Below are 71,247 nucleotides of genomic sequence, written 5' to 3' on the forward strand. Positions count from 1 at the left end.
ACAAATTCAAAATGGGGGAGGATAGATGCAAACTGGCAACTTAGGGTAGCGGCGCGATAAGAAAAGGCAGGTAATTAAATGCTCTGAGGTTAACAGTGATGTTTATATGATATTCCTGCCCCTGCAAACACTATGATGCTGGCCGTGATGTATGTCCCGATCCACTCTGTCCATCCCTTTAAACTACGAGCCAAACATTAGAGATATCCAAAACTAAAGTAGGATACACCATGAGAATAGAGGATGAAACTACCCACTATTGAAACCTTAATGGGACCCACCTTGATGTGTACGTGCCATCTAATAGTTTCATGAGGTGATTCCCACATGGACGAAGGAAAAGAAAAAAAAAAAACAAATATCAGCCTGATACAAAACTTCTTTGGACCCAAGAAAGTTCCAACGGTTTGCGTTCAATCCCCAATGTTTCTTTCTTGTAGTGTGGCTCACTTGAGTTTTTGGATCTCCCTCCTGTTTGTGCCCATGTCCTAAAATGAGCTGGGGAAACGGATGGATGGACGGGATATAATATGAACAGCATGGTGAGGCCCATAGTGCTTGAGGTTGCAAGAATCCCTGGTCCATTTTCATTGGCTCGAATCTAGGTGCATATCTACAAGGAAAATGAGACTGTTGAACTACCGTCACGGAGTCCATGTCCATAGAAAAAAATGAGACTGTTGAAGCAACATCACGAGGTTCATGTCCACAGAAAAACGAAAGCATTGAAACCCCATCTCTTTGCTTAGAGAGTGGAAAATCATGATGTGTTGTCTGACTTAAAAATAAAAATAAAATAAAACAAATAAAAAGGACAACGTTTGCCTTCTATATCTGAGGAAAATAGGCCATCATCGATCCGGACAATTGATCTGATGGCCCCGTTAATGGATTGGGATTTCCAAAGATCCCCTAAATTGGAAAATCTTGGCCCTTCAATCAATGGCATATAAGCAAGGGTGCACATTCAATGGAAGAAAAGGCCAGACTCAGAAGATTCCAATAAGGGATGCTTTTGGGGAAACCTCTATCCATTGTGAAGTCCACAGCATCAATGGTTTAGATCACCGAAAGATGGGCCCCACATGAATGGAATTGTGCGCATCAACAAACTATTCATTCGCTTCGTTTAGTACCGTAAAATTCTTGGAATTTTGAGTGGAAGTGGGTCAATCATTCCACATGTAGGTGGACGATTCCTATCAGGACCACATTTCGTGATTCATACGTCAACTAACCTCCTGATGGATGGGAGCCCTACCAAAAATGCCAAGTAAGCTCGCTTCACACATGGGAACCACCAACATCTGTGTGAGATTGGAACCGTTCATTGGGTAGTGCCTTCTGGTTGATGCCGTGTGGAAAAATATCAGGTAGATACGACCATGAAATGGAACAAATGAACGTAAAGTAAATTAGCGGTGAAGAAAAATACACTTTTCTTGGAAAGGAACAGGAGGTGAATTCAACTATCTCATTCTGACATTCTATCAAGCACTTAATCCGTGACCCAGACCCGTTCTATCTTTAAGCTTTGGCCATGGATCAGACGCAATCAAAATAACTGGTTGGTAATCCTAACACTGATTGGATGACTTCTGTGATTCCAATGGGAGGGTTGGATGAAAATCTAACCAGCGGTCAGCGCTCAGAGTAGAAGTCTTACGATGGACGACTAGGATCGTCTGATCAGCGTGATTTCCAGCACATGGCCCATCGATGGTAAATCCAACAGATGAACAGGGGCGCGGATTAGCTGAGACTGGCTATTGAAGTGACGTCAGCAAGTTCCGTGGGCCTCACCATGATGTATGTTTCGTATCCACACCTTCCATTCATTTGGAGTGATCATTTTAGGGCAATAGCCAAAGAACGAGTTAAATCTAAAGCTCCAGTGGATCCCAGCACAGAAAACAGTGGGACAGTGACGCGCACCATTAAAAACTTCTGAAGGCCACAAAAGTTTTAGATCAAGCCTGATATTTTTGTTTTCCCTTATTTCATGTCTTTTTTAACTTTTGAACAGGTTGGATTTCAAATAAACATTATGATGAGCCTTAGGATAGTTTCAACGGTGGGAATCACTCTCCCCACTGCATTTTTTGGTGGGTCCACTGCAGATTTTTATTTTGCCTCATTCTTTGGTTCATACCCGAAAATGATATCTAAAAATGTATGGACGGTTTGGATATAACACATACATCATAGTGGAGCCCACAGAACTTGGTGACGTCACTTCAGTAGCCGACTCCCTACTCAACCTGTCAGTATCTAATCCGCGTCCGATGAACAGTAGGCTACGTGTAGGTGTACCAAGAGCCTGAGATTGAGTCATTGATAATTAAAATATGAGCACTCGACATCCTATCCAAACATTCGATGCATGGCATGCGCTACAGTGGTACCAGTACCACGTAAGCTATGGTGGTACCTGGAAAACGTAGGGGCCACGTGATGTAATCATGACATCGGATCTGTTCATAAGGTGCTTCAACTCATGTTACCTCAGGTGGGCCACGGCACAGGGGCCCGTCTTGATTTTCGTGGAGTGGAATCTGAGCAGTCTAGATGAGGTGGACGAAGGATAATGACATCCTTGTGCTATGGCCCACCAGAGTTTTGGATCGAGATGATTTTTATGCTTTGAAGGTAACCTGAGGGGACGTGTCTGATGGACAGGTTGGCTGTCATATATACACATGTGGGCCAGCAAAAACAAACAAAGAAACAAAGAAAAAGATTAGGATGAGGATCTCTAAGACAATTTATACAAGAAATCAAACCCGCCAAGCAATTATTAACCTTTCTAATCAGAAAGTATAGGGAAGAGCTCAAATATTGAAAAATCACCCATTCCTTTCCTTCCAAATAGATCATAGACCATAGACCATAACCAGGCTAGCTAAGATAATCTCTGCACCGCCCATTCTGAATCCCCGTGTTCCAAGAACAAAACAGCTCTTCCACTGAGCCTGGTATCATTCATGACATACTAAAAAACTTTGAGAAACCTAGCCCAAACCTTGTGAGCAAACGAACAGTCGATAAACAAGTGATCCATCAACTTAAAAGTCTCTCATGCACATAATGCATACATTTGAAATGATCATTGCTCTTTTTTGAAGATCAACAATCACTACTACGTACTCTTTTCCTCCCTACCAGCTCAGGTCACCATTTCAGGGGAATTCCATACTTGTATACAAAAGAGGTCTTCCCAATCCCACCCTCCTCTTGATGATTTGTAAGCATCTTGTAAAAAGATCAAATAGAAAATCTTCCTGAAGCATCTCATCCGGTCTTTCTCTTCTTCTGTACAAGGGGCTAATACTATTTAAGAACATAACAAAGTTATTGATCTCCACGTCACAAAGATTCCTATATGGCACGGGTGCAAACATGCTAAGCACCATCATTACTCGAGAAGCACCTTGAAACTGGGTGGTCAATGTCAACTGCTATTCTGGCTAGACTTGGAAAAACATCCTGATGAGTTGATTCTCCCACCGACACATCCTTCCAAAACCAAAATTTCTCTCTATTGCTTAAGGAGGAGCCGAGTCCCTTACACGAACTTTGCTTTCATGTTCAACACGCCTTTCCATAAGCCAGATGTTCTAGATAAAGATGAGCTCCTAGTCAACCATCCCCCATCCTCGCAAGACTTCCTCTATTTCAAAACACTACCGTTAATTTGCCCAACAAAGCCGCATTCGCCGGACTCAATATCTAGTATTGGCTTCCCCCTCCTTGCAAGACTCGCAACTTTCTATTACCTTGAACTTTAGATTTGCCTATGGTTGGATATTACTCAGATCAGGAGCTCTACTAACCACCCGATCAACAACTGTGTACCAGGAAAGTAAAAATAACAGAGGAAATGGTCCAAACTAGGATGTCATACATTTTCAGCATATGCCCCATCCATCTTAGGTCCAACAGATGAGTGTTCTTATGGATATCGTATTTGTATGGCACGTGTGTATTGAGATCTTGCACATGTATGCCAGTCGTGCAAAAAACCACTACTTAGATGGCATGGTCTGGAAATGTTCGGATTATGGCAGCCAAAGTTATAAGCCATTTAATCGACTATAGCATCAACAAAACATTGTGTAAGTGGCTGTTTGGATACAAGGATAAACCATTATTCATATTGTGTTTGGTTAAGTGTGCAGGAAGGTAACTTTAAACCAAAAAATGCACCCCGTATTTAAAATATTAAATGGATTTTTTTATTATTAGTCAAGTGTATATATAAATACATTATATATTATTAGATAATCAGGTTTGGATACGGACAAGGGTATACCCTCACCCAACCCAATTATCCAATAATAGGGTCCTTACTCAAGCCCCAGTGGTAGACTCACAAGACTTTCAACACGAGGTCATGGTTCGAGTACCCATTGTGGTGAAAAAACACTGGTGTGAGTGAGTGGGTTTAAAACCAACAAAAGAAAAAACGAAAAAAAGAAAGAGGATAATCGGGTTTGGGTACGGACAAGGGTAGGCCCACACCCAGCCCAATTATCCATCGGGCTCAAAGTAATACCTGCACCCAGCCCAATTAGTAACCGGGCTTAAAGTAATACACCCACATCTGGTCCGTGTTGGGCTGGCCTTGGATACCTGTAGGGCATTACCAGCCCATTGCTGCTGCTAATTACAATCACCTTATCAGTGTGATTTTCAGCACATGGCTGATCCATGCTAGGCCGTGGAGGAACAGTCAATATCTTGTAGATGGATTCAAAGTTGTCCAGTCAGTTCCCTAATTCTAAAATCTTGATTTTGATTAGACGGGCCATATAATGGCCTTAGCTGTGGACTGCTCTGGATCAGAAAATTACTCCTATCCCATGATACTAGTCATCTGACAATAGCACCCGGGTAGAGAAAAAATGGTAGCGTTGGGCACTACTCTCCGTGCTTAGATGTTCACCACATGGCACCATCCTACCCATTCATGTAAAGTAGCTATAAGTTTATATAAAGATCCCTCATTTGTAACCAACTTTAAATACTATAAAATGTTGCAAGCATCCTTGAGTTCTTAAGGCCTACGGGTTCTCTTGCCTTCGAATCCCCCCCTGCGGTCTCTTTTCTTCCAAGTAATTGGGCTACGCTTGGGCAGTTAGTTGACTCAAAGTGTAGAAATCTCTACGGGCCTGTTTGGATAACGACTTACAACAGTAATGAATTATAAAAGTGCAACGATTACAAATTGCAATACCCATCTTTTGGTCACAAGGTAATTTGATACATAATTCTCGTGTTTGGATAAGCATGGTAAAAGTAGAATGATGATACTTTTACATTACCCATCTCCTATCATATATGGATTTGACCACCGAATTACATGCCAAGTTGAGTTTAAACAAACATTGAAAAATTGTAATGATGACGCTTTTACATTACAACGAAGCCTTCATTTGTAGTCAACCTCAGCAAACTCAGATGTTGTAAGCATTATTGAGTTCTCAATGCAATGCAAGTTCTCCCTATTTGCTCTCTCCTCTTCTAAGTAGCTTGGCAACACTTGGGTAGTTGGCTAACTCATCAACAAAGGGCTTACCAGGCACGTGCCGCACAGTTCACGCTTGGAGAAGCACTTAGGTCATTACAGTACGGTACAAAGTCTTGGCTTGAGTATGTCATTAGGAGCTGTGTTGTTGCTCTTTTTCTTAGTTGACAAATGCTAAGGTTATTTGCACAATGAGAGTGGATGGGGTGAATTACAGCAAATATGCCAACATGACTCACTGATGCAACCTGGGCAATTAATTAGGTAGGTCCGACAGTAACCATTCCCTAGCCCACAGATCAGGCCAATTCAACCATTTGGGGTTATATGATCATGAGAAAAGCTTATGGCTACAAAAGAAAATCAACAATAGACACTACCTTGCATTTCCTGACACTGTAGCAAGCTTCACAGGTGAGTGAGACTTAGGGATCCCTCCCACCATATAACTCTGGGGGAAAATGCCAAGCAGGCTCAGCCAAGCTTGTCACAGTCCTTCCTAACCACATATTGATCCAGACTGTTCATCTAGAAGGTCCTGCTGTAGATGGGCCACACGTCAAAAAGCTCACTAATCATATATCACCACTGTCTATAGAAAAGCAAGTTATGGATAACTGTCCACAAAAGAAGTTTCTAAATCATCACCATATGGACAGTGAAGAACCTTTGATCAGATTTTTTATATGTGGGCCACATATGATGTGGACCTTGTTGAACAGTCTAAAAGACATGAAAAATGTGAAAGACTAAATTTATTTTTTATTTTTTTATTTTAAAAAAAAAAAGCATTAATATTTGTAATTTTTTTTTTCCAAAAAAACATAAACTAATATTGTCAATTGAGCTTGCCACTACATAATCATGATATATGTCAGTGACGATATCTGCTCACCTTACTAAAATGCCATCTTCAACTAACTTAAAGACTGTCTGATAGAGGAAGAAATTTCCCATTTTCAGTATCTTTTTTTTATAGATGAGTGTCTAAGTACTCACTTATAGTGGTGTATTTCACATGTGGATAGAGTTCCGTACCATTGATGCCGGAGGGTTCGATGTCAAAGTATGTATGGTCTCCCTTTATGAAAGCAGAATATATAAAGATCATCTCAGAGTTGCTCGGGAATGGAGTCTCTGCAATGCAAACACTAATTAGTATATAATGCAAAGATCATGGGACTGAAAAGGGACCATGAGCTGAAAACAAGAACTTAAACAAGCTAATGGATAATAAGAAGATTAGGAGAGGCCTTCTCACAGAAGAAGAAGAAGAAACATATGAGATGAACATGATTCATGTTTTAATTAGGAAATCCTCAAGAACTCTGATTCCCAAAAAGGCCTTGACTAATTTAAAATCTCAAAAAATCTTTCAGAAAGTGAAATGGCCAGTCTATTATTTTTCTTAGTCAAGGTGGCCATTGTGAGTCCTAGATGGTGTGTGTATGACATCCAACCCATCCATCAGATGCACCCCATGATGATGATTATTTGCCCCAAAAATCAGGCCAATCCAATCAATAGATGGACAACCATAGGAAACAATATAGACCAGCCAAAAGCCTCCAAATTCACATCTGCCCCTGATGATTGGATCGGTTTTGGATTGTCTGATCATCTTGGTGGGATGCAACGTAGACCCCACAATGCTCAACTCCACTTTTTAGAAGAAAAAAAGATGAAGGCATTTTGGTACCAAAACCCTAAAAGACCATTTTGAGATTTCAAACTAGCCAAGGCCTTTTCTGGAAAGATCAGAGTTCTTAGGGCGGGTTTGGATACATGGAATCATGCAGAATGGAAATTGTTTTCCATTGACAAGATGGTGGGGTTGTTTCGATATATGGATTCCACAATTGACTATTACTCTCACCCGTAGTCAAAATTCTCTAGCACAATAAATAAGGTGACTATTGTCTAATGAAATTGATTCCACTTTCTATCCAAACAGGCGCCCCATTTTTGAAATCCTCTTTTCCACAATGGCCATGGAAATTATCATTAGGTGATCAAAACTTTATCGACGGAAGCCAAAAGGAACATCAAGGACTTGTCAAGGCAAAGATCCCAAAAATATATTGATATACCATAGGAAAAAAGAAAAAGAAAAAAAAAAAACATTGTATATAGATTGACTGCCTTGTGTGTCTCTATCTGCAGATCTGTGTGGCTAATTTACAGACATCTACAACTCTTAGATGTCTATAGTTTTTTTCAACCCATCGAATAAAAAAAGAAGAAAAAAGAAGCATCTAACGCCATGTGATGACAATGCAATCATAGTTGCTTATCTGGATCTGAACCTGTTTGTTTCAGATCCGAGCCAAATTCTCCAAGAAACCACAGGCAGATTAAGGGCATGTTTGGTTTTTCAATTACAACAGTAAATGGCTGTAACTGGGTAATGATTATTTACTCTTAGGGCCTGTTTGATTTTCCATGATCCTGGTAAAGAAGTAATTATTACTTTTTCACTTGTTTGAAAATGAGTTTGTAATTCCACCTAGAAAACCGGTCCAAAAATGTTGACTTAAATCCATGGGCCCCACCATAATGTATATAATATATCCACGTCGTCCATCCGTTTTATTAGAATATTTTAGCGCATGATCCGAAAAAATTAGGAAGATCTAATGCTCAATTGGCCCACATGAAAGGAAACAATGGACTTAATTTGTCCACCGTTGAAAGTTGATTCTTTTACTAGGCCCACATTGAGGTTTATTCACCATCTAACCCGTTCATAGGGTCACATAGACATGGATAAGGGGAAAATATAAATATAAGCCTGATCTAAAACTTCTGAGGGCCTCAACAAGTTTTTAATGGTAAGCATTCGATTCTCACAATTTTGTGTGGTGTGGTCCACTTGAGCTTTGGATTTGCCTACTTTTTGGGCTCATGCCTTAAATTCATTTGGCGTAATGAATGGGCGGTGTGGATAAGCCATACACATTATGGTGGGTCCCATATTTATTTTACAAATTCCTCAATTTAAGTGTTTAAAAAGTAACCGGTCAAGTCAGCATTGGGAAAGATGCAGGTAATTACCTTGGTAAATAATGATTACTCATTTACAAGGTAATTACATTTGAACCAGAAAATAAAACAGGCCCTTATAGTTGTGTGATGAAATCACTTACATTTCACTGCAATGATGATTTTACTACATTGTTTGTTTCACCCAAAAATCACTGTAAAATTGGTGGTTTTATAGTGTGAAAATATAATGATTATAATTTACTTTACCTACTTACTTTACAAGTGTGTTTGACTCTTGATTTACAAGCCATATTTCCGGTTTAAACAAACACCTAGAAATGATAATGATAGTTCATTTACTTTGTATTTCGCAGGAAATTGGAAAACCAAGCAGCCCTAAAAATAAAAATGAAACTGGATAACCAAATTGTAAATACCAAATTCCATTTGCTTGATTTTGAGGCTTGTATTTTGGACTCAATGACACAGAGCGTAGAAAAAGAATATCCAATATGTATTTTTAGTGGGCAACATGCAGCAAGCGAAAGACCCATGTGAGTCAATTTTACTGCCTGTCACTGGTATCATTCTGATTAATATCACATACATGCATCATAGCTTCTCAATCATCACAATTTGCTCCCACCTTTGTCTTGGTATCTCCAAAACCCTTCCGTGGTAGACGTGCTTAACGAGACACTATTTATAAACAGTTCATGTCTCGGTTTAACACCAAAAAGAATAATAATACTAGTAGTAGTAGTAACAATAACAATCAAGCAGATCCTACCAAATGATCTTTACACAGAAAAGCATTCTCCTCTCCTCTCCTCTCCTCTCATCCCTTTTATAACCACGTTGGCTCTTCCTGCAGAAATGACTGAAGGATAGCTTCTTCTTTTCTGTACTTTTTTTTTGGTCATGCTACTTACAAATCTTCCATCAAGACCTCATGTCCGTATGGGAAGGTAAAGGTTGACATCAGATAACTACTTTTTACTTATTACAGTGCATGTTATGTAGAGTGGGAAAGAATACAGATGCGGGTCAGATAACAATTTTGTAACATGGAGGTTATATAGGGGCAATATTTGGACAAACAAAATAAGAATCTCTAAAAAAAAAAAAAAAAAAAAAAAAGACGAAGTAACTTTGTAGCATCCTGCTATTTAACAATTTGATGGATTGTAGCTATCAGAAAGTTTGAATGTTGGTCAGTGTATGGTTATAAAATATATGGATATATATGGGTGATGTACTTCATATATATGCATATCATATCATATGGTGTAAAAGAATTAAGGTGTACTTTATATTTTGTTATATGTGATTGCATATGATTTTTTTTTATGGAATATGATTGCATAAATACCCAAATCCATGATGCCTATCAAATAAAAAAAAAAAAAAACAGTACATGTCAACACACAATATAGCACAAGCTTAGTTAGCTAGCAAGCACTCATTTAGAAAGACAGATTACAGTTCGTATAGAGTTTTGGAGCTAACAGTAGAAGGTCCATGTTCCTAAAAGAAGTCACTGTCCTTTTCCACGTGATTTGAGATTGCCATACTATTGAATGGACTTGTGGACAATTGATATAGCATGAAGATAACATGTGTTTCTTGAACTTGACTCATGAACCAGTGTACTGATTTGCATGTTTGTCTTGGTCAAGTCAATGAAGGACTCACCCATTTATGAGAAGATGGCCAAATTGAATGTTTACTAGGCCAACTTATTAGTTATTATAGTAGCAAAGTTTGAACTTGGTACAGGGTGACCAATCAGTCTAGCCCAAGTTCGAAGTAGATCAGTGAGTTTCTCAACATTTTGCATCACAGATTACTCTAGTTTTGTGTACCTTTAATGCTCTTAAGAAGTTGTTCCTCTGATATGTAAACCTTCTCAAGCTTCTTTGCAATCTTCATCTCCCAAATCTCAACCAGCTCATTCATGGAGCAAACATTGCCAGGAGGCCTCAGATACAACACTTTGTTCAAAGTCCTCGGGTCATCGACAGTACATATTGTAAAGGTAGCAACATCAGATTCCTCCACAAAAACAGCTGTAGAAAGCAACCACCAAACCACAATAGTGGAAAGAATGACTTATCAGAGCTCTGAGTATAAGAAATGAAGCAGCAAAAACAGATAAAGCAGTGCCATGGCTACTCGTGCGAGGTATCCATCCAAATCCTACTCTCCCCAGAGTAGCATGTCTGCACATGATCCTAGCTGTTCATCCATTGGACCACATTTAGTTGTGCCATGGCCCAAGAATCAGGCTGGCGGTATGTCATCAGGTGGGCAGCATGTGTATATTCAATGTGAACAACATGCCAAATTTTCAACTTTTCATTTCTTTCATACAAGTGTGGCACCTGAACTCCAGGCTGGCCTGGTATTTTGGGCCGCAGTTGTGCCCACCAGATGAATTGCCTGGATTTCACACATGCCAGATTGGCACATGCATTGAGACCATTGGTTACACTCAAAGTAGCAATAGCATTTCGCAAACAGAATACTAAAGAATGAACTTGAGAAGTACAGTTATCACCATCCACTTCATCTATGTAAATCAAAGTCCTAGAATCATGAGCAAATCAAGAAACCTTTTGTGTTTCCATCTCCAAAGATCTTGACTCTGTCTCTTGGAGGCGTATTAAGACCTGGTTGCGCAAGTGATGGAAGTAAATATCTTGTGAAGAAGTTGCAGGAGATGTAGGTGTATGGAATGCCTTCCTTTTCTATAACACGTCGGATCTCTGATTTCTTTGCATAGAAGCCATAGTCAAGGTCAGGAATCTGGGCTTTATCAGGATCTGCTCCAAATTCTGATGGAATGAACCTCTACACCCAATTATAGACATTTCATCAGATCAAACAATCTTTTGCAACCGGAATTCTTTTTCATATGTTTCTTTTTCCTGAACTTTCTCTTTAGTTTTGAAGGCAAAATGGTTTCCACAATACATGAAATTATGATATGGGAACCAATCATTGAACAATGGGCAAAAGCTGTCCTAATTTACTGTGATATATAGATCGATTCAATTGAACCACAGACTGATTTTTAAAAAAGCTCACGTACTGATATGTTGCAAAATTACTAGTTATATCATGTGGGTCCTGCTTCTGCCTGGTATTACCATAGCTTATGGTGTCACCGGTACCACTGGAACACACTCCTTGTTAGAAACCCTGCATGCATAGTATTATATTCTATGCATGCTACTGAATAAATCAAAGTACAGAACTCTTATGTTGTGCATAATTTTAATTATTAAACAGAAATGAATAATCAAGAGCATAGAACCATAATTTCTGGTCGCTAAAAATAGCAACCTGGATCCCAAATGATTGCACAATTGGAAAGGAAATCATAGAGGGTTTGGTATTTTGAAACACTAATTCTGACTACACTAGAAGACTTTGGTACCAAGTCACACAACCGTCCTCCAACCAATCAAAATAAAGCTCTAAAAACCAACCGTGAGGGGAGTTAAGGGTGCAGGCTACTCACATGAAAAAAATAAATAAATAAATAAATAAAATTCAAATGCCAGAAATGCCCTCGGCAAGTAAAAGCAAGTGGTTACCACTCCCAGTGCAAAGCGGGTAAAATCTCAGCCATAGGTTGATAAGCACGCAGAGTGGGCCTGTTTGGAACGTGGGATTAGGCAATATGGAATTGTGTTCGGTCCAATGTAAATTTCATCTGGCATTTGGAAATGATGGGAAGAATTGGATTAACCCAGGTATCATATCATCCAGTCCCACCAGGAGATGCGGTGGGATTTCTGGTGGATTTCAAAATCCACTACATCTATAGACCCCAGGTTGATGCATGTATTTTATCCATGCCGTCCATCCATATGCACTCTTTACACATGACAATCGAGTTGCATATGCATACAGGTGAGCGGCATTAGTTGTGAAATCTGGTCCGTTGATTACAATTTCTTGGTTTACCAAATGCATGTTTCACTTAATACAATGTTTTTCCTAAAGGAACAATTTGATCCCAAACATGGGATTGGATGGTCAAGATACCATGGTATTTCTAGACATACAATCATCGTGCGATACTAGTGTTAATTCTACCTAATGCAATTCCATACCATTTGATCCCACATTCCAAACAGGTACCCTCACATAGGTTGGAAGTCCCTTCTAAGTTGTAATATTCCCCTAGCTAGTAGCTACTGCCTTTCTGTATTAGTGGAGGTGCGCGTGGAATGATGAGGGGCTAGACTTCTGTGATAGTTCACCACAATTTTGAAGATAGTGATGACTCATCCTCCTCACATGCAGCACTCGTGTACTACTGCTATCCAGATCATTCGATTTGTGGGACACATTGTGAATGGAAAATATACTGAAAATCATGCTAATCAGAAGCAACAATAACCATCCAGTTGATACGTATCAAATGGATTCGTTGAAATTAAAATGCTAAGTGGCCCAAATTCCAATCGCAAAAATCAGATGGTCACTATCGTTCCATCCGCAAATGGGTCAGCTTTTGGGATGGTCTTTTTGCCGTACAGTTGAAGAGTCATAACCATTCGTTAAATGGTGGTAAACTATTATAGTAGCCCAGTGGCAAAAACAAACAAACAAGAGAAAAGCTGCGACTGACTTTGATGCATCCAGCTTCTTTGATAGCTTGAATGAGGAGCTTCTGATCGAGGACATTTTTGGAAGGAATGGCGCAGATAACGATTTCTACTTGCTTTATCGCTTTAACGAGACTCTCCAGATCTTGCAGCGAACCCTAATTTGAGAAAAAGAAAAAAAAGAAAAAGAAAAGAGAAAATTAGAGAGAGTAGATATTGTTTGAGAAAATTGATTTTCTCTGTTTCTCTGTTAATTTATAGTGTAGAAAAAGGAAGAAGGGACCGAAGAGGAGAGACATGAATGAGTTTCACTCCGGCATTTGCCAAGGAATGGAGGAGTTGAGCTTTTTGGGGTTCAGAGGAAGAGGTTTCTCGGACGAGAGCGAATGTTGGATGGCCAGATGCCAGGCTAGCGTTCACCAAATAATGGCCCAGTTTCCCTGTGGCTCCGATTATCAGGATTCTGCTCTTCTCTTCAGCCATCGCCCACAAATAATCCTAAAGCGCCAAAACCAACTACTGTTTAGGTATCAATGGTCACTACCTAGCAAAAAAACAAAAACCGGTAGTTATTTGATACTCCGGCAAGCGTGTGATGCTTGATACGCAGGCACTTATAAATATATTACGTGGCATACGTTAATTCAAGCTAAGCGAAAGTCCGAGTTTGTAAATCGGATTGGCGGAGTAATCCTAACGTTTGATCTTATCAATCTAATTCCGAAGATGTTAGCCACTGTTAGTGGGACATGCACCATAGACGGTTTGGATTGTCATTCACCCATGTTGCATGTACGGTGGTGTGAACGCCCTTCGGTAAACATGTGGCATGATGAAGCCCTTATTTTCCTGATTTTTTCTATATGTCAGTTTTGGTTTTAATTTAGTTTAAATACAAGGCTGAATCAAATGCAAAAAGTATTTTTGACTTGAAGTAACCGCTGACTAAATAAAATTTGGAATCTATTAGACTTTAGAATTAGTTAAAAACCTTATTGCTGTTTGGGAGCATGGATTTGGAACCCCTGGATTCGGAACACCTGGGACTTGAACCCCCCTCGATTTGCAATCCTGGCAGTGTGTTAGGCACACTTGGAGTGTGAATCAACTTTAATCCAAGAGTATATATCTATAGGGGTTTGAATTTAATTACTAAATTAACTTTAATATCTTTAATTAGTGAGATGCGTAAATTTTGACACAATGGTTGTGATAAGCCTGCTGAAATATATGCTTCGCTTAAAAATGATGAAATTCTAAGTCTTGGATGGGCCGCAAGCACAAGATCATGTCTGAGTGACTAACCAACGATTTTTAATCATTGATTAACATGAACAGTGTTTGGACTGTGCTGATCATCATTAGTGAGCCATGTGCTTAATAGAATAACATTATAGTGACACACATGTTACACCTGCAATTATTGAAATGATTTTAGGTGTAATTCAAGCTCTCATTGTGGATTGCATACCTGAGGGAATTTAAAAACCCCGGATTTGAACCCCCCATTTACTTTATGCTACTAAACAGGCGGGGGATTTGAAACCCGCTCAAATTCCCTCGAATTTATAGTGCCAACTACCCTTATAATTTTAAGAATTTTCACTTGTAAGTAACTTGTGCTGTCATTTGCATGTCTTGGTTTTGGCCCATCCAACCCAATGACTGCCTTGGGGCCTTACATTTGACTGTACAATTGTTTCAGCTGAGGCTCATTTGAAGTCGATGGGTAGGTTAATCTTGTTTAAGGATGGAGTGTCTCCAGGTGGATGGTTTCCACCATTCCACGACGATGGATTACATGGTAAGTCGCTTGCATCTTTACAGAGCACGTGATGGTCTACAAATGAGGCCCATTTTTAAGTAAACCAAGCCATTGGCCTAACGTGTCCCACCGTGCATGAATATGCCTATTAACCTTTTTGATATGTGCCTTATAGCCATTTGGTTAGGTAGATAAATGCAACAATGGGTTATGTTCAGCAAAACATGTTCTCAACATTAGGTATTAAGAGATTTTAATTTAAGGAATTTTTTCTTTTTACAAAGTTGTGGCCGTTATACATGTGAAGTGGAGGTGGATTAGTAATTAGCACGGCTTGTGCTATCATTGGATTACGCATGATGCTTTAGATTTGATTAGACAGCAAGCTGCTATATGACAACAGGACTAGCTACTGACAGGTTGAGTAGTGAGACTACTGCTGAAGTGACATCACTAAGTTGCGTGGGTCCCACTATAATATATGTGTTATATCCACAAGGTCCATCCATTTGGAGAGATCATTTTAAGGCATGAGCCAAAGAATGAGACATATACAAAGTTGTAATAGACCCCACTACAGAAAATTGTAGAAAAAGTAATATCCACTGTTGAAACCTTCCTAAGGTCTACTGTAATGTTTATTTGAGATCTAACCCGTTCATGAGTTAAAAAAGACATTAAAAAAGGGAAATCATTAGAAGTTTTTAATGGTGGGTGTCACTATCTTCACTGTTTTTTGTAATGGGTTCATTGGAGCTTTGAATGTGAGTCATCTTTTGACTCATGCTCTAAAATGTTCTCTCTTAATGGATGGACAGCGTGGATAAAAAACGTATATCATTGTGAAACTCACAAAACTTGGTGACGTCGCTTTAGCAGGGAGTCTCGCTACTCAACAAGCAATAGCTAATCCCCATCCGCTATAGGAGATTAAGGTCAAACTAAACAGCTTTCCACATGCTTTTTGTCCATGAGAGTTCTATCTCTATTGTCCAATCAAATCTTTCACACCGTGGGAAGTATAGTACCCAATCTATCTCCATATACATGCTTGGGATTTGAATTTCAATAAGGATCCAATCTTTGTTAAGAAATCTATGCTTATTTAGATACCCTATTGTGACAGTATTATATCATAAGAGCTTTGATGTTATGGGTTTATTTTATTTTTTTTTCTTTTAATGTTTGTTTAAACATAACTCTCACACATGATTCAATGGTTAAATCTAAATGTAATGAGAGACTAATAAAAAAGTTTATAATTATTATAAATTCAAAAAACATTATATAAATATTTTTTATTAAAACATAAAAATTAATATATATATTTATTAATTTAATATAATAATAATGTAAAAATATTATCATTATATTTTTTTCACAACTATCCAAAAAAATTTTAATTAAATTTATAATCAAAGCATTGTTATAATTTATTATACTGATAATTCCCTATACAAATTGATCCAAATAAATGGTAATGATGTTTACCAAAAGATTTAGAAATGTAAGCTCATATTTCATCCAAACAAGTATTAGGAATGGCACATCATTAAACAGACGACAATGATGATCCACAAGTAACAGCACCGTGCAGCTTCCCACGTCCTTGCTAAAATGGGCTAATTCTACAGTAGGCAATACCCTCTTACAATAGATTGTCAGCCGTTGGATCTCATATTAAGAGAGAATGCTACCCCATTTATGAACGTGGGCAAGTGCAAGTAATCTTGTCACATAAACTGTCATATGGGCTGGGGAGCTTGCAAGAAAATATCACAACGTGGACGGTTTGATTTGATAAGATGATGTGCACGTGTGCCGCCAGTACAGTTATTCCACTCGATGAAGTTCATGTGCACGTGTGCCACCAGTACGGTCTAGTTCCCATCTTCTCTACTTCTCCCTCCATCGTTTCTTTTCTTATGTGTCTTCGTCATGGAAGCTTCGGTCCGACTCTTCAATACAACGCATCATCTCAATCACCATCTCTCGCTCTCCGTAAAAACCAGACTCCAACACCACCACTCTCTCAGACTCTCTTCAAATGCAATTCCCAGAAACCCCTTCTGCGCATTGCACATCGCTTTTCCTCTTCCAGCCCATCGCGACGGACGGTCTATCCGTACGCTACCTTCCGCATCCCTCTCAGCGTCTCACCCTTCAAATGCCCTGACGTTTCTCCTCTCCCTCTCTCTTTCCCGGATCTTCCCTCCTCCTTCTTATGTCGATCGATTGGATTCCTCTGTTGCGGATACAAAGCAGCAATTTTTCGCGAGGAATCGATCTACCGAGGGCGGGAATGTAGGGTTTTGCGGGGAGAAGGGGCAGGATCTGACGGTCGTGATGCTCGGATGGCTTGGGGCGGAGCAGCGGCATCTGAGAAGGTATGGTGATTTTTATAGTTCGAGGGGGATTCGAGCGGTGCCGTTCGTTGTTCCAATGAGGGATCTTCTAGGGTTTGATTTGGGGAGGAAAGTTGAAGGACGGATCGCGGCGTTGGCGGAGGATCTGATTGAATGGCTGTCGGAAAGGGAGAAGGACGAAAGGGAGCCAGCCCTGCTCTTTCACACCTTCAGTAATACTGGCTGGCTTGTGTAAGCGTTCTCATGCTTCATCTTCTTTTTTTCTTTTTTTGGGGTTAACTGTATGTAATGAGTCGTTTGGATGCCTTTTTAAGTTCCAGTTAAGTTGTAAGTGACTTACTGGTGAAACTCACTTACAAGCTATCCTGTTTAGATGTAAGCTGTAAGTCACTCAATAAGTTAGTTTTTTGTGTTTGGATGACCTTAGGTTAGTTTTAAAGTAACTTATCTGCAAGTTACCTGTAAGTTATAGGTAAGAAGTTGTTGTATATTCACACCCAGCAAAACTTAAGAGTAAGGAATCGTTCCAAAATGTTATAATTACATCAGAAATGTTGGCACTAAATATACCATTTTGTGAACCCATTTAAATAAAGGTGTAAGCCAATTCTTAGGCTAAACCAATTATCAAGTGGGTTATAAAAATGAGCCCACGGATTGAAAATACCTACAATGTAGAAACCCTGGTAATGCTTAGATGCTCCAAAATAATAAAAAAAATTACAAGTCAATGGCCTGATACAAACTCATCTGCAACTCACAAGAAGATGAGAAACATTGTACATGTATGGCCCAAATGATAAATTGATTGGCCAGATTTTCTGGCTAAGGAACATTCGCCGTGGAGACCCTAAACACATGTTGTGTTGGGATATCTGGCATGTTTGTGTTTGGTGCTTGAAGATGGGGGCGTGTGGAATCAGCATTCATCTTTTGGAAGAGCGTTCTACTTGAAGATGGGGGCGTTTGTGTTTGGTGCTTGAAGATGGTGCTTTAAGTCATTCGGACGGTTCATTTGGTTGGACCCATCATAGATGAACAATGCTCCTACCAACTCCCTCTGATAGTTGACCCGCAAATGGATGGTTCAGCAGAAAGTATAGGTGACAGCCCATACATGATTAAAAAAAATAATAACCCAGCACTTGGATAGAGAATTTCTTTTTCTAATCACCCATCCATGGCGGGGCCCACTAGTTGACAACTGCATTACTGGAAGATGGGCCTCATCAGTACTGAATGATGGAGCCGAACGAAATGCCAGTAATTCGAACTGAGCATTGTATGGTTTCTCTTATTTTGATTGTTATATATCTGTTGATTTCAAAGTTTTACCTCGCAAAATGACCATTATGAACAACGAGAAATTGTTCAGGGGATGCCCCTCCTTGACTGAAGAGTTCCTTTAAGATTTGATGTTTATGCGATTAGTTGTGATTCTATAGGAGAGGATTAGTAAGGGGTGAATGGTTCTTGGTCTTTATATCATTTGTACTCATTTCTTTTTTAGTAGCTAACTTCATTTTGTTGAGTCTGATTTTTGATAGTCAATTAGCCATATATGCATCTTTAATAAGGAGGGCAGCCATTATGTTGGTGTGCAGCTATGGAGCCATACTTGATAAATTTCAACAAAGAGGTGATTTTGCAAAGAAGATCAAAGGATGCATTATTGACTCCGGACCTGAACCAGAACTTAACCCTCAGGTTTAGACCAAGAGTTCTTTTCCTATTATGTTTTTCTCACTAGTATTTTGGACAATTACCATAGCCTTCTGGGTTTCCATCGGCCCAAACAAAAAATAAAATAAAATCAGATATTCAGAACATTGGGGGACATCGTGACTGTTTGTTTACAATTGCTGTTGATGTCATTTGAAAATGATGGCTTCTGTCCTCAAAGTAATTTTCTTTTTGAGCCAAAATTGTATTCAAAATACAAGGAATGGCTTGATAACAAATTTCCAATACAAAGGACCGACTAGTGAACATCGTTAGCTAAGGAATCGGTGACATCTTTTGCCTCCTTTTGCGCATGGACAACCAGAATGTTTATCCTAGAGGCAACATCCCCATATCTTTTCACATAGAAAGGACTTCCAAGGCTCCAAACAATAAGTAGGTGCCCAAGAGATGACAATTGAGGAATCCACTTGCACAATTGAAGGTAGGAAGAATCCTTCAGTTCTTAGTATTGGTTTTGAGGGTCGTCCAACCAACATCTTAGTTAATTATTTTTGACAGACAGAATAAGATAGGATTTGTCAATGCTTTATCTATATTTCACCTGTGATATTGAGGGGAGAGCTTTGCTAAGCCCACATGTTTGTACAAGTCCGCTAATCCACATGCCACCACATATGCCAGTGTGACGGACAGGTGCACTATCCAATCTGTCCATCAGAAGGCTACCACTATGTAGATTCCCTCTGCCAAGAATCAGTTTGGTCCACTAGTCAGGTGGGCGACAATTAGCTACACAAATATGCGATTGTAAGGCCAGAAAACCTGTCAACTTATTTCTAATATCATGGCACTCGTACTGAATGGACCACCTTCATCTAGTTCAGTAACATCTACACAGTGAGATCCACCTGGTGGATGGCTTGCATGTTGCACCTTTCTGCCATGCTGGCATATGTGGTGGTGTATGCATTAGCTGACATGTATATGCATGTGGGCTTAGCAAAGCTCTTGAGGGGTCATCTGTTGGTTGTATGATGTTCTATTTGTAGTAAATCCATTCACAGATAAATGAGTGCAAATGTAAATTAAGGTTAGAAATACTGGTTAAAAGACTTGATGACCCAAGAAAAAAAAAGACTAGATGACCTTTGGTCTACCTGAAGTTATGTACCTTGATAGAGTGAAATGGTGGGAAAGGATCCACGTAGCCGTTCCCAATTGCTTAGGATAAGGCTTAGGTGGTGATGATGATGAAAGTAAAAATACTGGTTATCTTGTCTTTTCTTTCTCCAGCATATCAAATTTCATTTTGACCGAGTTTTTAATTGGTTGTTTCTTGTTTGTTGATGACTTGTTCAGTGCGTCATGTTGTTCTGTTTATATTTGATCAACCATATGATTGGGTGGGATACTTTCTCATACTCATACCCTTTAATGCAATAGGTTTGGGCAGCAGGATTCTCTGCTGCATTGCTGAAGCAGCGCTGCTCTTCAGCATACTCTTCAGCTGAGGTCACAGAAGGAAGTCCATTAGATGGTAATGAGAGTACCTGGCAGATGCCAGATAACAAACCCCTGTTGATTGAGAAGGTGCTCCTGTCAATTTTAGAGAAGTTCTTCTCCAAGTTTCTGAACTTGCCTGATGTAAATAGGTAGGCAATCTAGGCTACTACAGACCTTCATCCCCAAACCCTGAATTCGTGGGGTAAACTTTCACTTTCTGTTGTGAAGTTGCTGCCCTGTGATAGTGGAAAAATTATGTGTCTCTTTGCGGTCTTTTTGTAGTGAAATACACAATGATTTAGGGTGTGTTTGGTTGCACCAAATATTATGAAATGTCATGATTAATTGGTTAAATTTGGTGTATAATTTCATATTTTTTTCATGAAATTTTGGTGCAACCAAACGCTCCCTTAAACCTGAGTAGAGTACATGAATATGCATGTATTTTCGGTTAGTTCCTTGGCATGCATGAGTCTTTCCAAATGACCAATGCATGCTATGCCTCTGGTAGAGGATAAAAGATGCCTATGTCACTCTCAAATGATGGAAATTCTATTCAACAAATATCTCCCAGTTGACTTGGATCTCAACGAGGTCGATTTTGTTTCGCTGTTCTGGCATGCAAATTCAAGCTCTTATTCTATGAATTGTTGACAGGCTGGAAATACATGTTTGGAAAAATCACCAAAATGGCCCTATCACTTACTGAGTTGGTGCGGGCTTATTCTTTTTTCACAGGAGGTTGAAGAAGATCATCTCCATCCTCTCAAGTGACCAGCCTCCCTGCCCTCAGCTGTATCTGTACAGCACAGCAGACAAGGTCATTCCAGCTAGGTCGGTGGAGTCTTTTATTCGGGAGCAGAAGAAATCTGGGAGAAAGGTATGGGCCCATAACTTTGGCTCATCCCCACATGTTGACCATTTCAGGAGCTTCCCACACATATATGCAGAGAAGCTTCACAAGTTTTTGGAGGATTGCATCCCCAAGGTGGGCCAGACGTAAACCAACCATAGGGTCCAAGGCATCATTGTTCAGATTGCAGGGACCACTTACGATGCTATCTGCTCTGCTTCACTGCTCAGGGCAGCCCCATAGAACTAAAGCTTTGGAAAATATTCCCTTCTTCAAAATGTATTCTGGGGAGGTAATATTTGGTCCCTGTTCGATCATTTCGTTCGACTTCTTCCTCACAAATTATAAAAACTCTCATTCGTTGTGACCAATTTGTTTGGCTTCTTATTCACAACATTACTCCCTCACAGCTTGAAGTTGCCTATATGACACCTTTACAGTCTGATGTGGAAATAGGGAGGCTGAATGCTAAAGAAGGAAAATTTTACAACAAAAGGAATTTCACTTTGTAGATAACCATCCATTACAGGTAGCAGTAAAAGGAAGCAATGCTCTTGCTCCAAATGAAGGATTGGATGATGAAATTCGTTTTTCCTTTGTGTTGTATAAAACTACCATGGTCACTCACCTAGATTACATTACTCAGCAAGAATGCATGATCAGTCAATAGACCTTGGGACTTGCAATTACAACAAAACCACACAAAATTCAAGCAAAATGACCTCTAGCTGTCCACAAAATAACTTCCTTTTTGTCCATATCCTAAGCAAACGTTCTTTTCCTGTGACATATTATGAAAGCTCCCAAGCTTCCCATCATTTTTCCATGAATACTTTCCCATGCATGCTTAAAATGCAATGATATTAATTTTCAATGACCTTTTGAGTGCGAAATGATGAATCTATAGTATTTCGACCAAATGCCATTGCCAAGAGCCCTGCCATATCTCGCTCGTGTAGCTCACCTACAACAAATGTATACCCCACTATGGGTGCTACACTACAATGGGGTTTGTTTAGATTTGGGCAAAGTTGTCTTGACTGGTTGTCCATGTGCATATTGTTGATTTGTCAATCCATTTGTGCATGGGAACCTATTCTTGGTTCCATGTGCATATTGTAGTCATGAATATGTAACAGTTAGAGATGAAATCACTTGTCAATGGCAGTCTATGGTTTCAGTGTAAATGAGGATTACACTTATCTTTACACATGCATACCATTTTTAAATATGCCATGTGTGGGATTGTCCAAGTTCAACCATCCCGTGTGTGTGTGTGTGTGTGTGTGTGTCACTAAAGGGGGGCAATGAGCCGGACTGAAGTGGCCCTAGCCTAGCCTTAGAGCCCTAAGACCTGGCCCTAGCTTGAATGAAGCCCTGTCAGCTAAAGAGGCTCGGCTTTGGAAGAGGACCAGGATAGGTTAAGGCTGGCTCGGGCGAGGGGCTGCTTTATAAGTTACATATGTTACTTGTATAATTGGTTACACTAGATGAGTACGTGTTTGAATCATGTTCTTTCAGAGTATCAAGGCTTGTCATTTGTGTGGTCCAGTAGTGAAAAAAAAAGGACCATTTATCAACCAAGTGTATGGTCCACTTAATTACCCACTGCATGCATGGACTTTAATCGATGCATCAATATAGTGTTCACCATCTAAATTGGAATCTACAATTTGAACAGTATCAAGCGCCTGCTTATCGTCTACCTCACTTTGCCAAGAATATTGAAGTTCATATTACTACATCGACTAGTGTACAGACTATAGTCTACATTACTAATACCTATACACTAGGGCAACAGGCTTGAGCAGGGCAATTCATCATTGTCCGTAGCCCAGCTTGGCTTGAACGCCAGACCAAAATTTCAAGCGCACATCCCTTGAGCCAAGTTGAGTGGCCTAAGCCCTGGCACTTTTGGGCTGTGCTGAGCATCTTAGCCAATTGCCACCCTTATGTGCCATCACCAATGTTCACTCACTAAAAAATTGTGGCACGTGTAAATGTTCACATATGTAAATGCCTTGCGTACTTTTTAAGTTTCCCACATGCAACAATCTATCCAGTCCATTTTCCAGGGTATTGGACAAGGAAGAGACAAAAACTAGTCAGCAACAAGTCCATGACCAGCTAGCCCTGACAATACGCTATTGATTGCATATCGCTGGACGACTTACCCAAATGCAAACAGGCCCAATCTCTCTCTCTCTCTCTCTCTCTCTCTCTCTCTCTCATGCATTATGAGTGCTTTGACACTACATAAATTGCCCAACTGGTTTTTGTATTACTGCGTCTCTCTCTCTCTCTCTACTGTTAAGTTACTCTACGCCTCATTATCTTTGTAAAATTATAAATCAAATACTGAAAGTCGGTGTGTAATCTCTAGCGAAGAGTATCCTCAACTTCTGTACTCATGCCTGATTATCCAGGCCATCCAATTGGTGGGTAGGGCAACTCTTTAATAATGGTCATCTAAGACCAAGTATATAACTAAGAATGGCACCTGTAACAATATTCAAGCATGCCCATATAAACAAGCAACTTATTTCTTAATTAAATGCATAGGTCAGGTTTCGCAACTTTACAAAACGACATTACTCACACCACTCATTTGTACAGCAACTAAAATCACACCCTCTCTCTCTCTCTCTCTCTCTCTCTCTCTCTTCAAAGTATAAGCATTCTTCGCGGTAAGTAGAAGTGTTCTTCACGCACTTATGCCTGAACGCACGTCTGGCTTTGAGTTGGAGACGCTTGCGACATGGTACTGTGATGCGTACTTGTAAGAAGGACCTTCCATCGCAGTTACAGGAGGTACGTTCAGAAATGCCCAATTGCTCCTGGTCCACCTGTCACAGTTTTTTTTTTAAAGCCTTTGAAAAATGAAGGAGACAATAAGTGAATATCAAGAAAATGTGTATCAGATTCCTATCATGTATCAGTCAGAGAAAACCCTTTGTTTGCATGCACTGAAGATGATCAGATAAACAAATATCCTGGTAGTGATGCACCAGCTGGTCCAAGCCCTGGGTAAAGGAGGTTAGTGTTAGGTGGATGGCCTATTGCCAAACCTTTGACAATCAAACTGTGAGAGTTCATGTTATGAATCTCGATTGGGGGAACAGGGTCCATGATGCTGAACCCAACTAGCTGGGAAACGGCTACTATGAGGACAAAGATGGACGATTAACATCTCAGGCTGTTGGGGCTTAGATAATGACTTGTAGCAAGCTGACCATAGAGTAGAATTATGAATGGTTAAATACATGTTACTTGAAAAAACTGACTCTGCTGCATCGAGCTATTATCATCGAAAATACCAGGTATGGAGCTGATGTGCAAAATACTAGGTGCCTACCAATGTCTAAGCTATTTTTGTTTAGGTTAAAAAGGGAGAATGTTGTGATGGTGTTATCACTGACATTGAAAGCCTAAGTAACAACAATTGTTCTAAAACTCGCTGGTCAACTCGAAACTCGCTGAGTTATCTCTACTTGACTAGATGTCGAGCTGAGTTGCTGGGAAACTCAGACCTGGCTCTGAATCAATCCCGACCTGGATGACTCATTGAGTCAACTTGACCATCCAGTCAACTTGGTGTGACTCGAACCAAGTCATTGGTGAGTCACAGTATGAGTATTAATAAAATGTCATTAATGGGGGAGGTTAGAAATCAAACCCACGATCAAAGCACTATTGAGTGGTTTGATGACAATGTTTATATTTTATATTACTTAACTATGTTAAGTATCTAATCCTATCCCTTAAAAAAAATAAAAATTTATAACTATTAAATACCGAATCGAGCTGGGTTGAGTCTTTGAGTCAACCCGACCTGGCTGGACATCAATCCGACTTGAGTTTTTGAACATTGGTAATAACCAATCTTATCAAAGGGGAAAGAGAGTACAGTTGCTTGGATGAGTTATGTTGGTATCCTTAAGAACTCAGGCCTTAGGGTTTGAGGACTAGTTATGTTTCACCTACCAATCACTCGTCTTTCTGAGCTTCTCTACATCTGTATTGGAGTCACCAATCACCAAATCCTGCCTTCCAACAGTAAGGGGCAGTGAGCTAGATCTCTGGAGCACTGCTGCTGATCCTGATTCCGATCCCTGGTATAAGCTCTCCTGTCATAAGTGGAAAAGATGTTCTGGAGATTGAATCAAACGCAAATTTGAAGCATCTTTTGATCTATCTAAGAAGATCAATACAAATATAAATACTATTTGAAGATAAAAAGAAAAAAGAAAAGAAAAAGCAATGTAAGGTGTGTTTGGTGGCACCAAAATTTTTGAAATATCATGAAATTTAGCACAAAATTAGACCGATTAGTGACTGATACATCATGATATTTGGTGCAACCAAATAGGTCACACTGAAACATTTGGCACAATAATTTAAAGCCAGTTTCTAACATTATGTAGCATTTGATTGATTCGACGTGAAAAAAAGGTGGCATCAGAATGTTAACTAGCAGTTTTCATCTTGTTTTCAGTTAATAGGAGCAAAATAACTTCAAAAACTTTAGAAATGATGGAACTGATTCTTTAATTCATTTACAATTTTTAGTTTTTCGTAAATAAGATTCAGCTTTTTCTCTTTGAGACCTGAATTGAAGTTTAGGATTTTTCTAAAAACATTATACTAATGTTTACCATTCCTACTCGTAAAACCAAAATAATCAAAATAATAAATGAATTCTAACCGAAACAATGACCTGACTGTTCTGTGGTGAATTGGAGATGGATTTAAGATGTTCTTCCTCTATTCTCTTTTTCGATTTCCAATAAGCCTCGATCTCTCCCTTGGTGAAGGATCTGTTTCTTTGATATGTCACTGGAAAACCCCAATAGTCAGAAAACACAGAATAGAAAGTGCACATAAAACAACCATAGAAAAGGCAATTTTCTTGCTTGAGAATTGAATCCAATTGACAGCATGAATTTTGGGCAGTTTTGAATTGGAATTCAGGACTTTCAATCCAAACCATTTTAGGCAGCCCCTCCAAATCCACCTTGGAACGAAAATCCTCAAAAAGCTCATTTTAAATTCAAAAGAAAAAGTAGGAAGCAAAATCCTCGATTTTGAATAATTTTCAACTGTTATAAAATCACTCTCTCCTCTTTTTAAGTGCCATAATTAAGTTCCCAATTCCACATCTAGGCTGCCAAACACAATTATAAAAAGAAATGTAAAATTCAGGTTTGAAAATCTAGTAAGTTAGAATCCAAATCCATGCAGCCAAACGACACCTAATAATAATAATTATTAAAAAGAAAAAAAAGAAAAAAAAGAAAAACAACGAGATAGTCAAGTGTAATTACCAGCCTTAGGATCTTGAACAGGTGAATCCCATCCAGCCATTAGAGAACCCATGACCTAACTAGTCTTCTGTTATTGAACAGGAAACAGCAAATATCTGATAAGATTTAGTTAATGTATGGTATATTTTCAGATGGAGGTGACAACTTCTAGAAGGACTTAACTCAAGTGCTTGATCTTATCTCCTGTGGTTAGTGCTTTTTATTTATTAATTTGTCTTTGTAAAGGTTTTTAGCTGTACATGCAAGATGCAAGGTGGCACTGGCAATGGAGATAAGGACACGGTCACATCGTCTTTTTCTCCGTCAGCTATGGGATCCGATGGGACCGGAATCTTCACCAGCGTCTGTTTAACGCAGCTGCGTAAAATACACAAGCTCTGTGGGACCCACCATGTTTTTATATTCGAAATCCAACATGTCCATCAGGTGAGAACCATTATTTAACCATAAAGGCCAAAGATCAAGACAATAAAAAAACTCTGATGGGCCACATCAATGGGGACAATGCAAAATTCTTCTAAAATCTCTAAGTTTCACACGATGTGACCCGTTTTAATATTTGGATTAGGCTGATTTTTTTGTTTTCACTTAATCATGGTGGGTTACACTTGATTAACGCGTTTGATGGAAGATACACACCATGGTAGCCCCACCTGGAGACGTTTGGTTGGCATCCTATTTTCATTGTTTCATGTGGTGTGTCCCACCTGAGTTGTGTACTTGTTGAATTTTTGTTTAAATTCGTAGAATCATGGATAGAAACCGATGGACGGAGTGGATTTGATATTTACCACACGGTGGGCCTCACAATCTTGGCCGTTTTTACGCGCTGAGTTGAGCAGGCGTTGCAGATGGTTCTGGTCGATCCGATGTTGACTTCTTCTGCAGATGAGGCGGCAACCATGCTTATCCACATCACCTTCTATGACTTGTTAAAAAAGAAATGCTTATGCCCAGCCCGGCTTCCGTTGATACCGGCCCGTACGTTTTTACAGCTCATTTTTGGCCATTATCCAAAAAAAAAATAAGCAGATCCAAATCTCAGGTAGACCACACCATTAAAACTTCTCATTGGCCAAAAGATTTGTATGAAGCTGATATTTGTGTGGTCCCTTCGTCGTGGTCTTTTTGACCTTATCAACAGGTTGGATGGAAAATAAACATTCAGCTGGCCATCCAGAAGTTTTAAGTGTTGTGTTCAATCTGCTTCGTGTGGCGTGGTCCACTCGACGCTTTGATTGACTTACTTTTTGGGCTCATGTCTTAAAATGATCGGTAAAAATGAATGAACAGCGTGGATAAAACACATACATCACAACGGGGCCAGAGAAAGGACCCTCATAAGGTGTTGGGTAGTACCCAATGCGCTCTCGGCCTGGTGCTTTTGTAGTCCCTTTAGGTAAGGAACCCTATGAGCGCCGCCGACTCTACACGATCTAAGCTAAATCTGTCCAGCTGCCTAACTCCATTCGCTCCACTGTCTTTCATCTCTAATTGCTCAGGCTATGAGGAAGGGCCAGCTTGATGAATGTGTTGTTTTACAGTTCATTGTAAGGCATTGGCTAAAAAAAAGTAATATATCTAAATATCCGGTGGATCATATCACATGAAATAATGTAGATTGAACACCCACGGTTAAAAACTTCCTAGAGCTTATGTAATGTTTAACATGTAAATAAGGTCATGGAGACATGATGAAGTGAAATCTAGTGTGTTATAATCACTTCCGTACTAAGCATATTAATGTTTGTCATCACTTTAGTTGATATATGTTAGAAGAAAGAGATATTACTCTGGAAAGATTTACACCAGCAAGAATACAACAGACATGCTTATGAATGTCATTCTTATAAAAAAGTTTAAGTTCTACTCAGTTTCTTTGAACTTGGCAAAAATGGAATAAAGATAGATTATACACGAAATGATGATGATGATATCTAGAAAAAGATTGGAAGGCAAGGAAGTTATTTTACTATTAGTTAAAGTGGAGATTGTTGAAATTGTAACACTGAAATCACTATGCGTTTATTCACTTTTATGAGTCCATATAACTCCTATTTCACATGCTAGCTAATGAGGCTCAAGTATTAGTGGACCATTGGAGCGGTTATGTTGACATTTTTCTCTTGAAAGTGTGGCTTTTAGGATAAATTATGTTAGGGTTAAAAGAGAATGTTATGATTTTTTTTTTTTAAAAGAAAAAAATTTATTTATTGTTTTTTTGGTCTTTTAAAAGCCTCCAAGGGAAGAGAGAGTTTTTTGCTAGATTGACCATCGCTTGGTGCTATAATTTTTTTCCAAAAGAGTTTACCATGTACAAATCATGTGTTCTACATGTGGTTGGTTGAATTTTTCTTATTTTTATTTTTAATTATTTTCTCTTATTTATTTCAATTTTGATTAAGATACTTCTGCAAGGTGGTTCTCCAACAAAATTGTCTAAAAAATTATCCGAATTGTGACGGTGGGCCACATTGGTGTAAATTTATTATTGAATCAAATCATCTGACTAAACGCAATAAGATGAATCAACTTATGTCGGCCATGGCACATAAGTATAAGAGTTCTTAAGCATGATTTTACATCCTTCCCTACTGTGTAGCTACCTGAGTCCTAAATTGGCTGATTTAAGAACTCATGGTCTAAATGTGGCAGCCCACCTGATGGATGGGGTGGATTAGTTGTACGCACGGTCTCTAGGGTGAGAGGTAGGGAGGGAGAAAGAGATTTCAAGTATCCAAACAGCTCATCTTTCTTGTCTGATGAAAAAATTTCCATATGTGTCCAAGCATGCACAAAACAGTAAAATGATGGATGGATCGATATTTCAAGGAAAACAATCCATTAGTTGCTGCCACTTTTTATTTACACAATGAGGAATGTAGACCCCCCTCAAAACAATCTCGAAGAGAGCTCATCCTCCATGAATTTTTCTTCTGCAATTTATGCAGTACACAAACACGCGAAATCGTATTCAAGTCGTAGATAAAAACGTCTAGCAGGGGGGAAGATCCTTGGGAGGAGGTAAGACAGATTGATTTGGGCCTTTCCCGTCCTCCACCACGAAAGCCATCTTCAGCCCCCATGATGTGTGGAGTTCCAGATGACAGTGCATGAACCAAACACCTGCAATACCATCACACAACCATTTAAACCATATCCATTTGCACCTTTTCAACTGTTTGTTTTGAGAGATGCCAAGGTATTTGTGAGAGCAGGATTCTTATTCGTACTGTCTCCATACATGGGTCAATATGGGGCATGCATGAGATCTGAGCCGTTTGTCAGGTGGGCTCCACCGTGTATGTGCTGGGCCTTGGAAGCAGGCCAGTCTGGTCATTAAGTGTGCCAAACATATAAGATGAAAATGGATAGCAATACACCTGTCATCCACCTAATGATCAGAGGTACATGGTTGGGCCCACCTGTTGAATGGCCTGGCTCTCAAGCACAAGAATCCTACTCTTTGTAAGTAACCACAGAGAGAGAGAGAGAGAGAGAAGCCTACCTGGGTTATCAGCTCTGAACCTAATGGCAGTCCAACCTCCAGTAGGAACTCCAATTGTATTCCTCTCAGGTGGATCAACCAAGTTAAACATAGCAGGGTCCTTTGCCGGATCAAAGTTCCCAATTCCCCTTCCAACTACAAAGAAATTGTAGCCGTGAAGATGAAATGGGTGGGACTCTACTGTAAGAAGATTAGTGTCCTGCAGTACCAGCTCAATACTTTTATTGAAAGCAACCCTACTCAACCTTGTCCCTGATGAAGTCCCAAGATTTGCCGTAAGTGGCGCGCCTGTGTAATTGAAAACGGCAGGCGGTCGATCAGGAAAATCAGCTCGAAACACTCCCTTGATGTTGAAATAGTGAGCTTGAAGAAGCCCAATTCGAGGCATTACAAAAGTTATGTTGTTCAAAGAAGCAGTGAGCTGTGTCCCATTCAAACAGCTAGGACATGGGTTCTGTCCCAGCCCAATTGTGTAGAAGAGATGACGATCGACCTTGATAGGAACATTCGCAGGAAACGTTGGGGTGTTTAGGCTCCTCAGCTTGTCGTTGTAACTTGAGGCAAATTCCGTGTCATTGGGTGGTGGTAATTGAGGCAGGATTGGAGTTACAGTATTTGGGATGCCTTTGTATTGCAGTATTGCTGTAGCGGTTTTGTTGTCGACAGGGATTGGAACGTCCATGAAAGGGCGTGCGCCCATGAAGTATCTAGCTGGAGTTCTGTCTGCTCGAACAAGAACGTTTGTAGTCTGGCCTGGTGCAATTAGTAATGCCTGTGTGGTGAAGGGCTTGGTGTAAACTGCATCAATTTCTACGATGGTCATGTTATGACCAGCGATGGCGAAGAAGAGCTCATCATTGAGTGCAGCATTGATGATTCTCAAGAGATAGGTCTTGCCCCATTCGACCTCCATTGCGAAGGTGTCTGAAACATGCCAAGTGAAGAATAGAAATTAGAAGAACATTCTAGAATGCTCACCATTTCCAGTTCAACTCTCATCCAATTAATTAAACTTAGGTAGCGTTTGAATGCTCTGTTGGGTTTGATTAAAATAATTAGCTCGATGAACTGGATATGACCATTTTGCAAGAATACCACAATTGAGGGTGGCAATGGGTCGGGTAGCCCGCCTGCCCCAACAAGCCCAACCCAGCTTTGGACCGGGTTCAGACCTTCTATCGTGGCATGTGGGCCATGAGTCAAACCGAGTTGAGCTTGGCCCAGCTCAGCTCGGCTTGCCCAGCAGGCTACCCAGCACGAACTCGGCTCGGCTTGGTCCTCGAGCCTGATTGGGCAGCTCAGCTCAGTCAGCAGTCCGGGCTAGCCCGAGCCAAGTTCGAGCCGAGTTCGAATTTGAGCCTACAAGCTGAGTTCGAGTTTAGGTTTTATAGTTTTTAATATATGTAATATATATAATATATCTAAATATATACAAAATATTTTTCCTAAGTGAACCCAATCTAAGTCGAATCGATTTGAATCGAGTCAAGTTCCGAGCTGGGTCGAGTCGAGTTTGGCCTAGCTCAGACTTCGCTCGAAATTTTTTTGAACTCAAAAAATCAACTCGACTCGGCTCGAATGCAATTTCGATCTGAGTTGAGCTTTTCTGAGTTGAGTCGAGCAAGTTAACCGAGCTAACTCAGTTTGTGTATAGCTCGTCGCGATCAATTTTTTGGTTGGGCTTGGACTTATGTAATTTGAGCCCAAGCCAGCTAGGCCTAGTTATTCTTACGTTTCTCTGAACATGGGAAGAGTGGGCCCGGCTTGCCATTTATAGTATGCGCATCGGACATTGCGGGTGGCATGCCCAACTTGTTCGCTTGCTTTACTGCCTCTTCGACGTCAGTATTCCACCATTCTCCTACATCACATATGAGTATTGCAGTGAAATTGTCTTAGTGTGGACAATCAGAAGCTTTGAATTTAGAAGGATTTTGATCTCTAACACACACCTAAGAGTAGATTAACTTCACTGTAGGGTTGTGGGAATGGAAATGGAGTTCCTTCTTTGGGCATGATGACTATCGCACCATAGACCGTTGCCCTTAGCCAAAAGATATGAGCATGCCACCACAAGGTTCCTCTCTGTCCTGTCACATTGAAATCATATGTGTAGCTGTTCCCACTCTTGATTGGGCATTGCGTTATATAAGCGGGTCCATCTGCCCAACCGTTTCGGAATTGCTTCAATCCATGCCTGCATCAACCATACATAATCAAAGATTCATGTTCATAACATCTGTGTAGGTTTGTGTGTACACGCGCAAGATAACATGTGATATACATAAAAATGTACGTTTGTACGTATTTAATTATCAAGTTCAAGGGTGATTATTCAATGGATTATGGAGATGGCTGGATAGATTAAAAAATAAAAAATCATTCAAGTTACCAAATCCTACCAATGAATGGACATGTTATATTGCGCATAGTTGGTGACGTTTACAAGAACACGATCGCCTTCTCTCGCGTAGATAGTCGGCCCAGGAAACATCCCATTAACGGTGACAATGGGCTTGGCATGACACAACCGGCTCACATTCTTCACTTGAATCTGAGACCCAGAGAAAAGATCATCACCAGAAAGAAATGAAAGGAGCATAAACAAGAAGAAAAGAATCATTCAGTGCAAACAGAAGCTAGGAAGAAGACACACTCACATCAAACTGGTACTTCTTCACTGCAGCTTCGGCATCAATGGGAAGAAAAACAAACCCAATAAAGCCCAAGAAGAGAAGGATAGATCCCGAGTAGAAGGTGCATTGTCGTGCCATTTCCCAGCCGGAATCTTCCACAACTTAGTTGTGTTTGGATGAGGTGGGGGTGGAATGGGTGCGGTTTTATATGGGTGGTGCATTTGATTAGGTAGGAATGAGGAGGGGTTGTATATGAAAGCTTGGAAGCAAGTATTGATGGAGACATTCGAAGAATGGTTAAAAGACTCCTCCTAGGTGACTTGCAGCGAATTATCTGGTTTTGAGTCCAGTCACGACTCACCCAAGTTGTGGCTGGATCGGACTGACTCGCTTAAGTGGGAGGTAACTCAGGGGTGATTAGTTGTATTGAACCGGATTAGGTCACACAGAGTCCGAGTTGACTCGGGCGAGTCACATCGGGCTCATCCGAGTCTTAAAACCATGGGTGGAGACTTGAAAATGGGGTCGAGGGGATTACAATATCAGGCATTGGAGTGTGAGAAGTACGTGAGGCCAACCGAAGAGAGATGGAGCTTTACCGTTAAGTGAAAGGAAATAAGGAATGTAGTTATTAGTTCGTAGCTGTCTTTTGAGGTTTCTATTTTCTAAGCCCACACACGTTTAGAGCCTTCCACATCTACATGCATGTATACGTGGGCGCACGTGTGCGAGATTGGAAATTTTACATCTGGTGGGCAAGATTGATTAGATCTTATGGCTCAAAATATTTATCAGGTCATTTTACTCTGGCTACGTAAGAATCAAAAGGATACCTAAAAAATATTTCTACCCACATATCCGTTTGTTTTGCATGACATGACCCATATGAGGAGTGAAATGGCGTGATCTTTGGCACAAAAAGATCTAAAAGGTGTGGCCCAGCTGATGGGAAGGTTTGGATCTTACCTACTTACGCCACATTAGCAGGTGTGATTGCATGTGGACGACCAAGGACTGTTCACTCAGTGGCCTAGCAAACTGGTTTTTTTTTTTTTTTTTGGTTTTTTTGTTTTTGTTTTTTTACTTTGAGCAGTTGGTATTTTTTAAAAGGTCAGCTTTAAGGTTAGATGAACTAGTCTTTATTCTTTGGAAATGACTTTTGTGCTTCTTGAGATTCTGCACTGTGGTGCCATGCAATGGCTTTTATTTGTAGCCTAGCTTCTCTTCGGTGTTCTGATTTAGTTTGGGATGCGCACAGAGAGAGGAAATTTAAGTAGGTAGGTCGCATGGTTCGATAATCCAAACCATTGGCATGCTACATCAGACAAGTGATTGGATCTTCCCTGAAAATCTTCTCCATAAGATGAGCCTATATTTTTTAACTTGTTGACTATAAATAGACAATTAAGAAAGAAAAATAAATAAAGGAAAGATCCTATTTGACTGGAAAGAAAAGTGCCATGACTGATGGCTAGGATCTTCCAGTTTGCGATATTTATAAGGTGTGGTTAATCCACAGTAGGATCACACACATCATTGGTTTGGATTTCATAATCAGGAGACCCTTTCACCAGAACTGAAACCTCAAGTTCATTGTGCAAACTAGAGATTTTAGATACTGAAATGTTTCTCCGTACAAATGATTGCACGATTGGAGACAATGTAAAAGGTTTGAACCATTCATCAAGCGACGCTAATGTTGCATGAAGGAATGCTATGCAGTCGTGTGAGATTGACGGTTTTTTTGTGGCACGTGTGCCACCTTACACGCATCAGAACCACTCATCAGTTGGGCCATGTATTCATGAGAAAAGTGTGTGATCCACATAATGAGTGGACCAGCCAGAGTTTTGAGCTAGGCCGGGCATGATCATGTCAGCCCCACCTGATGAATGTCCTCAATCGGTCTAACACGAACATGAGAGTTGACTTTAACATCTCACCATTAATTCCTCATGCGTGTCTGCGTGTGTAGGAGTGCTTCACGTGTGCACGTATGTGTACGTGTGTAAAGAAAAAGAGAGACTGGTACGAGTGTTAGTTCTGCATCATTTCAAAAAGAGGTTTCAGGTCCAACCTGTTGGACCACAAGTTATGGTCCACCCAATAGATAAATTACATCTTTAGTGATGATTGCACGGCAATCCAGAACATGGATTGAAAAATTACGTAATGTTGACTGTTCAACCGTACACATGGCAATTTGTACGGCAAATATCAAACCAAATAGGATGGAGGGTTGCAGATTGCTTATTAGTGTGATGTAAAAGATGCGCCGTCCACAATGGGACCTAAAATTTGGATGGATGGATGGCTTTACATGAGTGCGGCATGTGAGGAGGATGGTCACGCCATTGTCAAAGACATGGAGAGCCTACCACAACAAAATTCGATGATAAAGAAGGATTATTTAAGAGTTGTATATATACAATATTATTCAGTAAACAATTCATTAATTTGTGCAATCAATTAAAGAATTACTATAAAAAATAAAAAAATAAAATAAAAAAGGAAATACGTCCACAAGGTGGCCCTTGAAATTTCATTTTCTTTTCATTTCCATACACCTTATTTGTTATCCACCTTTTCAACAGAAGTAGTAGAGGCCCTTCTAAAACGTGTAGGGGAAGGCATAAGCCATTCCCGGCCGTTGATCATGGATTTGGTCAAGAAGGGTGCAACCTCTGCACTTGAAAGCTGGTGGGACCATCCAACTCTCTTGGATACATCGGACCCCGCCCCATAGCACCTGTATTCACCGTAAAACGCAGTCCTGTGTCCACCAATCAAACATATATGATAAATTCATGTCAGAAAATAATAGGTCTGGCATGCTATTGTTGTAATATACATTCGTTCCTAGTCACATGGCTGAGATCTGTGAGGCCCACCTTATCATGTGTGATATCCAATCTGATAGATTTATCAGGTGAGCTTTCTCTTGTTAACCCTGCATGCATCACAATAATTTCTTGATCCAAACTCAGGTAAACCACATTACAGTGATATTAGGCTTATTTGAGTGGGTGGGGTAGAATACATGAACATGGTAGGACCCAGACACAAACTTATGGTTGGTGTCTCCCTCTGCATTGTTCCCTGCAGCGTGGCCCACCTATGTTGTGGATCAGGCTTATCTTTTGGCTGCAGGGCTAACATCGATAGATGCACTTGATGGATGGAGTGGATATCTTATAAATACCATGGTGGGCCACAGAGCTCGAATGTTGTACCCTCTGCATATAACATGTTTGTAGAGGATTCTAGTCGGACTAATGCACATGAAGCTTCGTAATCCTAGTCACTCATGGTGGAGATCCTTAGTAACCCGGCAGCGATGAATTTAATAACTATTTATATGTATTATTAGTATAAAAAAAAAAATCAATATTCAACTGTTGAAAATGAAGATTAGATAGGGACTAGCATTTCCAAAATATGGTGTTTAACATTTGGGGTTTTGAACATGCAACCATTGGGACTATGGACCTATGGCTGTAAAAGAGGTTTGAACTTTGAAAATTACAACACAAGAAAACCAGGAAAAATCGCCTTCCATTGCAATTCCTAGTCCCACGACGACATTTTCTCTTTGCATGATTTTCTGGTATTTTAAATGGCATACACAACAAATTAATTAGCAAAGGGAAAAGAATTATACCTTTGATTGGAAGGATTGTTCCAGTCATCCCATCCCTGAGGCAACACAACATTAGCCATATAAGAGAGGGCAAACACCACCCTTGAGTAAGCTCCCCATGGCCTTCCTAAGATGGCACTTCTCGTTCCTGTGACCTTGCAATTGATAAAACTGAAACCTGTATTCTCCGATGGCGACGATCGGCGTTGTGCAGTGATGGCACCATTTCCATCAGAGACTGAATGAAGGCTACACTTCTGAAAGATTCTCAATTAATACCAAGTCTTCATTTTCAATGCGTAAGAATAACAGTTTGTAAATTTTTTAATTTTAATAATTTCCAAGGAATGAAAATCATAAAAATTGTGGTTGCAAAAGTGCTTTTTCTTCCCAATAGGACTCAAAAGAACCCAATTCTACAAACTTTGATAACTTTACTAAGATAAGAGATTCCAAAATCTCAAATTATTTTCCATCTCTTGAAATGGCCATGAACCAAACACGGGCTCAAGCAATTCTCTACTTGGGTTTTGAAGGATACAGTGTCCCTATACCACCCCTTGAACTGCATCTTAGATGATGATATGAACAGTTCATGTGATAGATTGTCCATGCTGCACTTGCCATCCTAAAAGATATTTGTTGAAGGAATGATTATGTATGAAGTTGAATTTGGAATATATATTAAGGATCTGCTTGGTTGACACTTAAAAATGATTTCATTTCAATTTAGTTAATAGCAATTATGTATTAGATGTCATACTTTATATAAATTATAAACTCATTTTTAAGTGGCAACAAAACAGGTACTAAATAGTAAATTTTTAATGGTTCATATTCATTTGAAGAGTCAAAGGTCATGATCATCAATGAAGTATATGATTAAATGGTAGTAATGAGAATATGAATGGTTCCAATCATCATCTAAGATGCAATCTGGGATGCAAATCCGCCCCTTGGGGTACTGCGAAATGTGGCACCCCATCCTATCAAAACCCCTTTTACTTACCATGTGTGGGATCTCACAGTAATTACAAATGCTTCATGATCAAATTAATGAAGGAGAGGGTGATCTGACGTTCCATCATATGTGTTGCTAGATGGACCCACATGGCTACATGCGTTGGATGATCCTAACCATTCATCTGATGGATGCCCCTAAAAAATACTCCCTGACTAGCTCAACAAATAGTCCCTTGTTTCAATATGGGAAATTAAATCAGGTCCGATCATCCAACTCCAATTCAGAGCGAAATGATGTGCGAGTGTAGGTGATTGTGTCCTTATCAGAGACTGTAAAGAAAAGTCTAAATGCAGGGTTAATTATAATGCATGTGTGAACATACTTCAAAGAGAGAGAGAGCATTTCCGCAAATGAAGTCAATGGCTCCTTCAATATAACAATTGTTGTAATAGTGTCTGCCATTGTCATCAAAGAGAGTGTCCTGATAAGCAATGATTCTGCATCCATAGAAAGCTGCTTTGTCTCCTGATACTCTTAATGCAACCGCTTGGATTCCTGGCCCATATGTATTCTGTATTGAAATCAAACCGTCCATTAGAATGGTTCAATTATATTAGATGAATGGGTTATATATCTTAGACTTGTATGCTTCATTGTTAAAAAAACTTTGAGGCCCATGGCATAAAGTTCAGAATATACATGGTGCTGAAATGGGCCACTCGGCATCTAGACCTCACCGGGCCGGTGGCAACACACGCTGGATCCTGAATTGCGTAAGTGGTTTACCAAATCATTTACAAAATTTTGAGATTAATAATCCCGACCGTTGGATGGTTCATGATCTATAATGGTATTAAAAAAAATAAAAAAAAATAATAATAATACAAGGGAGCTGGAAAAGAGTACCTGAATGGTGAGAAACCTTGCTACAAAATTAGAAGCAAGGACAGTGAGAGTTGCAGAGGTGACTACGCTGCTACCATCTGACCCAGTTATTATGGTGGTGTTGGCGTTTGTGCCACTTAATGTTATGAAGGGCTTATTGTCTGGTATCACAATCTTCTCTCTGTATATATTACAAATAAATAAATTAGAATATACCATAATCATAAAGAAGAACACCTTCATTTTCTTATCTTAAACTTATCAACCTTATGATATTGATCTTAACCGATCATCAGGTAATTTGTACCTTGTATGTGCCATGTCCCAAAATTCACAGAAATGGATGTGACCCAAACGCAAGGATATGATGATTTCTTTGGAAAATAATGGACCGTTGCAGGAATTTTGGATTGTGTAATAAGGTTTGAGATTACCTTATGGCATGTTTACGGGATAGAATGGTTACGATAGTCTCATCCCTGTGATAATTTTGGTCTGGCCCACCAAAGGCATAGCCTACCGGATGATTGGTCAGGAACTTGTGCACGTTAGCCAAGTGTACGAAGAAGCAAGGTGCTGATAGGTAAGCCAAGGGAAGCATTTAAAACCATAGAATAGTCCCAACACCGATCCTTGCACGTATGAACATGCAGATGGAAAGAGACACACGAACGTATCATGTAACTTTTTACTGGCCGGATCCACAGCTCAGATGTGACAATGTGGCATGGACGGGCAGGATTAAAGTCTTTCCTCAGATGGGGCTCGCCGCATAGTGGCCAAGGACAAAAATCAGGTGGGTCCAATCATATGATGGACCACACATATATGCTGATTTTGGATTGTCGGTCCATTTTATTAAGGGAATCAACCACCTTTTTTCGTGACAAGTAGTCCTTTAGGCCAGCGTGCTGCACTGACTCGACTCTTGAGCAGGGTATACACACACTCACACTGCTGCATTCCTGATGACTGACATGGAGCTTGTGTACACGTGCCAATTTAGCACGTGTCACATGAGTAGACTTCCAGATGCATGCATGCATACGTGTGACATTGGTGTTACTAGAAGGCTTGGGACTCATCAAGCCAAGCCCTTAAACTGAATTGAGAGAGAGAGAGAGAGAGAGAGAGAAACCTGTAAATGCCTGGTTTAATCCAAATGAAGTATAATTCAGCGTTATTAGAGGGAACAGCATCAATGGCATCCTGAATCTTCTTATAATCTCCTCTTCCTGACGGATCAACCTTTATAAGAATTGCCGAAGAGGATGAGCCAGCACCTGAGCTCCCCATCAAAGAAGCCATTGCAACTGAAATCCACAAAACACAACCCCAACTTGTTAATCTTGTCATTATCATTTGCTTTTGAACCTTTTCTCTCCTGGGAAAATGGTTACAAATTTTTTTTTAAAGGAGAGAGAGAGCTTGAAATACAAAAGAAACAATGAGAACGTGAATGTTTGCCTTAATATATGCATGTGGAAATGGAAGTCATATGAGAAAGATAGCCGCTTTCTTGCATGGCAAGGTCAAATAGCTAGCTTCACGTAAGTTTACAATATGGTCTACAGTCTTATGCTAGTTTTGCACCATTTAAGAAATTGGTGGTGACTCTTCAAACGTACACAGTTGTAAAGCAATCCTTGCCGTCCAAATCTCTGGCCTAACTATGTATGGAGTATAACGACGTAAAGCCACATAAAGAAAATAACATTAACCATCTGATTTTTGCCCTTCTACTACTCACAATTTACTTCTAACCATCCACTAATTGGATGATTGGGCAGTTTTATCAGTTTAATTTAAGACATATATCCCATCCACAATGGGACATACAATTGGAACGGTCTGGATATCTATACGTCTGTGCAATGTGAGGAGGATGATTCACCACCAATATTGTTGAATGCTACAAAAGTAATACATGGAATTCCCTTTACAATATACATTGCTATATATATGCGGTATTATACAATGCTTGAGCATAACTGTTGCCCTTTCGGGAGTACTTTTCATTTTGCACAAGTGGGCCACACAAGGCCTAATGATAGAAATAGTTCATGTTAACTTGTCCATTCTCAATGTGCCATAATCCCCATCATTCGAAACATCACTACCCTTTAATAGTAGGTTTTAGGAAAATATTCAACCAATATGACGTTCCAATCTGAGATTTTTGGTGCATTGATCGTCCACGTTGAGAATCATCATATCAATGGTTTGGATTGTTGAATCATGGACCCGTTGTACAAACTAAAATACTTAATCGTACGTATAACGGTTGTATAATACCTACGTGGTATGCATGGGATCGTATATGGAGTGTAACTGCATGAGAGAGGCGGCTTTTTTGTTACTTAAAGCAACCTAATTAATTGACTTAATTAAGCTTTTTTTAAAAAAAAAATGTATGTGTACTGAAATTTCGTCCCGTCTAAGTCGTGAGTAATTATAGGATACGCAACCTCGTACCTGCCGGTTTTCACGTTTTACAAGTGGGGCCCATGCTTACATACTGCAACTGATGGAGCATGCCCAAAGTCTCCTGGATAGGATAATCGTAACTTTTCAGTCTGTGGCCTACAAATAGACGGTTGAGATAGAGAAATATAGCAGCACTGCGTACGTATTAACTGAAAAAGATATAAAGATTTGGGGGCATGGTCCATACATGTTGGGATACAGCAGAACAGTGGTCTGGATGGGTACCACTTGTAAGAATTGCAAACCCAATTTCGAACACATGCGTAATTAGGATGGCAATGGACCGGGCGGCCAGCTTGGGTCCCTAAATTTAGCCCAAGGGCCAGGCCAGGGCTTGAAATCTAGTGTGCCACTGTCATAGAGGTGCAACTGGGGTGGGTTCGGTTCGGTCGAGGGTTAACACGATTTTGACCTGACCTGAAGTGGACCCAACTCACATTCAGCCCCAACCGGAATTCCAGCAGAAGGTGCCTAACCCGAACCCGACCTGAATTGCCATATACTCAACCTTAAACCGACGCAACTCACCCAACCCAAATACAGGCGATTATTCCCAACCAGACATAACCCAGCCTGGATTGCCTAGGTAATGTGTATGTATACGTGGCAAAACTCTGTGGGCCCAACTATGATGTATGTGTTTTATCCACACTGTTCATTCATTTTTCCATATCATTTTAGGATATAAGCACAAAATTGAGGCAGATCTAAAGCTCAAGTGAACCATACCATAGGAAGCAGTGTGGATTGTCTACCATTGAAAACTTCTTGGGGGACACAAAAGTTTTGGATCAAGCTGATATTTGTGTTTTCCCTTTGTAGATGTCTGTGTGACTTTATGAATTAGATGGAAAATATACATCACGGTGGGCCCTAGTGAGGTTTCAATTGTGGGCGTCATTATCCCCACTGCTTCCTATTTTGTGGGCCACTTGAGCTTTGGATCTGCCTCATTTTTGGGTTCACGCCCTAATGGACGGCATGGATAAAATACATACATCACGGAGGGGCCCACAGAGTTTTACCATGTATCCACAGTGCCTACGTGGTTGCTGTGTTCTCCCCAGACCGTTGGCTAGTGTTTTCTACTGTGTTGTCTGATGTGGGCATCAGGCTTTTGGGCCTAGATCCACATGCGCTGCCTTTGGGCTTGATCTTTAGACCTGATGGATTGGGATGGGTCCGACCCAGTCCCCTTTTACACTTGCTTTATGTACATGTGAGCCTGTTACTGGCCCAAAAAATGTTATGGGTTTGGTCTCACAATAGGCCCAAACCCAGTACGTGAACCGTCGGTCTGATGGTCAACCCAACAGGTTGGATTGGAAAGAAACACTTCCTTTCCATTCTCGTTGTCTGAAAATCACTTTTGGGTGATTCCGTTCTATTTTTTCCCATTTCTTCATTAACTCACGTTACTTTTTGCTAGACTGCATGTGACCTATCCCACCGTTCATGTCTCCCGTACCCCCACCCAATCCAAACTGACCAATTAGTGGGACCCACAAAAGTTTGTCTATTAATTTCAATTAGAATTGTGTAATCAAATATTATTTTCCATACATGACCAATCTATAATAGTGGGCCCCAAAAACTCGGTCACATGACACGTGTACGGTATATCAATTATTAAAAACTGGAAACTTGTTTCGGAAGCATCTAACAGCTGCGTGTGAGCTCAATTGCTTAGCTTAAACTTCCCATCCAGAACAAGGAAACTTCAAAAAGTGGTAAGATAAGCCCATAGCTGTGCACATGCCAATATGGCACACGTGTTTAAGATCCAAGCTTTCTATCTGGCCAGCCACAGTACTTTTTAGATCTTTACCCCATAAAAACATGGCGGTTTCCCTCAGTTGGGTTCTGAAAACTAATTGATGCCTGAGGATTAATTTTAACATTGTTTGTTTTGTTTCTCTGTGGCCCACCTGAGTGAACGGCACAGATTATTTAGGCAGAGATCATAGCGATGTCCTATATGATGGAAGACACAAATCACGCATGCACAGGTGTGCACGAATGGGCTAAACGAGTGTCCTCACATAGGACAAGTAAAAAACAAGAAAAATATAAATAAATTCTATAAAATTCATAATTTGATTGATGAATGAAATAATAAGAATAATTTGCAACTTACTATAAATAGTAAGCAAGGTTTTTGGTTAAAAATAGTAAGAGTCCTATTTAACTTCACCATGCTGTTATCCTAATTATTCTACCCACTTTTCATGTTGGGCACAACTCTGAAAGCCCAATGGATGAAGAAACGTCGATCTGATGGTATTTCGCAAATCCTCGGCTCGCGTAACCTGGTATAGCTGAGTTGGGTGGCTAAAGTAGCTTGTCCTATCCCAAAATCATATATGACACGTTGAATAACTCATCCCGGATTGTGAGATACATCCGATCTAATATCCGACAGTCTGGATCATTTCTGTCGTCAACTGGGCCTTTCCTGATCCATCTTGGCCGTAAAACTGTCCGCGACCTGCTCTACATCAAATAATAAGAAAGTGGGCTCCATGTCGGTGCATGATCCTAGCCATCCTTCAGGTCCAAATCCAATATGCCTATCGAAAACATCAAACCAGCTCATTAATTTAGGTAGGCCAAAGTTGAAAAAGAAATACAAGTGATCGGTCAGTAGCTATATGTTTGTTTCTAACAGTGTGGCCCACCTTTTAAGTGAGCAGTCCTAACTGTCGGGCCAAGAAATCTAAATAGCTCAATAGTCAAACACTATGGACACACGAGCATGGCCCAGTAATCATGTTGATCCACTGCTCAGGTGGGCCATAGTATAGGAAACAAATGTACGCTTCTAATACCAATTTACCTGTTTCCAGTATTTGGGCCCATGGACACAGTTTGCACGTATCTCCCATCATCCGATAAAAGTCGGCCTGAATATTAAGATTGGCCTGTTTTCAAATGATCCTTGGGCTTCCTGTAGTGGTGAATCCACAATATAACTCCTCTAATGATGTTGGGTGTGTGTGTGTGTATTTGGGAAAAGGTACTACGCGCTCGACCTCACGATAAGCTCCCGTGAGGTCGAGCTGTGTGGGCCCCACCGTGATGCGTGTCGACCATCAACACCGTGCATTTGATGGGTCCCCTCTAAATTATGGGATATCCCACAAATCAGCCATATACAGAACTCAGGTGGGCCATACCATCTAAAATCATGTGAAGACATGACAAAAACATATAAAAGCACTTGGTGGGGCCCACCCGAGTTTTGAATGCTGCTGAAACTTGGTCTTAACCCTCATCCAAGTGGGACACACATAATGGATGGGCTGGATTTGCAAACCACATCTCGGTGCGCCCAAAAAATGATTATGAATATTTTAATGGTACACGGCCCCTCCCCACATCTATATGTGGTGTGGACCACACAAGTCATGGATTGACTTTATTTTTGAGACCTAGGCACACGATGGAATGGTGCATTTGACTGATGGGGTAGATGTTTGAAACGCATCACGGTGGGGTCCACACAGCTCGACCTCATGGGACGATCCCATCAGCTCGAGCGCATAGTACCTTTTCCCCATATATATGTGTGTGTGTGTGTGTGTGAAATTGATAATAAAAAAATGCTAGGGTTTCTCTCCCTAGGGGTGTACATGAACTGAGCTAGCTTGGTTAGCTCACTCGACTCGACTTGAAAAAGCTCGATTTGACTCGGTTTAAAGCTGAGTTCAAGCTGACTCAAGCTGATTTTTTGAGCTCGAAAATGAGTTCGAGCTAGCCCTAGCTCAACTTGACTCAAATCCAACTCAAATCGAACTTGGATTGAAATAGTACGATGACCCAATTACTTTGATATTGATGTTGTTCACCTAGTATTTGATGAAATGACTCAACGAAGTGTGGTTGGTGGCAAGGAAGGTATGCATATGAAACAAATAACTTTATTTTCTTGATTTTTTATGTTGCTCAAAAGGTGTTTAATAAAATACTTGTAAAAGCACTATTGCTATTTTACGTACAGTGAAAATTTGAAAGTGCAGTCCAAGTGTCTATGAAAATGCTGCACGGGTGAACTCAGCTCAAACTTAGCTCGAACTCAGCTTGAACTGGCCCGAGCCGCTGACCGAACCGAGCCGAGCTAGCCATTCAGGCTCGAGGACCAAGTCGAGCTGAGTTCGAGCTAGGGTCAGCTAGTGGCTAAGCCGAGTCGAGCTGAGGCCAGCTCTACTCGGTTGGACTCAATGTACAACCCTATCTATCCCCACTCCGTTTTATTTATAATAAAATAAAAAATAATATTGGTATGCAAGAGTACTTAATATAGTACACCCACCCCCTTATTTTACTGGCAATGCTACCAAGTTGTATTAACATCTTATTGACATAGATTAATAGAAATGGAGTATTCATCAATCAAGATGAGTAGGTCTGTTAGCCCACACACATGTACAATAATACTAATGTGCACACCACTACATGTGCCAAGGTGGCATATTGGTACAAGATCTAATCCATTCATTAGATGTGTACCTCTACTTGGATGATTTGGTGTAAGATTTAGGTTGTTCGGGGAAGAAACACAAATGCAATCCAGCTTATCAGTATCGGATATTTAAAAACAAGGGTGGAAATTGAATCATTGATTCAAGAAAAGCAGGGTCACTTGATTTTTTTGGGAAATGAAATTAAAGACGATGGAATGAGTGGTTAATGGTCACATGCATGTAGGCACAACCTGACAAGTGAAAACGAACATGTTAACTTACGCACAGACACACAATAACAGAAGAGTTTCCAAAAAAGTAAGGAGACAATAACACATCTGTGTAAAGAATCACTAGCGAGATGTTTGGAAAATCTTGGTGGGGTAGACCTCCAAATCAAGGTGTCTGTAATCTTGGTAATTATCATACCTTTCTATATCTTTAAAAGGTTTCTTTGGCTGTCTTTTCTTCTTTTTTTCTTTTCATTACTTTTTTGTTTTCAGGGTTAAGATAGGAGAGTTGATTGAATGCCTTTAAGGCATAGCAAGTACTATGCACCCACGTCACTGAGATATACATGGATGGATCCAAAACGTACATTTTGCTGGAAAGTAAATCATTGATCTGGACCATCCACTATGTTAGCCCTACTTTTCTTGGATCACCAAGAAAAGCTCATAGTGATCAGAGGACTCCTATTTGACTAATCGAGTTGGTTGCTAGACTTCTTTTGATCTAAACCATCCTTCTTTTGTGGTTGGTCGGATGGAGAAGTTTCAAAATATGCAGGCACAACTTAAATACAATTGCGTACATTGCCTTAAGAGTAATTTGAAACAAAAGAACCAAATCACAAGCCCATTGTTGCTGTATCATGGACGAAAATTACTGCTTATATATTGGATTGGTGGATATTTATTAGACGGTTAAAAATGGAAAAAAATAAAATAAAAATCTGACTAAGGATTGTTTGGATACATCCTACTTATTATTATTATTAATTTTTTTAACTTACGTATGAAGCAGACAAGCTATATATATATATATATATATATATATATATATATATATATATATATAAAAGTTAGGTTGATAACTACCTTTGTCGAGATGGCTTATTAGTTTAAACTTAAAGCCACAAGTTTAAAAAAAAATTACATTAAAAAAAAATAAAAATTCTCTCCTCTTTTTCTTTCTCATCTCTCCATGTGATGGATGGTTCATATCAAAGATCGGCCCACATATAATAGATGGTCCACATCGAAGGTGGCCCACATGATGGACAATGCACATCAAAGGTGGGCTCACATTATGGGCAGTGGACATTGATGTTGGGTCTTAGATTTTGGACAATAATTAGCGACAATGGCTTTCACAATGTAATCAGTTTAAGTTAATCTTATACCACCTGTATAATTTCTGAGTATTGCATATCAAGTGTCAGACTCTACGGGAGTATCAAAAAACTCTTGGGGCTATTTGGTCATAGAAGTAAAATGATACCATGGCACGACAAATTCTATTAGATTGGAAATCTGATTAGCTGTACAAAAGATAGTAAATAGATCCTAGTTCTTAATTACAGATTTTCTTTTCTAAGATGCAGATTTACAATCTAATAAAGTCAGTTTATGAAATTATTTTTCATGACAATTCTTTCATACTTCTACCACAATCAAATAATTTCGAATATTACATTAGTTATCTATCAAGTGCAAATATTAATTTGATTAGGTCGTGGACCAGTGCAAATTAATGTGCAATCCATATGCTAGGGTTTCAGCCTAACCCAGGTGAAAGGTACGGTGTGCCAAGCCATAAAGCTTCATGATTGAAGCCCACCTCTCTCTCTCTCTCTCTCTCTCTCTCTCTCTCTCTCTCTCTCTCTACACTATAGAGACATGGAATAAATGGTTAGGTAGGACAATCTAAGGTGGCTCTATCACATACATAGATAGCCTCGAAGCTTCATGATTGAAGTGTATTAGGGAATGGGTGCCTGAACCTTATCTCTTTGGAAGATGCCACAAATGGGCGTGCCCACGTCTACCTCACTTCACCCATGTAAAATCAACAATAACGGTCCAAAAGATGCAACCACTAGATGTTGGTCCCACTTCCTAGCACCAAATAAATAAAATATTAAGTCCCATATCTCTTTTAACGTGCTATTGATGGTTGGTTTCATCCCCTTGCGCTTGTAATCCTTTTGTCATAAGATGTGATTTTAATTTTTAATTTTTTTTTTTTTTTTAAAGAAAAAAAGAAGAAGCAATTATGCATTTTTCATTTCATCATTTCCAGACTTGTTCTAAGTAATGCTTACACTGTCTGGTCTTTTAAATTTTATCAGCAGCTCATTCAATCAAATCATCGTGGTTTGGGGATCAGTCATGTCGGACCCATGTGTTTGGTCCTTGTCTCCTCACAAGAAAAGCATATGATGTTCGCCAAACCTCCATTTGGATGCCCCTTCAGAAGGATGCTTACATGAAAGTCATGGCTATTAGCTTAAAATTATGTGAATACTGCTGTAAATTATTTTATATGTCCGGATCCCATACAAATTAAAGCTTTGCATGTGAAACTGAGTATGTTCGGCCAGTGGTATTAAGTTGTATTAAATAAGATTACATTGATAATCCCACTTTAAAATTGGAAATGATATGTCTGAAAGGAGTATGAGATGGGATTAAAATTAATTTTATAGGCTTTGGAAAATGAGCCTTGTGTTGGAAAGTGTGAGATGGGATTACGAATCCCATGGATTATAAATTTTTGCTTTATCTAAGTTCAATCCAAGTGTAATTTGAAAGTAAATCCCGAAATTTATTTTTTAATGCATACATTCTAAACATGGTATTAGAGAACATGGGATACACCCAATCCAGAGACAATACCTTACACATGCATTCATCAAGACCTTTACATTTCCATCCACCTTATTCCCACCTAATGCAATAGGCCAAACAAGCCCTTAATGCACCATGGGAGTCTAATGCGTCCAAGTACATCTAACTAGCTCTGGCCATTTTACCCATCCTCCATTTCAAATGAGAATTGATTGCTCCATGAAAAAGGTGTGCCACATGATAGTAATTACCTATACAAAAATTAGGTGGATCTGCCCAACGATTGAAACAACCTGATTTTGACACCAATTTATTATAATAGCATGGCTCACCTTTTTCACTGATCAAATGTTCTACTGATGTGAAATGTTAGGGGAAAGAAAAGGTTGTGTGTAAAAGTAGAAAGGAAATTTGAGACAGACTATTAAAAATAAAGAAATTCAATTTAAAACGAAATAACCATCAATAAAAAGGAAAGTGATCACCCAATTTGAAACAAACCTAAATTAACATTTTCTAGAAGACTAACTGTGGAAAGTATTCCTAACCCGGGGATTAACCGACTCACTTGAGTTATTAAAAGCTCTGATGAATTTTCTATGGGACTGACTTATAATAATATGACTTGTTGGTTTCTTTTTATCTGCTAACCCATGCAAGTGTGTGTGTGTGGGAAAAGGTTCTATGTGGCCGAGCTCATGGGAACTTCCCATGAGGTCGAGCTGTGTGGGCCTCACCATGATGTATGTCAAACAAAAACACCGTGCATTTGATGGGTCCCCTTTAAATGATGAGATATGCCAAAAATCAGTCATATACGGAACTCAGGTGGGCCATACCATCTAAAATCATGTGAAGACATGCCTAAAACATATAAAGTCACTTGGTGGGGCCCACATGAAAGTTGGATGCGTCTGAAAGTTGGAACGACCCCTCATCCAAGTGGGACACACATAATGGATGGGCCGGGTCTGTGAACCAGATCTCGATTGGCCCAACAAATTATTTTGAATGTTTTAATGGAGGGAAACCCCTCTCAACTTTTGTATGTGGTGTGGCCCACACAAGTCACGGATTGACTTGATTTTTAATCATTAGGCCCACCATGGAATGGTGCATCTGACTGATGGGGTAGATGTTGGACACGCCCACATAGAACCTTTTCCATATATATATATATGGAAAAGGTACTATGCGCTCGACCTCGCGATAAGCTCCCGTGAGGTCGAGCTGTGTGGGCCCCACCATGATGCGTGTCGACCATCAACACCGTGCATTTGGCCCTCTAAATTATGGGATATCCTAAAAATCAGCCGTATACAGAACTCAGGTGGGCCATACCATCTAAAATCATGTGAAGACACCGTTAAAACATATAAAAGCACTTGGTGGGGCCCACCTGAGTTTTGAATGCTGCTGAAACTTAGTCTGAACCCTCATCCAAGTGGGACACACATAATGGATGGGCTGGATTTGTAAACCATATCTCGATAGGCCCAAAAAATGATTATGAATGTTTTAATGGTGCACGTCCCCTCCCCACTTCTGCATGTGGTGTGGCCCACACAGCTCGACCTCATGGGACGGACTCGTGAGGTCGAGCGCATAGTACCTTTTCCCATATATATATATATATATATGGGAAAAGGTACTATGCGCTCGACCTCACGAGTCCGTCCCATGAGGTCAAACTGTGTGGGCCCCACCGTGATGCGTTTCGAACATCTACCCCATCAGTCAGATGCACCATTCTATCGTGGGCCTAGGTCTCAAAAATCAAGTCAATCAAGTCAATCTGTGACTTGTGTAGGCCACACCATATACAGAAGTGGGGAGGGGCCGTGCACCATTAAAACATTCATAATCATTTTTTTGGCCCACCAAGATGTGGTTTGCAAATCTAGCCCATCCATTATGTGTGTCCCACTTGGATGAGGGTTCAGATCAAGTTTCAGACGCATGCAAATTTCAGGTGGGCCCCACCAAGTGCTTTTATTTGTTTTAACGGTGTCTTCACATGATTTTAGATGGTATGGCCCACCTGAGTTCCGTATATGGCTGATTTTTGGGATATCCCATAATTAAAAGGGCACCCATCAAATGCACGGTGTTGATGGTCGACACGCATCACGGTGGGGCCCACATAGCTCGACCTCAAGGGAGCTTATCGTGAGGTCGAGCGCATAGTACCTTTTCCCTATATATATATATTGAATTACAGGTCATGATTATATAATTGGGGTTATGAAATACACACATATACAAAAATATCAACTAAAAAATCATGAACTAAAAGTGGAATTAGTCACGTCTTGAACCATATCGGATCAATGGTGCACAGCACTGCTCGATGCTGTAAAACTTGAAGATGAACGGATCTGATCATGGCTCTTATACCCCTGCATAGTAGGGATGGGATCTTCCCAATTCTCTTTTAAGTTTGTGCTTAGAGAGGAGAAGCCCTACACTTTTTTAACTTGAGGGAAGGGAGATGGGCAAGAGTCTCTTTTATACATGGACTTAGATTTTCTGTTCTATTATAGAAACTGTCTTACGTCGAATTTGAAATTTAGATTTTAAATTTATTTTTTAAAAATCAAAGCCTAAAGTAACTGTGCGTGCACATATTTGTGTGCAAGTGGGCTACCTAACAAGCTAAACCTATTGTCAACCCTTAAGATTTTCAAACAAGGATAGGTGCTTGGGTTAGTTATTTGATAATCTAGCATAGCGTAGCATTTGCTAGGTAGCACTACTCATAAATTATAGACAAGGCATCAGACTAAATTGACTACTATGTGGAACCCACTCTTGCTAAGTCACAATCTCAAAAGTGGTTCAACAATCTAATATATGACTTGCTGACACTTTTTGTTTAAGTAGGATTATTAGATTTTTATTTTTATTTTTATTTTTTTTCTTTCCATTTTCAACCTTTCAATAAATGTCCACGTTTGATAGTGAGATAATTCATCAAGCGTGACTTTTGTTTCCTGATACATTTAAATTGAGCCATGATATGTATAGTTGAATATGAATTACATGTGATGCCACCTTCGAAAATAGATACCCAAGGGATAAATGTAGATTGAAGGTGGAGTCAAGTTGGGCGTAATTGACAACTAGGCAAGTGTATGTGATTCATGTTGATTGATGTATTAAATCTGGAAATTAATAGGTTTGTCGATGACAAGTTTGATGCCATCGAGCAGATTTCAATACCATTGAAACCGGCTTGATGCCATTGTAAAAATTAAGAAAATTCATGATTTATTGCTGGAACATTTTAGTATTCAGTTCAATGTCATTGACAGTCTGTCAATGCCTTCAAAGCCCCATCGAAGGTGCCATCGAATAATCGAAGATAATTATGTAAAGTTGCGTATTTGCAGAATTTGTTTCCGATTTTGATTGTGGTTCTCCTAAATACTATAAATATGAGTGTAAATGGGATTACGGTGGATCTAAGAGTTTTTTAATTTTCTTAGGATTTTCAAGGACTTGTAAGAAAAGATTCAAGGCATGTTCAAATTGGCTATTCTCTTTATCTCTTGTAATTTTTGCTTTCATAGTGATATTTGTTAATTTGTGTCATGGTTTTTTTCCCAAAAGTATTTTTTTTTATTCATCTCAGTGTGCTGTAGCGATTCCCACGAAAATTCAATCTACTCAGCAGGTGGGTCTCCTTGTTGAAAACTACCACGGTCAGAAATCTAGAATGTCCACTAATCATGTGGGTCATACGTATGGCCAGAACATAACCCTTGGTCATTTTTCATTGCCTGTATTTTAAACAAGACAACTTTGTCAGATGCGTCTGTCAGCCTAATTTTGGTGTGGACCTATTCGTAAGGGTGGCAATAGGCCAGGTAGCTCTTGGCCGTGACAAGACCTACTTAGATCTGTCAGTGGGCTAGGCTTAGGTGTCGCATGGATGACTAATCAATTTTCAGGACAGGCTTTGGTTCAAGTCATTTTAGCTCAACACAGCCCTTATGTCCTAGAGTGCCATTTTAATTCTTAATTAGAAAATTCATTTAACTTGAATGTAGATCGACCTTGGTTTTGTTCATTTGGAATGCTTATTTCTTTGTGTATTCATGGCCCATTTCAAATGGATAGAACACATTAGATGAGGAAGACAAGGCCAACCAATTTTCAGGCTTGAAGCTTGGACCTGGTTCTTAAGTTTCAGGAAGGGTGACCAAGGCTTGGCCCTATTGCAATCGCCGACTGTTTTCGGCCTGGCTACCACTGGATGACTGTCCTGTTTTCACGACACGTGTTCCGAGAAAGCATTATTCTATTTTTATATATATCTCTCATGGAGGAAAGCTTTTTTTAATGTGACGAGGCAGTGGCACGTGCTGGCTAGACTGTTGCGGGACTCGGATCAGACAAAGCTCAGGAGCCAATAAATGTGCTTGTGTCGTTCACATGGTATGGGGGACGGTGGGGTTGACGGAAACAGATTGGTTACTCCCCTTGCCACCAGCCTTGTGGCTGATGGTTGGTGCTCTGTAAGCCCCGTGTCCTGGTCCGTACCATTCCGTTGGCTTCCACGGTCCTTCCGGTTGAATTTCGGCAATCCTCGACCCGTATCCGACGTTTGCGAGCGATCCTAAACCGGGTCCCGCATACCTAAGTCGGTTCAAACCGAAACTTGTATCAAAGCAACCGCGTCGTTGCCGCGATTCACGCACCGAATCGATACCCAGGCCAGGAGATGTAGGCTAGCGTTTGTTTCGAAGAAATGCCGCGTGTTGCGAATTTTGAGAAAATCTCTACCATATGTCCCATCAATCAATCAAGTACACTCCATACCTCAAGTACAAGTCAAGTACATGCAACCTATCTCTCTCTTTTTCGTAAGTTAACTCTCTCTCTCCCTACCCATCCCTCTTGTACCAATTTTCAAACCAAACCATACCTCCCATCACCTTTTTCTTACAACCACCACATCACCCATCCTTATCATCCCATCACTTCTCTCTCTCCTTCATTTCTCAAAAAAATCTCCCAAGCAACATCCCACGTCCAACCTCCCTCTCTCCCAAACCACAAGTGTGGCCCACCCTCTCATCTCTTATCCACACCATCAAAATTTCATCAATCACCATCAAAGGTAAAGGCAAGGAGCATAGAAGGCTAAGGGAGCAAGGAGGAGGCCTAGAGGTGGGTGATTTACTGTTGATTTTCAATTTGATGGCCCACTTATGATGGGACCCACTTGATGTATGTGTTTGTGATTAAAGAGGGGCCTATAGTGGCGGGGTCCCTCCACTCCACCGATCTCTCTCTCTCTCTCTCTCTCTCTCTCTCTCTCTCTATCCTCCCCTAAAATGAAGTGGGCCCCACCGAATCGTGATTAATCTACTCCATCCATCAAATGGAGTGGCCCACCACATTTCAGGTGAGGTTCACTGTTGGGACAGTGGGAAGTCCCACATGATGGGTTGAATGGCATATTATATATTATATTTATATTATATTAATATAATAAAATGTATATATATATGCATGCATGCATGTTGGGCCACGTCCATGTGGGACCCTCCATGAGGCCTGTGTTGACTGTAAACCGTCCAACATCCAGAGACGCTGGACGTGGCCAGGTTGAAATTGTAAAAAAAAGAGGGTAAAAGTGCACTGACGTGCAACCACAAAACTATCTTGGTTCAAAACCTTTAACTGTACCGCATATGTAGGCCCCACCATAATGTATTCATGCAATCCACACCATCCATCCCATTTCTAAGCCCATTTTAGGCGTTGAGCCAAAATTTGGGACCAATCCGATTCTCGGGCGGGCCATACCATAGGAAATAGCGGTAATACCGTTAAAACCTACCTTGATCCTTCTATTCACTAACAACGGGCCGCATATTGGACTCATTTGGTCGGTCTTTGACCGTGGAATCCAATGGTTGGAGTGGATTCATCTGATGTGGGCCCTATAGGGGAAAAACCGTAGGATTTTAACTTAAAAAAAAAAAAAAAAAACAACAACTACAGTAGCAGCGCTGCTGTCGCTGACACGCCGGAGACGTGCAGGCACTGCCTGCGTCACTGGCAGACGGGCTGGGCCTCACGGCCCCAGCTGTGGTCCCCACCGTGATGCATTTCGAAAATCAACGCTGTGCATTGGTGGGCCCTTAGGGCAATGGCCCCCCTGCCAAAAATCAGCCGTATACGGAACTCAGGTGGGCCATACCATCTAAAATCATGTGAGGACATGCCTAAAACATATAAAATCACTCGGTGGGGCCTACTTGAAATTTGGATGCGGCTGAAACTTGGCCTGAACCCTCAGTCAAGTGGGACACACATAATGGGTGGACTAGATTTGTGAACCACATTATGGTGGGCCCCATGCCCACCCCCAGGTCCACGTGACCTTATAAACAGGTTGAATGACAGATAAATATTACGGTGTGCCCAAGGTTCGTGTGACCTTATAAACAGTTTGGGTGGCAAATAAATATTACAGTGGGCCCTACCCTGGTCCATGTGACCTTATGAATAGTTGGATGGCAAATAAACGGTACAGTGGGCCCAAGGTCCAAGTGACCTTATGAACAGTTTGGATGGTGCATAAACATTATGGTGGGCCCCAGGTTGGATAGAAAATAAACATTTTAGTGGGCCCTAGGTCCTTGTGACCTCATCAGCAGGTTGGGTGGAAAATAAACATTATGGTGGGCCCCACTTATGTATGTATTGTAAACCATACCCTCCATTAGTGTGGGCCCCACCGTGATGCATGTGTTTCATCCAACTCGTCCAATCATTTGGAAATTATTTTAAGACCATGCGATAAGGCCCATCTTGGCGTATTTGTGGGCCATTCATTGAGGCCCACTTTGATTTGTATAAGGCCCATTATGATGTGTGTAAGGCACATATGGCCCGTATATGAGGCCCATATGATTAAGCCCATCTTAATGTAGTCATGGCCCATCCACTGAGATATATATAAGGCCCATGTTGTGAGGCCATTTGATGTATTAGAGGCCCATGGGTCGAGGCCCAATAGGACGTACATAAGGCCCATTGTAGTGTGATTCCACCATGGTATATGTGTCGACCCTTATAGTGGGCTATGCTTTGGGAGCAATGATGGTTTGATGTCCACATTGCAAGGATGATGTTAGTTAAATGTCCGCTTTGTCACTCTCCCTAGGGCCCTTTGATAAGCCCATACCTGAAATGTGTAGGCTGTCTTAACCCACCTTTGTTTTAATCAGAGCCCATTACCACATAACATGCTTAGTATAAATCCATGATTCATGATCATACGCATCATATGTATGCCTGATGTGAGAATTGACTGATCATTGCACATGCCTTTGGGTAGATTGATTATAGACTCCCCGATAGGCGGAGTTGCCCTACATGAGCACTCGGTACGCGCAGGATTGTTGCATGTCTGAAAGTATGATTCATGCACTTACATTTGTGTGATTGTGATTATTGTATGCCCTAGCGACATCAGGGCCATAGCCTCCACAGACACATCGTGGGTGGCTGGATTGGATACCGAAAATATTGTTACTAAGCATCGGGGCGCCATAGATGTCCCTGGGTGAAAATTTCTAAACCCGATGGTACTAGAGGATGACTCCAACGTCGAGACCGAGTGGATATATGAGTGCATGAGGGCCGAATACCAAGAAGTTGCGTCTCCCACTGTATCGTGGTCGGTTAGAAAGGGGTGTGGCCTTACTCACCAGAGGGTAAGGGGCAATACTAGGCTGAGTTTGACCAGCTCGTAAATGGGTTCGCTATCGACATGCCAGATAGGTATTCGCAAACTATTGGCCATGCGGATAGTGAGGTTTCTTACGCTCACTTGGACTGTGCAGCTAGGAGAGCGACAGTGCCACTTGGAGTGTACTAAGCCCCGGTGATTATCCAGAATAAGAACTGTACTGATATATGATGAGGATTGGCATGCTTGAGTTGCATTTCACATCGCATGGTCGTGTTATGGCCGATAGCATTCTTATCTTGCACCGCATAGCCTTGGTACGACTGATTGCATTCATGTACTCATCAGCATGATTCCGCATTACTCTAACCTTGCATTCTGAGTACGCTTATATTGCGCACACACTTACACCACCCTCTAAGCTTTCTATAAGCTTATGCACGATTGATGCGTGCAGGTGATGCCAAGACGCAGCCGTAGCATAGTAGCAGCAGGAGCGTGCAGACAAGCTTTTGGAGTTTCTATCTTTTGCATTATCTTGTATTCTCTTCAGATGCATTGTACTTAAAAGTTTTTGATCATAGTGGATTTTGTGATGGTGTTCTTGTGGTTATTGTTCGTGGGTTATACTTATGGTCATACTCATTATGAATTAAATTGATATTAGAAATCCTCCTTGTAGGATCCCAGGATTGGAACCTGGTAAATGGGTATCGGGGGCCGAGAATGGGGTTCTACGGAGGCTGTCGGCGCCGGATTCGGCGATCGAGAATTTTATGAGCACGGTTTTCGAGTTCGGGGCGTGATAGAAGTTGGTATCAGAGCATAACTTGAAAATAACCGAGAACAGCATCACATGTTTGCTATGATTTAGGGCGATTAGGTTCCGAGTGTAAAACTTTCCGATTGAATTTCCTAACGTGCGATCCTCAAGGTTGATCAGCATCCTTATTCTTCTTATAGGACATGTCGCGTAGGTGAGTGACCCGATCGACTCCCACTCTACCACCTGATGCTCCCGCTTTACCACCTGCGCCTCCCGTTCCATCACCAGAGATCCCTGCTCCACAGCCTGAGGATGTCGTTCTTCCACCCGAGGCCGGTGCGAATCCGACCATGCCTGTGAGTGCCTCGCAGCTACAACAGATGTTGCAGGCCGTGATGGCTACATTTCAGGGGCAGGGTAGGCGCCCAGTTGTTTCTCCAGCCCAGGCCAAGCAGGAGCGAGCGAGTGCCCTTCTTCGAGAGTTCTGATAGCTCGATCCTCAGCGTTTCCAAGGTGAGTCAGATCCCACTGCAGCCGAGAGATGGCGCTCCGATGTGGAGAAGATCTTTGATATCATATCATGTACGACCGAGCAACGAGTCCGGATGGCTGTATTTCTTCTCTAGGGAGAGGCCGAGTACTGGTGGACCTCCGTTACCCACGTCGCAGGACCTGATTATGTCTGGACGTGGGATGACTTTATCGACCGATTCGAGGAGCAGTACTTCTCTGACCACATACGACGTCAGAGAGCACTGAAGTTCGAGACTCTGGTGTAGGAGGACATGACCGTGGCATAGTACGCGGCCCATTTTGTGGCATTATCGAGGTTCGCGCCATACATGGTTGATGATTAGGGGTGGAACGTCCGCCGTTTTGAGAACGACTTATGTTACGGTCTTCGAGGCCGTGTGATTGGGCATGAGCTCCCGAATTTCCAAGCAGTAGTGCGGAGGGCCCAGATTTATGAGACTGAGTGGGCCGGCTCACAGAGTGACCGAGATCAAAGGAGGGGTCAGAATCGGAAGAGGCAGGCCCCCTCTAGTAGCTCTCAGCAGCATCGACGGCCACAGAGGTATACGAGTCACCCACCTGCTAGAGCACCAGCAACACATCCAGCGCCACCCCAGCAGCCATTTGTAGGGACTTGTTTTGGATGCGGTGGGACAGGACACCGCCTGTCTGAGTGCCCTCGCCCTCAACTACAGCCGCCGAGAGCACCACAGCAGCCTCCAGCGCAGCAGCGACCTCAACAGCAGCCTCCAGCACAGCAGCGATCCCATCAGCAGTGATCGCAGCTACCTCAGTCGATGAGGCCCCAGTAGCAACAAAGACAGCGGTACAGGCTGCTGCAGAAGCAGCAGCAGCATCAGGGACCTCAGAGGGGACAGGCACCTCCCCAGCTAGCCCAGGCTAGGTTTTACGTGGCTCAGCAGGATCCGCAGTCATCTGGAGGAGTTATTGAGGGTATTCTTTCCGTCTCCGCATGTATCGCACGTGTGCTATTGGATTCCAGTGCATCACATTCATTCATGTCCGAAGATTTTTGTCATTTGACTGGATTGCCGACAGAGTCTGCTTGTGAGGGGTTGACCATGTCGACGCCCTTGGCGAAGACCACAGTGTTGGGCCATTTTTGTTCATCTTGTCCGGTTCTGGTCGGTGATATCTTTTTGCCCGCCAATTTATTTATGCTGCCATGTTAAATTTCGACATCATCCTGGGCATGGATTAGCTTGTCGAGTTCCAGTTCATTGCCGAGCCCAGAGGAGAGTCATTGTCTTGCCTCATGTCCTGCGTAGTTGAGGAGCCCATTGCCTTGTGTATCGATCAGTTGCCGGTTGTCTGTGATTTTCCCGACGTATTTCAGGAGATTCCGGGATTGCCATCGCGCCATCATATTGAGTTCCAGATTGATCTTGTGCCCGGTACCATGCCTATCTCGAAGGCCCCATATCGTATGGCACCGATGGAGTTGCGTGAGCTGCTCGTCATACGCGTGCCCACCAACTATATGCGAAGCTGGAGAAGTACGAGTTTTGGCAGGAGGATGTGAGATTCCTCGGTCACGTGGTGACGAGGGAGGGTGTCGCAGTGGACCCCTTGAAGGTTGAGGCAGTGCGTCAGTGGGGTCAGCCCATGACTGTGTTTGAGATCCACAGTTTTCTTGGTTTAGCGGGATACTATCGACGTTTCATTGAGGGCTTCTCCCGTATTGCAGCCCCGTTGACCAGGTTGACTCGGAAGGGTGCAGAGTTTATTTAGAGTGACGCCTGTGAGCGAGCATTTGTGGAGCTGAAGGACCTTCTAACATCCACTCATGTCCTCACTCTTCCTCTTGGGAGTGATGGATTTGTTGTATTTACCGATGCCTCGCGTATTGGGCTAGGTGTTGTCCTGATGCAGCACGGCAGGCCTGTAGCCTTCGCGTCTCGTCAGCTCAATGTCCATGAGCTGAACTACTGTCACGCCCCAAACTCGAAAATCGGGCTCACAAAATTCCCGATCGCCGAATCCGGCACCGACAGCCTCCGTAGAACCCCATTCTCGGCTCCCAGCGCCCATTCGCCAAGTTCCGATCCTGGGATGCTACAAGGAGGATTTTCAACATCAGTTTGATTCGTAATAAGCATAACCAAAGGCATAACCCACAAACAACAACCAAAAACTCCATCACATTTCCACTATGATTAAAAACTTTACAAGTACAATGAGCATAAAGGGAAATACAATGAAGATGAACAAAAACTCCAAAATGATCTGCCACGCGTCCAAGCCTCAGCGCTGCTGCGATCCAACGTCACCTGCACGCAACGGTCGTGCATAAGCTTATAGAAAGCTTAGAGGGTGGTGAAAGTGTATGCTCAAGGTGATAATGTAGTTATGCAGTATCAGAGTAATGCGAAACATGCTGATGAATGCCAAGAATCCCATTAGCCGTACCAAGGCCATGCGGTGCAAAGAATGATGTCGGCCATACCAAGGCCATGCAATGCGAAATGCAACTCAAGCATACAAATCCTCATCTAAGTCCACATATCGATACAGCTCAAAATCTGGAATATCACCGGGGTCTAGTACACTCCAAGCCAGATTGTCGCCCCATCGCGCGCAATAAGGTGAGTGGAAAAGACCTCACTATCCGCCTGCCAAAATCGGGCTCGGCTCGTCAATAGCGGACCCATTCCTCGAGCTGGTCAGACTCAGCCTAGCATTGCCCCCTACTCTAGGGTGGGTAAGGCCGCACCCCCTTCCAACCGACCACGACACAGTAGAAAGCGCAACCGTCTGGTAATTGACACTCAACGCTCATGCACCCACTCGGTGTAGACGTTGGAGCAACCTCTTGGTACCATAAGGGTTTAGGGACTTTCACCCAGGGATATCTATTGCACCCCATGTAGAACAGTATTTCCGGTATCCAATCCTGCCAACCATGATACGTCTGTGGAGGCTACGGCCCTGATGTCGTTAGGGCGTACAGTAACCATATCACACAATGTGAATGCATGAATCACACTATCCAGTCATACAACAATCCTGCGCATATCGTGCGCTCATGTAGGGCAACACCCCCTATATGGGAGCCCTTAAACAATCTGCCCGAAGGCATATGCTATGATCAGTTATTTCTCATATCAAGCATATGTATGATACATATGATCATGAATCATGGAATTAAACATGTTATATGGGATGGATGATGTTCATAATGAAGATGGGCCTAGACGGCCTACACATTACACATATGGGCCTAACAATGGGCCCTCGGGAAAGGCATAATGCGGACATTGAACCAACACTATACTTATAATGTGGACGTCAAACCAACATTGCTCCCAAGGCACGACTGTCATAAATATCATTACATAAATTATGTTGGGATCACATATTGCAATGGACCTTAGGTACATCTCATTGAGCCTTAAATACATCAAATGGACCAAATCGCATGGGCCTTATATTCATTAAGTGGGCCACATCAATGGGCCGCACCAATGGGCCTTATGTACATTGCAATGGGCTATAACCCACGGGCCTTAGAGTGCATTAAATGGGCCTACTCACATGGGCCTTATGTGTATCAAATGGGCCTCGCCAATTGAGCCCCATATGTACAACAAATAGGCCTCAACCCATTGGCCCCATTACATCTTAATGGGCCTCGACCCATGGGCCCCTAATGCATCAAATGGGCCTCGACCCATGGGCCTTACATATAAATCAAAGTGGGCCTCAACCATGGGCCACAAGTAAGCTGAGATGGGCCTTAAATACATATCAAAGTGAGCCTCGACCACAGGCCACAAGTACTGAGATGGGCCTCCCATCACCAGCAAATTATATATAATAAAATATATATAATATATATATAGCACATACAATATTATGCATAATATAATATTATGTACACACACACACAAACACACACACACACACACACACACACACACACATATACATATACATATACATACACACACGTACACACCCACACACGCACGCAAACATCACAGTGGCCTCAACACAAACACACACAGTGGGCTCCACCGTCCGCCTGGTCGATGGCAGCAAAACACAAATACCACTGTGGGCTCTATGTGGGGCCCACCATAATGTTTATATTTCATCCAACCCGTTGGTAAGGTCAAGTAGACCTAGATGAAGGGTGAAAACAAATTTCACAGTGATCCAAAACTTCTGTGGGCCCAAAAAGGGTTTCAAAGGTAGAGGTTCAATCCCACTGTTTCATACGGTGTGGGCCACCTGAGCCTTGGATGGCATTGGAATTTGGAGGGGGCCCACTTCTGGGAATGGCCCACCTCATGAACGGGTTGGATGACAAATAACATTAAGGTGGGGCCCACGGCTAAAGCCGTGGGTTACTGATCGCCAGTCCGTCCGCCAGCGTACGTGCGCAGGTAGCAGCAGGCGCTGCCTGCTCTCTGACAACGGCAGCAGCGTTGCTGCTGCCCAAGCTTTGTTTTTTTTTTTTTAAAAAAAGATTTCCTGTGGTTTTTCACAGGTGGGGCCCACGTCCGATAATCCACTCCGTCCAATGGCCCTCCATGGCTCAAGACAAGCAAAATAAGCCCAATATTGGGCCTGTTTCAGTGTATGGAAGCAATAGGAGATGTTTCAATGGTAAGCCTACTGTTTGCCATGTTGTGGCCCGCCTGAAAGTCTGATCGGTCCCATATTCCGGCTCAACGCCTAAAATAAGCTTGGAAAAGGAATGGACGGCGTGGATTAAATACCTACATCAAGGTGGGCCCTATAAGAGTAGGACACCTCAAATGCTTGGTAACAAGCTAACATTTATGCTTTCCCTTCTTGTCCAGCGTCCAGGGACGCTGGACGGTTTGGCAGCCCTCATACGTAGGGGTGGGCCTTGCTTAGGTGGGCCATCAAATGATGGATGGCACGGGTACTACACATATAAGGTGGGCCCCACTTATAAATGAGCCGAATAAAATACCTACTTCATGGTAGGGTCCAACTTAATGGGCCACACAACTTCATTATCACCACACATAAAAAGAAAGAAGGTAGAGAGGGAGAGAGGGAGAGAGAGTGTGTGACCCGCGTGATGGAAGGACCCCGGCACTATGGGCCCTCCCTTGCACTAAATCATACATCAAGTGGGTCCCATTACATGTGGGTCCATGAAATCGAAATCCAACGGTGGAGATCCCTTCTCCACTAAAATAGACGGTCTAGATGACCCTAAGTATGCAAGAAAATAAACATCATGATGGGGTCCATGGAGAATGGCCCCATCATGGAATGATCATGATGATCCAAGTGGGCCATCGGCCACATCTTAGGGTCCAAAGTGAGATCCAAACCATTGATCGATTGGCCTCACTTGGCCCATCTTAAAAACATCAAAAACTACCCTATCAAAGCACCCGCCGCTTGATCTTCTTACTCCCTTGGCTTCCTTAGCTCCTTGTGCTTCACTTTGATGGAGGAAGATGAGAAATGGATGGCTAGGATGAGAGATTTAAGGATGGAAAGGTGGGCCACACTTGCATTTTCTCACCATGGGAGGGCTTGGAGAGGTTCATACGTATGGTGCTTTCTTGCTTGGATTGGATTTGAAAAAAATGAATGAGAGAGAGAGTTGTAAAGGGAGAGAGAGAGGGAGTGATGGGTGATGGGGTGATGGATGGGAGAGAGAGGGATGGTTACAAGAGGCTCTTTTTGACTTTTTTGGTAAAAGTTGTAAGAGAGGGTATGGGCTTGTAAGAAACTTTTTAACTTTGGGGCTTGCTTAGGAAAATGTGAAAGGTGATGTGTACTTGACATGATGGGATTGATTGATTGATGTGACACCTTGTAGAGATTTCCTCGAAATTCGCACGCGCGGCGTTTTCCTCGCACCGAACGCTGGCCCACAACTCCCGACCAGAGCATCGCATCAGCGCGCGAGTCGCGGCATCGAAACCGCGGTGACGGCGCGATTGCTAAGGTACGAGTCCTGGGTTGAGTCGACTCGGGTTGACGGCATGAGAATCAAGGTCGCGTATAAATACTGGTTTAAGGGTCGAAGGTTGCTAGAATTCTATCGAAAAGACCGCGAAAGCCTATGGAACGGTACGGTCTAGGATACGGGGCTTACAACTACCCCACGCATGATTTGGAGCTGGCAGCAGTTGTCTTCGCACTAAAGGTGTGGAGACACTATCTCTATGAGGTTAGATTCGAGCTCTTCTTCGACTATAAGAGCTTGAAGTATCTATTCTCTCAGTCCGAGCTGAACATGTGACAGAGATGCTGGATGGAGCTTCTGAAAGACTATAATTTTAACCTCCAGTACCACCCAGGCAAGGCGAATGTGGTGGCGGATGCCCTCATTCGTCAGCCACGAGGCCTGGTGGCACATATGATGATTCAGGAGTGGAGGATGATCGAGGATATAGTAGAGTACGACTTCGATTTTAGTCTACAGTCTTCTATCGTTCAGCTATCGAGCATGTCGATTCAACCTTCTCTTGTCATAAGGGTATCGAGGCTCAGCAGACAGATGAGTCGTTATAGGATTATGGAGTAGAGGCAGCATCTGAGAGTCAGATAGATTGACAGATTGGTTCTGATGGTGGACTTCGCTTTAGAGGTCGATTGTGTGTCCCGGATATTCCTGAGTTGCGCAAAGATCTTATGACCGAGGCACATCGATCGCGATTTTCTATCCACCCTGTCTCAATAAAGATGTATCATGATATGAGGAGATAATATTTTTGGGGGGGGATGAAGCGCCAGATTGCCAGTTTTGTGGCCGAGTGTGATACATGCTAGCGTGTCAAGGCCGATCATCAGAGACCCCCTGGTCTATTGCAGCCGTTGAGCGTCCCGACATGGAAGTGGGAGCACGTATTTACAGATTTTATTATGGGTTTGCCGATGACTCAGCTTGGTCATAATGCCATCTGGATTGTCGTGGATCGTCTGACGAAGTCGGCATATTTTCTTGCGATTCGTGTGACTTGGCCTTTAGACCAATTTTGCGAGGTTATTCATTGAGGAGATTGTGAGACTACACGGGGTTTCAGTCTCGATCGTTTCTGACCGAGACCCGAGGTTCACGTCTCAGTTCTGGAGGAGTTTTCAAAGAGTTATGGGCACTGATTTACAGCTCAGCACCGCGTACCATCAGCAGACCAATGGCTGACTGAGAGGGTCAACCAGATCCTTGAGAATATGCTTTGGGCATGCGTGATTGACTTCGGGGGTAACTAAGATGAGCATCTGTGATTGGCTGAGTTCGCATATAACAACAGTTATTAGGTGACCATTGGTATGACTCATTTTGAGGCACTGTATGCAGGACCGTGCAGATCTCCGAGTTGTTGGACCGAGGTTGGAGAGCAGCGTCTCCTAAGTCCCGAGCTTGTGTAGGAGATGTCAGAGGTTATCGATATCATCAGGTAGAGGATGCGCACAGCTCAGAGCCGGCAGAAGAGTTTTGCTGATCGCCGGCGTCGTCCCTTAAAGTTTAATGCAGGGGACCACATGTATCTCAAGGTCTTGCCCATGAAGGGCGTAATTCAATTTAGAGCGAAGGGCAAGCTTGCCCTGAGATTCATTGGATCTTTCGAGATCACTGAGTGCATTGGTACCGTGGCCTATCAGCTTGCCTTACCATCTCAGTTTTCTGGCGTCCACAATATTTTTCATGTCTCTATGTTGAGGAAATGTGGGTCAGACGTAGTTCCTATTATTGATTGGCAGCCGTTAGAGGTTCGTGAGGACGCTTCTTACTTTGAACAGTCAGTTCGTATCCTTGATCGGATGGAGCAAGTCCTCCGGACCAAGATCATTCCCTTGGTGAAGGTTCAGTGGAGTCACCATTCTATTGATGAGGCATCTTGGAAGCGCAAGGCTGAGATTCGAGAGCGCTATCCTCACCTCTTTGATGATTGATTGTATATTATATCATGTATGTTGTCTCCGATTTTATTGATGATGTCTTGTTTCATCTTCTATCATGAGTTAAGTTTGGTTGCGATGATTGTGTAAATTTTGAGAACAAAATTTTTATTTGGAGAGGAGCTGTAAGACCCGTGTCCTAGTCCGTATCGTTCCGTTAGCTTCTGCAGTCCTTCCGGTCTAATTCTGGCAATCCTCGACCCGTATTCGACGTTTGCGCGCGATTTTAAACCGAGTCCTGCATACCTAAGTTGGTTTGAACCAAAACTTATATCAAAGCGACGGCGTCGTCGCCGCGGTTCCAACGCCGCGACTTGAGCACCGAACCGATACCCAGGCCAGGAGATGTAGGCTAGCGTTTGTTTCGAAGAAACGCCGCGCATTGCGAATTTTGAGAAAATATCTACCACATGTCCCATCAATCAATCAAGTACACTCCATACCTCAAGTACAAGTCAAGTACATGCAACCCATCTCTCTCTTTTCCATAAGTCAACTCTCTCTCTCCCTACCAATCCCTCTTTTACCAATTTTCAAACCAAACCATACCTCCCATCACCTTTTTCTTACAACCACCACATCACCCATCCTTATCATCCCATCACTTCTCTCTCTCCTTCATTTCTAAAAAAAAACTCTCCCAAGCAACATCCCACGTCCAACCTCCCTCTCTCCCAAACCACAAGTGTGGCCCACCCTTTCATCTCTTATCCACACAATCAAAATTTCATCAACCACCATCAAAGGTGAGGCAAGGAGCATAGAAGGCTAAGGGAGCAAGGAGGAGGCCTAGAGGTGGGTGATTTACTATTGATTTTCAATTTGATGGCCCACTTATAATGGGACCCACTTGATGTATGTATTTGTGATTAAAGAGGGGCCTATAGTGGCGGGGTCCCTCCACTCCACCGATCTCTCTCTATTTCTCTCTATTTCTCTCTCTCTCTCTCTATCCTCCCCTAAAATGAAGTGGGCCCCACTGAATCGTGATTAATCTACTCCATCCATCAAATGGAGTGGCCCACCACATTTCAGGTGAGGTTCACTGTTGGGACAGTGGGAAGTCCCACATGATGGGTTGAATGACATATTATATATTATATTTATATTATATTAATATAATAAAATGTATATATATGCATGCATGCATGTTGGGCCACGTCCATGTGGGACCCTCCATGAGGCCTGTGTTGATTGTAAACCGTCAAGCATCTAGAGACGCTGGACATGGCCAGGTTGAAATTGTAAAAAAAAAAAAAGGGTAAAAGTGCACTGACATGCAACCACAAAACTAGCTTGGTTCAAAACCTTTAACTGTACCGCTTATGTAGGCCCCACCATAACGTATTAATTCAATCCACACCATCCATCCCATTTTTAAGCCCATTTTAGGCGTTGAGCCAAAATTTGGGACCAATCCGATTCTCGGGCGGGCCATACCATAGGAAATAGCGGTAATACCGTTAAAACCCACCTTGATCCTTCTATTCGCTAAAAACGGGCCGCATATTGGACTCATTTGGTCAGTCTTTGACCGTGGAATCCAATGGTTGGAGTGGATTCATTTGATGTGGGCCCTACAGAGGAAAAACCGTAGAATTTCAACTTTAAAAAAAAAAAAAAAACAACCACCACAGCAGCAGCGCTGCTGTCGCTGACACCCCAGAGACGCGCAGGCGCTACCTGCGGCGCTGGCAGACGGGCTGGGCCTCACGGCCCCAGCTGTGGGCCCCACCGTGATGTGTTTAGAACATCAATGCCGTGCATTGGGTGGGCCCTTAGGGCAATGGCCCCCCTGCCAAAAATCAACCGTATACGGAACTCAGGTGGGCCATACCATCCAAAATCATGTGAGGACATGTCTAAAACATATAAAATCACTCGGTGGGGCCTACCTGAAATTTAGATGCGGCTGAAACTTGGCCTGAACCCTCGGTCAAGTGGGACACACATAATGGGTGGACTGGATTTGTGAACCACAGTACGGTGGGCCCCATGCCCACCCCTAGGTCCACGTGACCTTATAAACAAGTTGAATGACAGATAAATATTACAGTGGGCCCAAGGTCCGTGTGACCTTATAAACAGTTTGGGTGGCAAATAAATATTACAATAGACCCTACCCTGGTCCACGTGACGTTATGAACAGTTGGATGGCAAATAAACGGTACAGTGGGCCCAAGGTCCAAGTGACCTTATGAACAGTTTGGATGGCGCATAAACATTATGATGGGCACCGGTTGGATAGAAAATAAACATTTTAGTGGGCCCTAGGTCCTTGTGACCTCATCAGCAGGTTGGGTGGAAAATAAACATTATGGTGGGCCCCACTTATGTATGTATTGTAAACCAAACCCTCCATTAGTGTGGGCCCCACCGTGATGCATGTGTTTCATCCAACCCGTCCAATCATTTGAAAATTATTTTAAGACCATGCGATGAGGCCCATCTTGGCGTATTTGTGGGCCGTTCATTGAGGCCCGCTTTGATTTGTATAAGGCCCATTGTGATGTGTGCAAGGCCCATGGGTTATGGCCCAATGTAATGTACATATGGCCTGTATATGAGACCCATATGATTAAGCCCATCTTAATGCAGTCATGGCCCATCCACTGAGATATATATAAGGCCCATGTTGTGAGGCCATTTGATGTATTAGAGGCCCATGGGTCCAGGCCTAATAGGACGTACATAAGGCCTATTGTAGTGTGATTCCACCATGGTATATGTGTTGACCCTTATAGTGGGCTATGCTTTGGGAGCAATGATGGTTTGATGTCCACATTCCAAGGATGATGTTGGTTAAATGTCCGCATTGTCACTCTCCCTAGGGCCCTTTGATAAGCCCATACCTGTAATGTGTAAGCTGTCTAGGCCCATCTTCGTTTTGATCAGAGCTCATCACCACATAATATGCTTAGTATAGATCCATGATTCATAATCATACGCATCATATTTATGCCTAATGTGAGGATTGACTGATCATTGCACATGCCGTTGGGTAGATTGATTATGGACTCCCTGATAGGCAGAGTTGTCCTACATGAGCGCTCGTTACGCGCAGGATTGTTGCATGTCTGAAAGTATGATTCATGCACTTCCATTTGTGTGATTGTAATTATTGTATGCCCCAGCGACATCAGGGCCATAGCCTCCACAGACACATTGTGGGTAGCTGGATTGGATACCGAAAATATTGTTACTAAGCATCGGGGCGCCATAGATGTCCCTGGGTGAAAATTCCTAAACTCGATGGTACTAGAGGATGACTCCAACGTCGAGATCGAGTGGATATATGAGCGCACGAGGGCCGAATATCAGGAGGCCGTGTCTCCCAGTGTGTCGTGCTCGGTTGGAAAGGGGTGTGGCCTTACTCGCCTGAGGGTGGGGGTAATACTAGGCTGAGTTTGACCAGCTCGTGAATGGGTTCGCTATCGACATGCTAGATAGGTATTGACAGACTATTGGTCATGCGGATAGTGAGGTTTCTTATGTTCACTTGGACTGTGCGGCTAGGAGAGAGGCAGTGCCACTTAGAGTGTACTAAACTCCGGTGATTATCCAAAATGAGAACTGTACTGATATATGATGAGGATTGGCATGCTTGAGTTGTATCTCGCATCGCATAACCGTGTTATGGCCAATAGCATTCTTATCTTGCACCGCATAGCCTTGGTACGGCTGATTGCATTCATGTACTCATTAGCATGATTCTGCATTACTCTGACCTTGCATTCTGAGTACGCTTATATTGCGTGCACACTTATACCACCCTCTAAGTTTTCTATAAGCTTATGCACGATTGATGCGTGCAGGTGATGCCAGGACGCAGCCGTAGCATAGTAGTAGCAGGAGCGTGCAGACAAGCTTTTGAAGTTTCTATCTTTTGCATTATCTTGTATTCCCTTCAGACGCATTGTACTTAAAAGTTTTTTATCATAGTGGATTTTGTGATGTTGTTCTTGTGGTTATTGTCCATGGGTTATGCTTATGATTATGCTCATTATGAATTAAATTGATATTAGAAATCTTCCTTGTAGGATCCTAGGATCGGAACCTGGTAAATGGATACCAGGAGCCGAGAATGGGGTTCTACGGAGGTTGTCGGCGTCGGATTCGGCGATCGAAAATTTTGTGAGCCCGATTTCCGAGTTCGGGGCGTGACATGCTCTGTGAGCCCTACCATAATATATATGTTTCATCCATTCCGTTCATCCATTTTTACTGATCATTTTATCGCTTGATCCCAACAATGAGTAGGATATATATCTCATGTGGACCACACCGTATGAAAACAATAGTGATTGGATATCCACCATTAAAATCCTCCTAAGGCTCGCTGTATTGTTTATTTGACATCCAATATGTTGTTTAGGTCATACAGGCCCGGATGAAGGGAAAAAACAAAAATCAGCTTGATCCAAAACTTTTATGGCCCCCAAAATTTTTTTAATGGTTGGACGCTCATTCAACACTGGTTCCTGTAATGTGGTCCACTTGAGATTGGGATATACCTCATTTTTGGTCTCATACTGTAAAATGATCTTTAAAAATAGATGGACGGCATGAATGAAATACATACATCATGTGGGGCCCATAGAGCACCGACCACCATCCATTGGCTAGTGTTAGGGCGAGTAGCCAATCGGTTTTCGGGGTTGACCGGACACGTGGAGTTTTGCAATTTGACGAGATCTAGACAACACAATTGGATCTGAGCCCATACTCAAGCGATATCTGGCGGAGAAGAATAAGAGGGGAATTGCATAAATACATACCTAGTTATCACGCGTGTGAAAGATCCTGGCTATTTGTCATGTGTGGGTCTCACATATGTGAGGGTGCTAAATATGGCCTTCTTATGATTTGCTTGGCAAATTGCAACTGTCCACATTTTCGTCATTAGAGTGTAACCTAATTGATGAGCGGCCAAGGAATAACATGATTATTGGACTAGATCTTTTGCATGTATGGTATGCTGAGTTGGCACTTGTGCTGCGGATTCACCACTTCCATGTCTCCTTATGTGAACTAGCTGATAGCTTCATAGGATTGTTTGGATTTGGACTAAGCAATGCCGTGACAAGTAGCCCATGATATCCTCTCAAGGTTAGATCGTGGTCATGTTCTTACTGACTAGTTATTAAATTCCTTCTTTTTAATATCCTAAAAACAAGCGCATGATGAATTATGGCATATGTTAGAAAATTTCTAAGTTGGTGATCATTTTTTAGTACTTAAAAATTGTCATGGTACATGGGCCCATGTGTGATGATTAGATTTGAGTAATCACACACACATAAGGCATTAAAATATCAAGCATGTGCTCCGATGGGTCTAGCTCCATGGCTCTATTTTAAGAAGGTATGATACCCATGTCTACTAAAATTATAAGGTGTTACTAACAAGTAATGTGTAATTATCATTGATGCAAGAATTCGGACCGCCCTCTTCAGACCTCCGAGCACCTGCGCAAGAAATGAGCAAATGAGACCTTGATTTTGTTTAGCATACACGGGCGAGCTTCCTTGTACTCTCAAACATCATTCAACATGGGTTTGGCATGCTGCCATCCCTCTAGCTCGACCATCACGGATCGTTGGAGCTAATCCGAACTGAGTCTTCGATTATTTGTGTCGAAGCTGAACTGAACCAATCGATTGACTGGATGGAGCCGATCCGAACTGAGTCCTCAGTTATTTGTGTCGAAGCCAAGCTGAACCAATCAAATAATCGGCCAGGGATTGCTATGAGGAGCTTAGAAGTTATGTATTGGTCGTTTGGGCTATTGTCTTTTCCAAGCGGAGGGGTGTACCTATCTTCTCATCGGTTCCTTCTATTCTCGATGAACTCTTCTTCAACTTCATCGAGTTGATCAATCCCCAAGGTTTGTTTTGACTAGGGGCTTTAGGACAATCCTTGTGAGATACATAGATAGGAGCTCGGAAACATGCACAGCCGAGGACTACACTTGGGGATGCAAAGTCTAACTTCTCTGGATGAGATGGTATAGGAGTGTATGCTTGTCAGCCCGAACCGACCTTGAGGGCGGTCGGACCATATTTCCCCATAACAATTATAATCTAATTGTCTTGTGGCAATGATTTCTTATTTAAAAGAATATTCATTTCTCATCAAACAAGTTGACAAATCATGAACATGTTTAACTACTCTACCAGTAGCAATTGGGTAACTTCCCTAAAATCTCAATAGCTTGAGAATGAAGAGGGATTTGGAGAGGAGAGTTAGCAGTTCAATAATTCAAACAGAT

General features: G+C 41.7%; 5 protein-coding genes across 10 annotated transcripts; 1 reads left to right on the forward strand and 4 right to left on the reverse strand.

Moving 5' to 3' along the window:
* Positions 1-1,111: 1,111 nt before the first annotated feature.
* Positions 1,112-13,680, reverse strand: LOC131237961 (probable pinoresinol-lariciresinol reductase 3). 3 transcript variants are annotated; one of them, XM_058236082.1, is made up of 6 exons: positions 13,432-13,680; positions 13,158-13,292; positions 11,128-11,365; positions 10,378-10,581; positions 6,566-6,664; positions 1,112-1,307 (listed from the first exon to the last, which is right to left on the reverse strand). In XM_058236082.1, exons 1-6 carry the CDS (start codon positions 13,615-13,617, stop codon positions 1,285-1,287), a joined length of 885 nt encoding a protein of 294 aa, XP_058092065.1. In that variant the 5' UTR covers positions 13,618-13,680; the 3' UTR covers positions 1,112-1,284. The 3 variants fall into 3 exon arrangements, with proteins under 3 accessions (XP_058092065.1, XP_058092064.1, XP_058092063.1); XM_058236081.1 differs by lacking the exon at positions 1,112-1,307 and adding an exon at positions 5,221-6,276; XM_058236080.1 differs by lacking the exon at positions 1,112-1,307 and having other exon boundaries at positions 6,330-6,664; positions 13,432-13,676.
* A 2,664-nt stretch (positions 13,681-16,344) lies between these two features.
* On the forward strand, positions 16,345-21,678 carry LOC131237962 (uncharacterized). Of its 3 annotated transcripts, XM_058236085.1 has the most exons (6): positions 16,345-17,496; positions 18,870-18,972; positions 20,395-20,488; positions 20,608-20,656; positions 21,193-21,334; positions 21,405-21,678. In XM_058236085.1, the coding sequence occupies exons 1-6, from the start codon at positions 16,838-16,840 to the stop codon at positions 21,672-21,674; spliced, it is 1,317 nt and encodes a 438-aa protein (XP_058092068.1). In that variant the 5' UTR covers positions 16,345-16,837; the 3' UTR covers positions 21,675-21,678. The 3 variants fall into 3 exon arrangements, with proteins under 3 accessions (XP_058092068.1, XP_058092067.1, XP_058092069.1); XM_058236084.1 differs by lacking the exon at positions 20,608-20,656 and having other exon boundaries at positions 16,372-17,496; positions 20,395-20,603; XM_058236086.1 differs by lacking the exon at positions 20,608-20,656 and having other exon boundaries at positions 16,387-17,496; positions 20,395-20,603; positions 21,193-21,678.
* Positions 21,679-23,834: 2,156 nt separating this feature from the next.
* On the reverse strand, positions 23,835-26,775 carry LOC131237963 (uncharacterized). Of its 2 annotated transcripts, none has more exons than XM_058236088.1 (4): positions 26,632-26,775; positions 26,025-26,143; positions 25,292-25,434; positions 23,835-24,153 (listed from the first exon to the last, which is right to left on the reverse strand). In XM_058236088.1, exons 1-4 carry the CDS (start codon positions 26,681-26,683, stop codon positions 24,012-24,014), a joined length of 456 nt encoding a protein of 151 aa, XP_058092071.1. In that variant the 5' UTR covers positions 26,684-26,775; the 3' UTR covers positions 23,835-24,011. The 2 variants fall into 2 exon arrangements, with proteins under 2 accessions (XP_058092071.1, XP_058092070.1); XM_058236087.1 differs by having other exon boundaries at positions 26,013-26,143.
* Positions 26,776-29,115: 2,340 nt separating this feature from the next.
* LOC131237965 (laccase-11-like) lies at positions 29,116-32,959 on the reverse strand. Its single transcript, XM_058236089.1, has 6 exons — positions 32,800-32,959; positions 32,542-32,693; positions 32,092-32,336; positions 31,872-32,000; positions 30,140-31,063; positions 29,116-29,757 (listed from the first exon to the last, which is right to left on the reverse strand). Exons 1-6 carry the CDS (start codon positions 32,911-32,913, stop codon positions 29,627-29,629), a joined length of 1,695 nt encoding a protein of 564 aa, XP_058092072.1. The 5' UTR covers positions 32,914-32,959; the 3' UTR covers positions 29,116-29,626.
* Positions 32,960-35,234: 2,275 nt separating this feature from the next.
* Positions 35,235-39,657, reverse strand: LOC131230756 (putative pectinesterase 11). Its single transcript, XM_058226716.1, has 5 exons — positions 39,403-39,657; positions 38,286-38,445; positions 37,762-37,950; positions 36,437-36,672; positions 35,235-35,548 (listed from the first exon to the last, which is right to left on the reverse strand). Exons 1-5 carry the CDS (start codon positions 39,624-39,626, stop codon positions 35,344-35,346), a joined length of 1,014 nt encoding a protein of 337 aa, XP_058082699.1. The 5' UTR covers positions 39,627-39,657; the 3' UTR covers positions 35,235-35,343.
* Positions 39,658-71,247: the final 31,590 nt, after the last annotated feature.

Source organism: Magnolia sinica, chromosome 2 (assembly GCF_029962835.1).
Source record: "Magnolia sinica isolate HGM2019 chromosome 2, MsV1, whole genome shotgun sequence".
Classification (NCBI taxonomy): Eukaryota; Viridiplantae; Streptophyta; class Magnoliopsida; order Magnoliales; family Magnoliaceae; genus Magnolia; species Magnolia sinica.

Bases quoted from the DNA above. Each gene is read 5' to 3' on its own strand.
- LOC131237961 (XM_058236080.1), bottom strand. From the start codon at position 13,617: ATGGCTGAAGAGAAGAGCAGAATCCTGATAATCGGAGCCACAGGGAAA. The intron at 13,293-13,431 runs GTCTCTCCTCTT...TTCTCAAATTAG, and splicing joins CCGGAGTGAAACTCATTCAT to GGTTCGCTGCAAGATCTGGA. The intron at 10,582-11,127 runs GTTTCTTGATTT...TGCTTTCTACAG, and splicing joins TGGAGATGGAAACACAAAAG to CTGTTTTTGTGGAGGAATCT.
- LOC131237963 (XM_058236087.1), bottom strand. From the start codon at position 26,683: ATGGGTTCTCTAATGGCTGGATGGGATTCACCTGTTCAAGATCCTAAG. The intron at 26,144-26,631 runs GTAATTACACTT...GGGGTTTTCCAG, and splicing joins TGTTCAAGATCCTAAGGCTG to TGACATATCAAAGAAACAGA. The intron at 25,435-26,012 runs GTTAGAATTCAT...CACTTATGACAG, and splicing joins ACAGTCAGGTCATTGTTTCG to GAGAGCTTATACCAGGGATC.
- LOC131237965 (XM_058236089.1), bottom strand. From the start codon at position 32,913: ATGGCACGACAATGCACCTTCTACTCGGGATCTATCCTTCTCTTCTTG. The intron at 32,694-32,799 runs GTGAGTGTGTCT...TCTGGGTCTCAG, and splicing joins TGAAGAAGTACCAGTTTGAT to ATTCAAGTGAAGAATGTGAG. The intron at 31,064-31,871 runs GTAAGAATAACT...GGCATGTTTCAG, and splicing joins CTTCCCATGTTCAGAGAAAC to ACACCTTCGCAATGGAGGTC.
- LOC131230756 (XM_058226716.1), bottom strand. From the start codon at position 39,626: ATGATAATGACAAGATTAACAAGTTGGGGTTGTGTTTTGTGGATTTCA. The intron at 38,446-39,402 runs GTTTCTCTCTCT...TAATATATACAG, and splicing joins ATTAAACCAGGCATTTACAG to AGAGAAGATTGTGATACCAG. The intron at 37,951-38,285 runs GTACTCTTTTCC...ATTTCAATACAG, and splicing joins CAAGGTTTCTCACCATTCAG to AATACATATGGGCCAGGAAT.
- LOC131237962 (XM_058236084.1), top strand. From the start codon at position 16,838: ATGGAAGCTTCGGTCCGACTCTTCAATACAACGCATCATCTCAATCAC. The intron at 18,973-20,394 runs GTTTAGACCAAG...TTAATGCAATAG, and splicing joins AACCAGAACTTAACCCTCAG to GTTTGGGCAGCAGGATTCTC. The intron at 20,604-21,192 runs GTAGGCAATCTA...CTTTTTTCACAG, and splicing joins AACTTGCCTGATGTAAATAG to GAGGTTGAAGAAGATCATCT.